At 45.1% G+C, this 71,931-nt stretch overlaps 3 protein-coding genes and 1 pseudogene across 6 annotated transcripts; 2 read left to right on the forward strand and 2 right to left on the reverse strand.

Annotated features, from left to right (window-relative positions):
- The window catches only part of LOC124689210, an 11,429-nt pseudogene extending 5,472 nt beyond the window's left edge, over positions 1–5,957 (forward strand).
- A 27,008-nt stretch (positions 5,958–32,965) lies between these two features.
- Positions 32,966–35,866, forward strand: LOC124691281. Of its 2 annotated transcripts, none has more exons than XM_047224557.1 (3): positions 32,966–33,298; positions 34,176–35,133; positions 35,456–35,866. In XM_047224557.1, exons 2-3 carry the CDS (start codon positions 34,226–34,228, stop codon positions 35,490–35,492), a joined length of 945 nt encoding a protein of 314 aa, XP_047080513.1. In that variant the 5' UTR covers positions 32,966–33,298; positions 34,176–34,225; the 3' UTR covers positions 35,493–35,866. The 2 variants fall into 2 exon arrangements, with proteins under 2 accessions (XP_047080513.1, XP_047080514.1); XM_047224558.1 differs by lacking the exon at positions 32,966–33,298 and adding an exon at positions 33,414–33,465.
- Positions 35,867–36,450: 584 nt separating this feature from the next.
- LOC124691282 (putative adagio-like protein 2) lies at positions 36,451–42,281 on the reverse strand. Of its 2 annotated transcripts, XR_006998892.1 has the most exons (3): positions 41,835–42,281; positions 37,100–38,771; positions 36,451–36,902 (listed from the first exon to the last, which is right to left on the reverse strand). XR_006998892.1 is itself a non-coding variant. In XM_047224559.1 (2 exons), the coding sequence occupies exons 1-2, from the start codon at positions 42,083–42,085 to the stop codon at positions 37,169–37,171; spliced, it is 1,854 nt and encodes a 617-aa protein (XP_047080515.1). In that variant the 5' UTR covers positions 42,086–42,281; the 3' UTR covers positions 36,451–37,168. The 2 variants fall into 2 exon arrangements, 1 of the variants encoding a protein (XP_047080515.1); XM_047224559.1 differs by having other exon boundaries at positions 36,451–38,771.
- Positions 42,282–54,325: 12,044 nt separating this feature from the next.
- On the reverse strand, positions 54,326–59,270 carry LOC124685961 (E3 ubiquitin-protein ligase MBR1-like). 2 transcript variants are annotated; one of them, XM_047219979.1, is made up of 6 exons: positions 59,214–59,270; positions 56,079–57,457; positions 55,888–55,938; positions 55,715–55,813; positions 55,398–55,550; positions 54,326–54,621 (listed from the first exon to the last, which is right to left on the reverse strand). In XM_047219979.1, exons 2-6 carry the CDS (start codon positions 57,363–57,365, stop codon positions 54,484–54,486), a joined length of 1,728 nt encoding a protein of 575 aa, XP_047075935.1. In that variant the 5' UTR covers positions 57,366–57,457; positions 59,214–59,270; the 3' UTR covers positions 54,326–54,483. The 2 variants fall into 2 exon arrangements, with proteins under 2 accessions (XP_047075935.1, XP_047075934.1); XM_047219978.1 differs by having other exon boundaries at positions 55,715–55,816.
- Positions 59,271–71,931: the final 12,661 nt, after the last annotated feature.

Below are 71,931 nucleotides of genomic sequence, written 5' to 3' on the forward strand. Positions count from 1 at the left end.
TATATTGTATATACTTGAATGGATGGTTCAAGCCCTGTAAGAAACATGCATTTTCTTCTTCTACGATTGTGTAGATCATAGTGAATTCCCTCTCCTTGGTACTCTTCGACGGAGCGGCTTCCTTGCCTGAAACTTGAAACCTTTGCAAGAGATCGCTCTTGTAAGGGCACAAACCACCTCTTTCATGCTCTCCCAATTTCTAACAGGATGCATGCCTTGCTCATTGCAAAGGTTTTGTACTTGTTCCCACCAAAAACAAATGTACTTCTTGAATTCGATGGATTGCAACCTTGTCCACCTTGAAGGTACTCCTCGTGGTTGTTGCTTTCGTCGTAGAACTTTGGCATGGTTAATTTGAGTTTGCCAAACATTTCTTTGTCTTTGTTGGATCTTTGTATGTGAGGTCCTTGAGTGTGGACACTTGAATCATTTGGCTCGCATCATTGGGGACGCTGAGGGCGATTGCTTGGCTTGCTTTCATCATCATACCCGTCATGCAAGTCTCGAGTCTTCTTCAGGCACCTTTGGGTAAATCTTCATCCTTCGCCTTGAGGGATCCGAAGTTCCTTTGGGTTGTGGCCCTTGATTGGTCGATAGAGGTGCAACCTCTTTTAAATGTACACAACGTTCAACCCTTCTTTCTTCTTTTGCCGATGGCGTGAGGTGGACTACAAGTCTCCCATGGATGTTCATCATGCCCACCCATATTTGACCAAATTTCTTGGTCAAGCCAAGTGCGAAGATCTATTATGGTGCCTTCCATTCTTTCAACCGCATCATGTAGAGCTCGTTGCGGTCCCTGTGGGTTTGATTGTGTGTCGCGCACGCTTCTCCTCTGTTGGCTCCAAGTGATCCAACCGTACCCATGGTTAATGCACAAGGGTGCAAGCGATATACGTGGATATGGATAATGGAAAATAACTCTCACAATTCTCCCTTACGACCAAGTATACGTACCTTATCCTTTTGTATTGACGAATCAAGTAATTGTTGGGGAAGATGAGGTCCTTCAGATGTTGTCCAAGAGGTGCTTGGTAAACATTTCTTCATACACTAAGCAACTGGAATCCATGGTATTGTAATAATTAGCGAGACCCATAATGAAATCAAAGCAACTAATGAAGATCCCAATTGATGTTTGTGAAGCTCAATAGGAACACAGGCAACAATGATGGGACTTGGCCGCGTGCATCAATTGATGCAAATGCTAGGGTCCTCCCCTTATCGAAAAAAAAGAACAATGATTGGACTTGTGTAACCAAAGGAATGAGCAATGGTTAATGGGCGAAGGATTTGTACACTTGCCTACAACTCTTACTTTCTCTACTCTACACTTAACATTCTCCTACAAGATAGTATGCGACACACTTTCGCCTCTTTATCTTTATTTTCTTGGTAGCACACCTGGGATATTCTCTATGTAGCACAAGTATGCGAGGCCCAAAGAATACACAAAGATTTCTTCAAGGAAAGATTGGCTCATAGAAGAAAAAAAGCAAGGAGGAAAAAGTTTTGTGAACCTATACCTTTTTGAGGGCCTTAACCTCTTTTGGAGTTCTGGCCTTGCTTTTAGTGTTGGTGTGAAGCAAAAGACGTGGAATCCATGGCAAGAACTTGGTCTCGTTGTTAGCTTCCAAAGGTACCAAGATCATCAAGATTAAACCTTGAAGCAGTTTAGGCTGAAAGTCAAATTCCGGAACTAGCGAAAATAATTCTGGAACTAACAAGATAGCTTTGTTCATGTTTTTGCAACTTTTAGACGTTTGATAGAGCTCGAAATTTCAATTCTGAAAACCAAGGAGGCAACAACAAAAATTCAAGCTGAATATCTGAGGTAAAAACTTTAAATTGGACCATAGCAAAGATGTTGTGGATTAAAACTCACAGGAAACACAAAATTTCATCAAACTTCAAATGGGGCTGTTTTTTGTGGGATTTTGTAAATAGGCAAGAAAAACAAAAAGATGGAGAGGACCAACAGGGGTTTAAGAGGAGTACAAACAATTCGTGATAACCATGAGATCTGATACCAAATAATACGCGAGCGCTACAAATGTTCATGAATTGGAGAGATAACTAGTTAAGCCAATTTGAAATCTACAACCGGCAACACAAATCAATGTGGTAGCCTTTGGGGAGAGAGCTCAAAGTAACAACACTCTCAACTGAAACCTATTCACTTGGTTCAACACAATCCGAAGAATGGTAGAACCACGTGGGGATAGTTCATCTCCTAGGAGGAGGTCTCGGATTCATCTCCCATGGGGAGGCCTTAGGCCTTGGAGGAGGAACGTAACTTTTGTTCTTATCATCAAATCTAAGTCTAAAGAGAGGTGGGAAAAGGGTATGTATAGTGCTAGCACCAACCCATGAGTCAACTTATGTGTACATGCATCTTAAATCTCGGTGGTACTAGCTTCAGCCTCGGAATCGGCTTAAAAGCTTCATCTCGTAAAAGCTTCAACTCACAAAGGCTTCACTCCGGTAGTACCAAGAAAACTAGGTGACAAGTACATGGTATAACGGGTACCACCGAGGAGGATAAAGCCGGACCAGGACACATCGGGTGGGCTGGGTCGATGACTTAGAGTCCGAGTACAATACGAGGGTATCCCATGAACTTGGACTACAAAGCAAGCAATGTAACTCAAGGTATACCCGAAGACTATGTAACTGACTAGGATTCTATCTGTAAGCTGACTCCGGTTCCTTGTAACCCTATCCTCGGCTACCAATATAAGACCAGGGAGGAATACCCGATCGATACCTTGCAATCTCATACTATCTCAGTTTGATGAATAAGGCGCAATCGTATTTCAAGACAAACTTTGACCGAAAAAATTAAGCAATAAAACCTTGATTATTTTGTATGTAATTAGTATCATTGGATTCGTATTGAAAAAACACTTTCTAATGATGTTAATTTTATACCAACAAGCTTTATATATTTGGAGTAATATTAGGTCAAAGAAAAAAAGGGAAAATGAGGGCGCCTTATTCATTGGAATGGAGGGAGTACACACCAAGCCCTACCAGATACCGGCAATACAACTGGTCGCAAAAAGGAGTAGGGCTATCACCTTCGTGCCTCTAGGGGCCCAAACCTGTGTCTCGTGTGCACCTATATAGATCCATCGAGCGTACACCACGCCATGTTCAGTATTGCCGGTGCAAAACAATGACACTAGGTACTATGTACCGAGATTGCTCTCTGGACTTGCCTTCAGCTTTATTGCTTAAGTAAGCTTCAAACTTGAAGTCGGTGATGTCAGGTTCCCATGAAGTTGTTCTTGTTTCTACGTAGTCTTCTTCACCCATAGCTCATGTTTTGAAGACAAACAGTGGGAGAGCTTCCCAGTGCACACCCATAGCTCTTACTCCTTCAAACACTAAGAACACATATGAACAATGCATCAAGTAGCATCCCATTCTTGATCATGTAAATTGGATAGATTTCAGGGAATAGGTTCACCTCATATTGTAGTGTCTTCGCTCCTGTTTTTGTCATTGGGCCAACCTGGTCACTTGAGGGTTCTTGCGTCTTCATGGAAATTCAGGAACTTGGCGGTGACCTTGACATGGTGACATCTGTTGAGCCTGCTGCATAAAAAGTTGTTCAAATTAATATTGTAAATGTTCAGCATGTTGTTAGTACCATATAGTTGTATTAAATTTGTGTTATTATAGCTGTGTTGTTTCTATGCATCTAATAAGCATAATACCTTTGATTAAGTGGAAAGAGACGGTATCTGTTATCTTGTATTAATGCATAAGACATAAAACGTCACTATTGGTATGGGAGAGTCTAGATATCAGCCTACTATCTTCCCATGAACCTTTTCGGGTACCTCTGTTTTCTCTAGACCGTTAATTGCAAAATTATCATTAATATAGTACTAATGTTGCTTGCATGGTTAACAACTAGATCTGAAGTATGCCTGAATATGTCTATCCAACACCATCTCTGTCAAACATTTCTCTTTATCTGGAATACCGTGGAAACACATGAGTAATGTGAACAGTTGTGTACAATTTGATATTACCAGGGTTGGCAATAATGCAAATCTGTGTGCCGATGGTAATGCCTGTGGATCAGGTCGAAAGAAAATTAATGGGGCACTTGTTGCTGCGATAGTTATTCCAGTCATTGCCATCATTTCACTATGTATTCTCTTATTTCTTCTACTGCACCAAAAGATCAAGGGAAAAGGTTTAGTCAGATGGCAATTTTCTGTTTTGTGCATTGGACATTGTTTTGTTTAGAATGAAGCATTGCAAAGCTATTGTAGTATTTGTTGCTTTTTTTTCTAGAAAAAATTCCTTGCCTTTAACTATGTTTTGCGCATGCGTTCAGCTATGACAAAGGCTACTGGTCCCGAAAATGAATCAACGTTACTTGAGAATCGAGAATTTTCTTACAGAGAACTAAAGCATATTACGAGTAACTTTAGCCAAGAGATTGGAAAGGGCGGGTTCGGAGCTGTCTACTTTGGTTACTTGGAGAATGGAAACCCAGTTGCTGTGAAAGTGCATTCTGATTCATCTTCACAAGGGGTTAAAGAGTTTCTGGCTGAGGTAAAAAAAATCGGTTTGAAGTTATACGTGTGGCAGTTCAAATATTCATGTCTTCTTGTGTGGCCATCTGTTTCTCAGTTTTGATGAATGAGCATTTTCAAGGCTTTTGGGTGGTTTTGTGATAAAACTACACATACCATTCTTATTATACATTCTGCTTAAATTATCTGAACAGAAGTTCTGGAAACTATATTGCAGGCTAAGCACTTGACAAGGATTCATCACAAGAACTTGGTTTCGTTGATTGGTTACTGCAAGGAGAAAAAACATCTGGCCCTTGTTTACGAGTACATGCCCGAAGGGAACCTCCAGGATCATCTGAGAGGTTGTTCATCTTGGCTATTCAAATATAGATCCTTATACGGGCTAATGAGTTTTTAGGCGCCCTATATTAGATCAACAATGTGAAACCGGTATTGCGTAAGGATGTTGCATTGCTCAAAAGAGAACTACATAACTGGAGCTCATGAATTTCTCTGACATCTTCTTTAAACTAATTATGTTTAATTTCTGTCTGACATGAAGGTTAATTCTAATAGTAAACCACTCACTTGGGAGCAACGTCTTCACATCGCTTGTGATTCTGCACAGTGTTAGGACTTCACAATCTATGTAGTTCCTCAGATTTCCCCCTGCATGGGTTTCAAACACCAGTATTACTTTGATCACAGGTCTGGAGTATCTCCATACCGCGTGTACGCTGGCATTGATCCACAGAGATGTGAAGAGTAGCAACGTCCTGCTGACAACAGGTCTTGGGGCTAAGGTTGCTGATTTTGGCCTCACCAAGGCTTTCGGCGACTCTAAAACACATATAACCACTGAACCAGCTGGTACTATGGGCTACTTGGATCCCGAGTACGTCATGCACAAACATCTCTTCTCTATACCACTAGTTTCCTTCAACATTTCCTACAGTCGGCATGGTTTATCATAATTAAGGATCCTCGTGTCTACCATTGTTCAGGTACTTCCGCAGTTACCACATCAGTGAGAAGAGCGACGTGTACAGCTTTGGTGTCGTCCTTCTAGAGCTCATCACGGGCCGTCCTCCTGTCGTCCCAATCAGTGACAGCCTGAGCATCCACGTCGGCGAGTGGGTGAACCAGAGCCTGGACCGCGGCACCATCGAGAGCATTGTGGATGCAAAGATGGGAGGGGACTACGATATCAACTCTGTCTGGAAAGTTGCTGATCTAGCACTACATTGCAAGCAGAAGGTCTCGCGGGAGCGCCCGACGATGGAGGAGGTTGCGGCTCAGCTTAAGGAGTGCCTGGACCTCGAGAACCGTCGCGACGGGAGGCGAAGCCTGGGTTCACTTGAGGTAGACCTACAAGGCGGAGAGATACAAGCAGTTGCTGCAGGTCCGACATTGAGATAGGTTTCGGTTGGAGGTTAGAGCCCTCTTCCCTTGCCTTTCTGATAAAATATCTTTCTGCCTCTGTGTAAATTTCTCAAATTCCTGGAAATCCATAGATGAAGTCTACGGCCTGTTGTTTTTTTGGGAACACTTCGTTTTTTGTGTTTTTTTCACCCACCAATTCTCTGAATGTGATGATCGATGATGAATTGATGATGTAGCGGTAGGCATTTCTGGATTCTGAAAATTGCTGATTCCAGATCAAGCCACTTGGAAAGAATGAAGACACTTCCAGATAATTATAGGTGGTTCTGGTGTGTAACCTGCTCGTTGCAATGCGCAATCAAATTGAGTTTGATACCCTTGGTTAAGCTGCTAAACCACATATTCCTTGCACGTAACTCCAAACCTTTTATAACTGAAGGAGTTCTGAGTACAGAGTGGATCCATTATGTTTCTGATGCAATATACACGTCGTTCTCGATACTGCCAGTATACGTATTTGAGTTGTGGCTACACGTAACGGATGACTTGTGGCTAGGTGGTATTGTATATATAACAAAGACAATGAAGCCACGTGCACGTAAAACAGATCGAAATATTTTGCGCTAAGGTTACTCGCAAGAAAAGGAATGCAAGGTCGGCCAGGATGAAATGTGGAGACCTTACACTTGTTAAATGTCACAAGTTTTATCCTTAGAAGCTGCCAGAGTGCCACGTAATAGACTTGAGAAACCCATATCGAACACATATGCAATACTGCATGGTTGACACCTTCGCGTCTGCGTGTCATGGTCGGAATCTCGTGGTCAGACAGCGCATCCATTTTATAGTGTGAACAGACTAAATGGTGATGGAAACGTGGAATCAAAAGGATAGCAGCAAGTTAACAGCAGTCTCGATCTATAAAAAAAAAAGTGTAAGCAAGCGTGACTCAGCCTTGTTATGAGCTAATCCATTCGAATGCAACTGGCTTTGCTGTCGTTATTTGGGTGCCTGTAGTCGGCATGGTTTATGACTTAGACTAGACCATCAGGCGCGTGAAGACAATATAAGAACCTAGAAACAGAAATTCATAGGCCCAAAATTTATAAAACAGTCAGTTGAGAGTTGTTGTTTTCTTAAAAAAACTACAAACAAAAATTAACCATGTAAGCGACGTAAGATAAATGTATGCAATGGCAGAACAAGTATCATTGCAACATGAAAAGAACCTCTTACAAGTTACCACACATACCTCAGTCAATTCTCAGATGAAGACAAGTGGGCTAGATCTGGGGCAACTAGTTAAACAGAAGGAACCTGAAATATGCACAACTAAAAGGTGAAAGGAGCAAAGACCATTTAAATGGAGTGATATTTGATGTTTCACACAAGTAAAAGTAAAATCAAAATTACAGAGCGGCAAGCTCTGTCAGCAATCTCAAACTCTAAATTCTCAAAAAAAAAAAGTAAAATCAAAATTGACTTTTATTTTGTAGAAAAATGACTAATTATGAAAGCAATGAGATATTCGGCGTTGAAAATCCTAGATACAGATATATTATTACTCTACTAAAAAACTGTAAATGGAGACCGAGCTACATGTAGCTCTTTATTTTCAGTAAATTGAAAGTTATTTTTTAAAGTTTCAAAATAGTCTGAAAAACTTCCGTACTTTGCTATTAGTTGGAGATACTTTCGAGTCAGAATATAAAATTGACTAACCGTGGAACAACAACCGAATAATTTTAACTTTTGGGACTAAGTCACCATGTCCCCTGTAGTCAGCATGCAAGTTCTTAAAACCCCAACACACGCCTGTACATATTCAATTAATCAGTTTTTTTTTATGATTTGGGCAACATAAATATGAGTAAAAAGCATGAAGAGAAGAAGAAAGGGAGGCAGAAAAGAGAATATTTTTTTAGGAGAAGTGGAAATATAGTCAACTTAAAATTAGTTTACAAATGAAACAGAACCATTGAAACGGTATGTGAGATTTAGGAGCAGAAAGAGGAGGCGATCTCCAGGCGGCGGCTAGGGTTTATGTGCCCTCCGCCGCCGGCCAGCCCTGCTTTTGATGGCCTTTTCGGCTTTGGAGGTGGGGTGGACCTCAGTCTCTCACCGGAGGGAGGGTTCCCTTTTTGTTTTAGGTTTTTTCAAAGTTTTTTTCGGGACGATGAGGCGGCGGCTACATCCTAATGGCAGAATAAGATCCTCCCCATCCTATCCTCGTTCTGGTGGTGCACCTAGAGTTGGTGGAGGGCGTGTGGAGTTTTGGGACCTGGTTCGTCTTTGTGCTCGTCAGTGAGTTATATGTTTGACTCTTCCGATCTACGGTCTTCGTCTTTGGTGTTGATTGCTGCTCTTCTGTGTTGGTTCTTCGGGGCATTGGCATGACGATTTCCCGTCTGTTTATTACAACAAGCTCTACTTCAACAAGCTTTGTCGGCTCCAGTGATGGAGGTGCGAGGACAGTTGCGCCTTCGGCTCGCTCCAGTGTAGTTTTCGCTAGGTGGTCCAAAAACTTATTTATAATTTTTATTATCTTTGGTGTTTTTTGCACTACTGTTGATGATGATTAAAAAAAGCAGACCCATTATGGACAAAAAATAAAGTAAAGGTAAGAAATAAAGTGGCGCACTCTTGGCGGCCTTCATCCTCGTTGACCTCGCGGATCTGGCATCATACAATGGGTCAATACCGGCAAGTTCCATTCTCCCGTAATTCTGGTCACATGCGTCGGCCTCAGTCGTCACCTGACCAGGCACAATGCAGCTACAGCGTAGTTGTACATGTCAACGACGCATCCATTCGCTGAACTCACAACTAAACGTGCAAAACGGGTGATAGTATCACTAACATCGTTAATTAAGAAAACCAAAATGCTAAAAAGTACTCGGATGTCGTGTGTCAATTCCAGCACTCGATTTCTAGCCGTCCGATGTGTTTGATCGACCTGCGCGTTGTGGTTGCTTGTGACAAAATCCCACCTGAGGGTCTCACCTGGCACATGCTCGCCACCCGAAAAGACCCGTCCCAACTCCCCATTCTCCCCTACGATTCCCGTCTGATCCATGCCGCCGCCGCGACTCCCCCGGGATGGTTTCTCGCCGCCGCTGCGCTTCTGGCGAGCGCCGCCGCGATCTAGCCTTCCTTCTCCCCTGCCAGCGCGGCCCCACGCCACCTCTACACCAGCCGGCGGCCTACCTCCCGGCGTCGGCCCTCTGCCCCTTTCGCAGTCGTCATCCCATCTCCTCTATGCGTCGGTTCACCGTGCCTCCGTCGCCAGGAGCTGCTGGACATGAGGCGGACCTGACGCACTCGCCTACAGAGTTGGACATGCCGTCGCCTCGAGGGGTCGTCCTGCTCGCCCTGCAGGAAGCCAAGACATCTTCTAGCTGCTGGAGCGCGGAGCCACGGGGAGGAGGCACGAGGCTGCTGCGTTGTGTAGAGCTCTGTTGAGCAGTGAGTGCCCCATCACAGCAGCACGCGTGAAACTGCCTGCTGCTACAACACAGAGCAAATTGAGCCGCTGCTCATGAGATTGGAGATTGGTCTTGTTCTGATTTTGCATCTACGAATTGCCTTTGTGCTGCTGCAATGATTTCTATTCACATGAAAGGTGGAGAAAAGATGGATATATAGACTGTTCGGTGGTGAAGGGAGAAGATGAGGAATTGAGGATGCGTGAAGCAATGAAATGCTGCAATTAAGCCCCTCTCACCATCTATGGGCATTGCAGTTCAGTCCTTACCTATTGGCTTCAGGCTGCGACATGACATCCCAGCCCAAAAATCAATCAGCACACTTTGTCTCTTACATATTTGCTAAGTAGCATCTACTGATAGTAAATTGTTATACTTCACACATTTGCTAAATCGTGTATTTTAGACACTAAACTGTTGCTTCAATTGCAACGCAACAAGGAAATATTGTAACTATAAACACCACAATATTGCACTTTAGTCCTTCCGCCAAAGACCGGCTACCACCCGCACTCGATGTCTTCACATATGTGCTAAGTTATATTTTTATACAACGATATTATTGGTTCCATATATGAGCTAACTTGTATACCTTAGTAGCACTAAGTTGCATACATATTGTTGCTAAGTTTTATACAATATTATTGCTAAGCTGCATATCCCGCATGTGATATTGTCTACCTCTCCACGAGGGTGGCAACAACTTATTTAAAGGAGTGGTCGTACCTATAAGTACGAGTATTTCCCTTTCTGAGTTATATACCACTAGTGCTAAGTTGCATGAGATGCCTATCACTATGTCTCAACCTCTCTTCATCTCGCTCAATTCACTCATGCCACCGACAGATGCCGAGCTAGACAATACACCCACCATCGCGCCCTCTCCATCGTCCTAGTGCTCAAACCCGACACCATTCGACCTAGCTCCGTGGAGGGTTAAGCATCGTTGGTGTCAAAGCAATATCCTATCCGTCTTCTTGTAGCTCGTGTAGCGCCCCGTGTATTGGCTCGTAGGATCGGCCACATCGCGTTGATCGAAATAGAGTTGTATCGCGTGGTGGCGATTGTCATAAGGACAACAAATTGGTTTCTTCACACATGTGCTAAGTTGTATTTTTGTCGGCGAAATATTCTTGGTTCCACATATGAGGTAAACTGTATTTTGCACACAATAAATTGTCCATTCACATATTTGCTAAGTCGTGCTTGTAAACGGTAAATTGTTGCTTCATACATGTGCTAAGTTGCACTATCCACTATTTCTAAGTTGCATACCCAATAGTAGTAAGTTGCATACTCACCTGGTGTTAAGTTGCATACTCACAGGTGTTAAGTTGCATACCTCCTATTGCAAAGTTTCATGCCCATTATTCCTAAGTTGTATCCCCTAGTGCTCTGTTGCACATTCATTATTGTTAAGATGTATACCGCCTAGTCCTAAGTTTCATACCCACTATTGCTAAGTTGTTTACTTCTAAGTTCTAATGCACAACCGCGTATCCCATATGTGAAGTTGCATCTCGCGTACTTTGCCTACAATGGGGATGGCTACCACTACGTTGAAGTTGCATCTCGCGTAATTTGCGTACGGTGAGGATGGCTACCACTACATTGAAGTTGCTTACCACTATTACTAAGTTGTGTAACAACACATCTAAGTTGCCTACCGATAGTACCAAGTCTACTAACACCACACATATGTTGGGTACCACTAATCACTGCGTTGGCTAGCAACAATATGGTGAAGTTGGGCTCCATTTTCATGAACTTGCGTATCATCGTATCTAAGTTACCAACCTCTAGTACTAAGTCTGCTAGCATTAATGTTTGTCAAATGGTGAACCATTATGGTGAAGTTGCATATGGATGCACCAAAATTGTACACTCGTTTGATATGAAGTTGTATTTTGGTTGCTACTAAGTTGTGTACATTAAAAATTAAGTTACTAGCAGTACTAGAAAGTTGATTCACAGCTAACTAAGTATCATAGAAACTAAGTTGGTACAAAGTATACAAGAAAATAGTGTAACCAACTCTTTGTACGAAGTTGCTTTCCCACAATACTAAAATTGCTTTTCCGCAATAACTGAGTTGGTTTTCGAATTTTTTTGTCAAAACATATATAAATGAGATCTAGTTTCGAAGATCTTGTCGTGAGAAGCCCAACGGTGAACACGGATCGCAATTTCGACAAATGGTTTAAAAGTTATGACTTTTTTTAAAAAATCACATGGCATTAAATGCACGTATGTGCTAAACTTTTTTAGGGGGAGTGCTTGGATGAACTAACTAGCACCGGAGTGCTCCCTAGACGTGTCCATACCAAAATGCTAAAAAGTACTTGGATGCCGTGTGTCAATTCCAGCACTCGATTTCTAGCCGTCTGATGTGTTTGATCGACCTGCGCGTTGCGGTTGCTTGTGACAAAATCCCACCTGAGGGTCTCACCTGGCACGTGCTCGCCACCCGAAAAGACCCGTCCCAACTCCCCATTCTCCCCTACGATTCCCGTCTGATCCATGCCGCCGCCGCGACTCCCCCGGGTTGGTTTCTCGCCACCGCTGCGCTTCTGGCGAGCGCCGCCGCGATCTAGCCTTCCTTCTCCCCGCCGCGCGCGGCCCCCACGCCACCTCTACACCAGCCGGCGGCCTACCTCCCGGCGTCGGCCCTCTGCCCCTTTCCCGGCCGTCATCCCATCTCCTCTATGCGTCGGTTCACCGTGCCTCCGCCGCCGGGAGCTGCTGGACATGAGGCGGACCCGACGCACTCGCCTACAGAGTTGGACATGCCGTCGCCTCGAGGGGTCGTCCCGCTCGCCCCGCAGAAGCCAAGACATCTTCTAGCTGCTGGAGCGCGGAGCCACGGGGAGGAGGCACGAGGCTGCTGCGTTGTGTAGAGCTCGTTGAGCAGATGAGTGACCCATGACAAGCAGCACGCGTGAAACCGCCTGCTGCTACAACACGAGAGCAAATTGAGTCGCTGCGCATGAGATTGGAGATTGGTCTTGTTCTGATTTTGCATCTACGAATTGCCTTTGTGCCGCTGCAATGATTTCTATTCACATGAAAGGTGGAGAAAAGATGGATATATAGACTGTTCGGTGGTGAAGGGAGAAGATGAGGAATTGAGGATGCGTGAAGCAATGAAATGCTGCAATTAAGCCCCTCTCACCATCTATGGGCATTGCAGTTCAGTCCTTACCTATTGGCTTCGAGCTGCGACATGACATCCCAGCCCAAAGATCAATCAACACACTTTGTCTCTTACATATTTGCTAAGTAGCATCTACCGATAGTAAATTGTTATACTTCACACATTTGCTAAATCGTGTATTTTAGACACTAAACTCGTTGCTTCAATTGCAACGCAACAAGGAAATATTGTAACTATAAACACCACAATATTGCACTTTAGTCCTTCCGCCAAAGACCGGCTACCACCCGCACTCGATGTCTTCACATATGTGCTAAGTTATATTTTTATACAACGATATTATTGGTTCCATATATGAGCTAACTTGTATACCTTAGTAGCACTAAGTTGCATACATATTGTTGCTAAGTTTTATACAATATTATTGCTAAGCTGCATATCCCGCATGTGATATTGTCTACCTCTCCACGAGGGTGGCAACAACTTATTTAAAGGAGTGGTCGTACCTATAAGTACGAGTATTTCCCTTTCTGAGTTATATACCACTAGTGCTAAGTTGCATGAGTTGCCTATCACTATGTCTCAACCTCTCTTCATCTCGCTCAATTCACTCATGCCACCGACAGATGCCGAGCTAGACAATACACCCACCATCGCGCCTCTCCATCGTCCTAGTGCTCAAACCCGACACCATTCGACCTAGCTCCGTGGAGGGTTAAGCATCGTTGGTGTCAAAGCAATATCCTATCCGTCTTCTTGTAGCTCGTGTAGCGCCCCGTGTATTGGCTCGTAGGATCGGCCACATCGCGTTGATCGAAATAGAGTTGTATCGCGTGGTGGCGATTGTCATAAGGACAACAAATTGGTTTCTTCACACATGTGCTAAGTTGTATTTTTGTCGGCGAAATATTCTTGGTTCCACATATGAGGTAAACTGTATTTTGCACACAATAAATTGTCCATTCACATATTTGCTAAGTCGTGCTTGTAAACGGTAAATTGTTGCTTCATACATGTGCTAAGTTGCACTATCCACTATTTCTAAGTTGCATACCCAATAGTAGTAAGTTGCATACTCACTGGTGTTAAGTTGCATACTCACAGGTGTTAAGTTGCATACCTCCTATTGCAAAGTTTCATGCCCATTATTCCTAAGTTGTATCCCCTAGTGCTCTGTTGCACATTCATTATTGTTAAGATGTATACCGCCTAGTCCTAAGTTTCATACCCACTATTGCTAAGTTGTTTACTTCTAAGTTCTAATGCACAACTGCGTATCCCATATGTGAAGTTGCATCTCGCGTACTTTGCCTACAATGGGGATGGCTACCACTACGTTGAAGTTGCATCTCGCGTAATTTGCGTACGGTGAGGATGGCTACCACTACATTGAAGTTGCTTACCACTATTACTAAGTTGTGTAACAACACATCTAAGTTGCCTACCGATAGTACCAAGTCTACTAACACCACACATATGTTGGGTACCACTAATCACTGCGTTGGCTAGCAACAATATGGTGAAGTTGGGCTCCATTTTCATGAACTTGCGTATCATCGTATCTAAGTTACCAACCTCTAGTACTAAGTCTGCTAGCATTAATGTTTGTCAAATGGTGAACCATTATGGTGAAGTTGCATATGGATGCACCAAAATTGTACACTGTTTGATATGAAGTTGTATTTTGGTTGCTACTAAGTTGTGTACATTAAAAATTAAGTTACTAGCAGTACTAGAAAGTTGATTCACAGCTAACTAAGTATCATAGAAACTAAGTTGGTACAAAGTATACAAGAAAATAGTGTAACCAACTCTTTGTACGAAGTTGCTTTCCCACAATACTAAAATTGCTTTTCCGCAATAACTGAGTTGGTTTTCGAATTTTTTTTGTCAAAACATATATAAATGAGATCTAGTTTCGAAGATCTTGTCGTGAGAAGCCCAACGGTGAACACGGATCGCAATTTCGACAAATGGTTTAAAAGTTATGACTTTTTTTAAAAAATCACATGGCATTAAATGCACGTATGTGCTAAACTTTTTTAGGGGGAGTGCTTGGATGAACTAACTAGCACCGGAGTGCTCCCTAGACGTGTCCATACCAAAATGCTAAAAAGTACTTGGATGCCGTGTGTCAATTCCAGCACTCGATTTCTAGCCGTCTGATGTGTTTGATCGACCTGCGCGTTGCGGTTGCTTGTGACAAAATCCCACCTGAGGGTCTCACCTGGCACGTGCTCGCCACCCGAAAAGACCCGTCCCAACTCCCCATTCTCCCCTACGATTCCCGTCTGATCCATGCCGCCGCCGCGACTCCCCCGGGTTGGTTTCTCGCCACCGCTGCGCTTCTGGCGAGCGCCGCCGCGATCTAGCCTTCCTTCTCCCCTGCCAGCGCGGCCCCACGCCACCTCTACACCAGCCGGCGGCCTACCTCCCGGCGTCGGCCCTCTGCCCCTTTCCCAGTCGTCATCCCATCTCCTCTATGCGTCGGTTCACCGTGCCTCCGCCGCCAGGAGCTGCTGGACATGAGGCGGACCTGACGCACTCGCCTACAGAGTTGGACATGCCGTCGCCTCGAGGGGTCGTCCTGCCGCCGCCCTGCAGGAAGCCAAGACATCTTCTAGCTGCTGGAGCGCGGAGCCACGGGGAGGAGGCACGAGGCTGCTGCGTTGTGTAGAGCTCTGTTGAGCAGTGAGTGACCCATGACAGCAGCACGCGTGAAACTGCCTGCTGCTACAACACAGAGCAAATTGAGTCGCTGCGCATGAGATTGGAGATTGGTCTTGTTCTGATTTTGCATCTACGAATTGCCTTTGTGCCGCTGCAATGATTTCTATTCACATGAAAGGTGGAGAAAAGATGGATATATAGACTGTTCGGTGGTGAAGGGAGAAGATGAGGAATTGAGGATGCGTGAAGCAATGAAATGCTGCAATTAAGCCCCTCTCACCATCTATGGGCATTGCAGTTCAGTCCTTACCTATTGGCTTCAGGCTGCGACATGACATCCCAGCCCAAAGATCAATCAACACACTTTGTCTCTTACATATTTGCTAAGTAGCATCTACTGATAGTAAATTGTTATACTTCACACATTTGCTAAATCGTGTATTTTAGACACTAAATTGTTGCTTCAATTGCAACGCAACAAGGAAATATTGTAACTATAAACACCACAACATTGCACTTTAGTCCTTCCGCCAAAGACCGGCTACCACCCGCACTCGATGTCTTTACATATGTGCTAAGTTATATTTTTATACAACGATATTATTGGTTCCATATATGAGCTAACTTGTATACCTTAGTAGCACTAAGTTGCATACATATTGTTGCTAAGTTTTATACAATATTATTGCTAAGCTGCATATCCCGCATGTGATATTGTCTACCTCTCCACGAGGGTGGCAACAACTTATTTAAAGGAGTGGTCGTACCTATAAGTACGAGTATTTCCCTTTCGAGTTATATACCACTAGTGCTAAGTTGCATGAGTTGCCTATCACTATGTCTCAACCTCTCTTCATCTCGCTCAATTCACTCATGCCACCGACAGATGCCGAGCTAGACAATACACCCACCATCGCGCCCTCTCCATCGTCCTAGTGCTCAAACCCGACACCATTCGACCTAGCTCCGTGGAGGGTTAAGCATTGTTGGTGTCAAAGCAATATCCTATCCGTCTTCTTGTAGCTCGTGTAGCGCCCCGTGTATTGGCTCGTAGGATCGGCCACATCGCGTTGATCGAAATAGAGTTGTATCGCGTGGTGGCGACTGTCATAAGGACAACAAATTGGTTTCTTCACACATGTGCTAAGTTGTATTTTTGTCGGCGAAATATTCTTGGTTCCACATATGAGGTAAACTGTATTTTGCACACAATAAATTGTCCATTCACATATTTGCTAAGTCGTGCTTGTAAACGGTAAATTGTTGCTTCATACATGTGCTAAGTTGCACAATCCACTATTTCTAAGTTGCATACCCAATAGTAGTAAGTTGCATACTCACTGGTGTTAAGTTGCATACTCACAGGTGTTAAGTTGCATACCTCCTATTGCAAAGTTTCATGCCCATTATTGCTAAGTTGTATCCCCTAGTGCTCTGTTGCACATTCATTATTGTTAAGATGTATACCGCCTAGTCCTAAGTTTCATACCCACTATTGCTAAGTTGTTTACTTCTAAGTTCTAATGCACAACTGCTCCCATATGTGAAGTTGAATCTCGCGTACTTTGCCTACAATGGGGATGGCTACCACTACGTTGAAGTTGCATCTCGCGTAATTTGCGTACGGTGAGGATGGCTACCACTACATTGAAGTTGCTTACCACTATTACTAAGTTGTGTAACAACACATCTAAGTTGCCTACCGATAGTACCAAGTCTACTAACACCACACATATGTTGGGTACCACTAATACTGCGTTGGCTAGCAACAATATGGTGAAGTTGGGCTCCATTTTCATGAACTTGCGTATCATCGTATCTAAGTTACCAACCTCTAGTACTAAGTCTGCTAGCATTAATGTTTATCAAATGGTGAACCATTATGGTGAAGTTGCATATGGATGCACCAAAATTGTACACTGTTTGATATGAAGTTGTATTTTGGTTGCTACTAAGTTGTGTGCATTAAAAATCAAGTTACTAGCAGTACTAGAAAGTATGATTCACAGCTAACTAAGTATCATAGAAACTAAGTTGGTACAAAGTATACAAGAAAATAGTGTAACCAACTCTTTGTACGAAGTTGCTTTCCCACAATACTAAAATTGCTTTTCCGCAATAACTGAGTTGGTTTTCGAATTTTTTTTGTCAAAACATATATAAATGAGATCTAGTTTCGAAGATCTTGTCGTGAGAAGCCCAACGGTGAACACGGATCGCAATTTCGACAAATGGTTTAAAAGTTATGACTTTTTTTAAAAGTCACATGGCATTAAATGCACGTATGTGATAAACTTTTTTAGGAGGAATGCTTGGATGAACTAACTAGCACCCGAGTGCTCCCTAGACGTGTCCTTAAGCAAATATCTAAACCAAAAAAAATGAACCATTCGATCCCGTACTAGAAACAGATCTAGCAAAAAAATCGTGGGAGTAGTGCCTCTTTTAGCATGGATCTATTAAGATTGGATGACATGGAACTGATTCTTTCCACGCATCGCCACTCCTTCTTTTCTCCCCTTTTAGTTTTCACCATCCTTTCTCTTTACAGCATATATACAAGTTGTGAGGAAAAGAAAAGGTGCGGTGAGCGACTTGGAGGGTCACCGAAAGCAGCTAAGCTACACAAACTTTTGTGAGGGGGCTACCATATAGTAATTAGCACTTAGCAGCTACGTACCGAGCGAATACGGTATAAACGACTTTTTCCTTTTGCGTCCTTTGACATAGCCTATCACTAGAAGAGAGTGTGAGACGTGTTGGTGGTGCCAGACCTATCCCGTGTATGCTCGTAGGCCATATATGATCTTGTTTTGTGTTTTCTTAGTTGGCGCAAAGAGCAGGGTTAATGGAGCTTCCATGTTCTTACACAAGATCTTGGACCTCGTGGTATCATTCATTTGAGCTCCTTGCAAATTGACAAACTGATATCATACCCTCTTTCGTCCAATTAAAAAGCGGTCGCGCCCACAAGGGATAGAGGAAGGCAATCTAGGGGCGATTAGGGTTCCCACCCATGTCGCTACGATACCGCCGGTCCGTCCTACTTCCAATGGCCCTTGGTATCTTGGAGGAGCGGCAACCCAAGGCCCTTCATCGGCGGGAGGGTTTTCTCCCATTTTTAGGTAATTTCTGTGTTTTCTTTGGGGTGCTGAGGTGGCTACGACATCCTGAAGTCGAAATAGGTGCACCTAGCATCGACAGAGAGTGCATGGAGTTGTATTGCTGGTGGATCTCCTGGGATCCGGTCGGTGTTCATGTTCCTTGGCGTGGTCGCAGGCATGGCCCTTTCGATATATGTTTCTCATCGTTGGCAACAATTGCTAGGACTTAGCACAATGATTTCTTGTATGTCTTCTAGAAAAACAATGTTTTTCTAAAATACACCCTAAAATGTGTAATCGATTTTGAAAGAAAGAGTGTCGGAAAAAGTTCACAAAGTTGTGATAGCTTTGCGACGCTGCCACATGCGTAGCAGCTCGCAACAACCTGTAACCACTCTCCCTAGCGTTGGTGAAGGGAAACCAAATGTCTCTACCTAGATCAGCCCAATGTGACCCCAAGCCTCTGCTTCCGATCTAATCTTTTGTGTAACCACGGTTACCGCGGAGGATAGTGAGTTGAAGACGACTTCGCTGTGATGACACCAAAGGCGCCGGAAAACTAGTGTCGGCACCATCCGAATGTCCCTTTGATCTACTCGTGGTGCATCTCTAGAAGCCCATGAAGGGGTTTGTGTGCGTAAAACAAAAACTTTTACTAACATGATTACTCCAAAGATCTATATATGTAGCAACTTAAACTGCTAGAATGATCATCGTATTCTCACCTGGGGGTTTTTGCAGGAGATCTGGTGACGACGTTGATGATGAGCCCGAGCAAAACTTCAGAGTCCAGTCGATAAAGAGCTCTAGCAGGGACTTTCCTAGTCGATGAAGATCTGAAGATGAACACGGATGGATCTCCGCCTTCTTATTCCTTAGAGGGTTGAACGCCACAACCCCCTCTACAGCGTTGCACGCGTTCGTGCTTTTGCTTTAGCAGGACTCCATCGTCAAGGATGGAATCATACTAAGTACTTCTGAGAGAGAAAGAGAGAGAGAGAGAATCCGAAGGCTTGGTGTTGTGTTTGGAGGAGATGAGGGGGTCATCTACTTATAGGAGGGAGGGGCGCCCCTAACAGAACCCAAACAATCATCGAAACATAGTTCAATCATTTCTCCCATTGCATCAAGTACTTTATAACATAAATCACTTGACCGTGTGACCCTGGCAGACCCCATCATTTACAAAAATCTTCCTAATCAATGCCTAATAGCGGGACCGAACATCCATAATAGCTCCTTTTTGTGACTGGATAACCTTACGTGACATCTTATAGTGTAAATCTTATTTGTTCACAATATTATGAAATCCCAATCACTTATAGACATGATTCCGAAGATCTTTGCGATAAATAGCTAACATCGGGATCGGGGCATCCATAATAGCTTGATACGTTGCAAACGTATCTATAATTTTTTATGCTCCATGTTTGTTTTACACCAATTGCTATATGTTTTGTTTACACTTCGTGGCATTTTTATGCATTTTCCGGAACTAACCTATTGATAAGATGCCACAGTGTCAGTCCCTGTTTTCTGTTGTTTTGTATTTCAGAAAAGTTGTACAGGAAATATTCTCGGAATTGGACGAAACAAATGTCAAAGTTTCTATTTTTCCCGGAGCGAAGACGGAGTCCAGAGCAGAGACGGAGGAGGGCCACAAGGCGGCCAGACCATGCCTAGGTGCTGATGGGGTTCGTTGCATAGAAAACAAAAAATTTCCTACCGCAAAGCGAATAAAACCAACAGATCTAATCTATGGAACACCTAAGATCCAATCTACTAGATCTAAGCAACGAGATGGAGATGAGACTAACCCTCGAAGATTCCAAAGCCTACGAGATTAATCTCGTTGTTGGTGTAGACGATCGTCCCCGGTGCTGCAATCCGGCAGCACTTCCGTACTCGGTCGCGCGTACGGTGTCGATGAAGCTCCTTCCTCTCCCGTTCCAGCGGGCAGCGGAGGTGTAGTAGATCTCCACAGAATCCCAGCAGCACGACGGCGTGGTGGTGGTGGTGGAGAAGATTTGCTGCAGGGCTTCGCCTAAGCCTGCACAGGCGTATGGAGGAGGAAGAGAGGGAGGCGGCTAGGGTTGGGGAAGAGGTGAAGTGGCCGGCCACCCCCTCCCCTCTTTATATAGGGGGAGGGGCCGGCCTAGGGTTTCCCCTGGCCCCACCTCCTTCCTTGGCCGGCGCCCCAAGGGGGGGAAGTCTTCCCCCCCAAGTTTTCCCTTTATCTCTTCGTTTAAACTATTTAATCTCGAGATAGATTCTATCTCTAAATTTAAACCATTTAAAAATAGAGATAGATCTTATCTCTAAGAGGGGGGCCGGCCTGGGCCCACATGTCATAGTGGGCTGGCCCCACTATGCCATGTGGCGCCTATGTGGCCTCTCCCGGGGTGGTGGGCCCACTGGTGGCCCTCTAGAACCTTCTAGAAGCTCCGGTCAAAACACCGGACTTTTTCCCGAACCCCGGAATTTGACTTCCCTTATATGAATCTTATTCTCCGGACAATTCCGAACCTCCTCGTGATGTCCTGGATCTCATCCGAGACTCCGAACAAAAACTTCGGACTCCAACTCATATTCCGAATCTACTTATGCGACATCGAACCTTAAGCGCGTCACCCTACGGTTCGCGAACTATGCGGACATGGTCGAGACTCCTCTCCGAGCAATAACCAATAGCGGGATCCGGAGATCCATAATGGCTCCCACATATTCAACGATGACTTAGTGATCGATTGAACCATTTACATACGATGCCAATTCCCTTTGTCTCGCGATATTTTACTTGTCCGAGGTTTGATCATCGGTATCTCCATACCTTGTTCAACCTCGTTACCGACAAGTACTCTTTACTCGTACCGTGGTATGTGATCTCTTATGAACTATTCATATGCTTGCAAGCTAATCGGATGACATTCCACCGAGAGGGCCCAGAGTATATCTATCCGTCATCGGGATGGACAAATCCCACTCGTTGATCCATATGCCTCAACTCACACTTTCCAAATACTTAATTCCACCTTTATTGTCACCCATTTACGCAATGACGTTTGATGTAATCAAAGTACCCTTTCGAGTGTAAGTGATTTACATGATCTCATGGTCGAAGGATTAAGACAACTATGTATTGAAAGCTTATAGCAAATGAACTTAATGACTTGATCTTATGCTACGCTCATTTGGGTGTGTGTCCATTATATCATTCAACTAATGACATAACCTTGTTATTAATAACATCCAATGTTCATGATCACGAAACCATGATCATCTATTAATCAACAAGCTAGTTATACAAGAGGCTTACTAGGGACTCCTTGTTGTTTACATAACACACATGTATCAATGTTTCGGTTAATACAATTATAGCATGGTATATAAACATTTATCATAAACACAAAGATATTATAATAACCACTTTATTATTGCCTCTTGGGCATATCTCCAACAGTCTCCCACTTGCACTAGAGTCAATAATCTAGATTACATTGTAAGGTACCTAACACCCATGGCATTCCGGTGTTGGTCATGCTTTGCCCTTGGGAGAGCTTTAGTCAACGGATCCGCAACATTCAGATCCGTGTGTACTTTGCAAATCTCTACTTCACCATCTTCGATGTACTCGCGAATCGAATGAAAACGCAGCTTGATATGCTTCAGCTTCTTGTGTGACCTTGGTTCCTTTGCATTGGCGATGGCACCCGTGTTGTCACAATAAATGACTAGCGGGTCCAATGCACTAGGAACCACACCAAGCTCAACAATGAACCTCTTCATCCATACCGCTTCCGATGAAGCCTCCGAAGCCGCTATATATTCAGATTCCGTTGAAGATTTCGCTACCGTGCATTGCTTGGAACTCGCTCCGACTCACCGCCGCACCATTCAATATAAACACGTACCCGTACCGAGACTTGGAGTCATCGGGGTCGGTGTTCCAACTTGCATCGGTGTAACTGGTTACAACGAGCTCTTGGTCACCGCCATAACAAAGAAACATATCCTTAGTCCTTTTCAAGTACTTCGAGATATTCTTGACCGCTGTCCGAGTGTTCCATCCCCGGATCACTTTGATATCTCGCTGGTCAAACTAACGAGCATGTGCGATATCCGGTCTAGTACACAAGCATGGCGTACATGATAGAGCCTACTCGCCGAAGCATAGGGGATCTTGCTCATCCTCTCTCTTTCATCCGCCGTAGCCGGACCTTGAGTCTTACTCAAGACCTTACCTGGCAACATAGGCAAGAACCCTTTCTTGCTTTCATCCATTCTAAACTTCTTTAGAATCTTGTCCAGATATGTACTTTGTGAAAGGCCTATCAGGCGTCTTGATCTATCTCTATAAATCTTGATGCCTAAAATGTATGCTGCTTCACCAAGGTCTTTCATCGAAAAAGACTTATTCAAATAACCTTTAATGCTGCTTAAAAGTTCTATATCGTTCCCAATCAATAATATGTCATCTACATATAATATCAGGAACGCTACAGAGCTCCCACTCACTTTCTTGTAAATACAGGCCTCACCATGAGTCCGTATAAAACCAAAATCTTTGATCACTCTATCAAAGCGTAGGTTCCAACTTCGGGATGCTTGCTTCAGTCCATAAATGGAACGCTGAAGTTTGCATACCTTGTCAGCATTTTTAGGATCGACAAAACCTTTGGGTTGTACCATATACAACTCTTCCTCAATGTCACCATTAAGGAACGCCGTTTTGACATCCATCTGCCAAATCTCATAATCGAAAAAAGTAGCTATTGCTAACAAAATCCTCACGAGACTTTAGCTTCGCTACAGGTGAGAAAGTCTCATCGTAGTCAACTCCTTGAATTTGTCGGAAACCCTTTGCGACAAGTCGAGCTTTATAGACAGTAATATTACCATCAGCATCTGTTTTTCTCTTGAAGATCCATTTATTCTCGACAGACCTTGCGGCTATCGGGTAAGTCTACCAAAGTCCATACTTTGTTATCATACATGGATCCCATTTCGGATTTCATGGCTTCTTGCCATTTGTTGGAATCTCGGGCTCATCATCGCTTCTTCATACGTCGCGGGGTCCTCATCATTGTCGTCCACAATCATGACATTTAGACAGGGATCATACCAATCGGGAGTGGTACGTTCCCTCGTCGATCCGCGAGGTTCGATAGCTTCCTCGTTCGAAGTTTCATGATCATCATCATTTGCTTCCTCTCCTATCGGTGCGGGCTGCACAGGAACTTCTTCCGACACTGCGCTACTCCGATCTATGAGAGAAGGTTCATCAACCTCGTCGAGTTCTACTTTTCTTCCAAGTCACTTCTTTAGTGAGAAACTCCTTCTCAAGAAAGGATCCGTTCTTGGCAACAAAGATTTTGCCTTCGGATCCGTGATAGAAAGTATACCCAATAGTTTCTTTAGGGTATCCTATGAAGACGCATTTCTCCGCTTTGGGTTCTAGCTTGTCGAGTTGTAACTTCTTTACATAAGCATCGCAACCCCAAACTTTAAGGAACGACAGACTTAGGTTTCTTTCCAAACCATAATTCATACGGTGTCGTTTCAACGGATTTAGATGGTGCCCTATTTAAAGTGAATGCGGCTGTCTCTAAAGCATAGCCCCAAAACGATAATGGCAAATCGGTAAGAGACATCATAGAACGAACCATATCTAAGAGAGTTCGATTACGACGTTCGGACACACCATTACGCTGTGGTGTTCCCGGCGGTGTCAACTGTGAAAGTATTCCGCATTTCTTTAAATGCATGCCAAACTCATAACTCAGATATTCGCCTCCGCGATCAGAACGCAGAAACTTAATCTTCTTGTTACGTTGATTTTCTACTTCACTTTGGAATTCCTTGAACTTCTCAAAAGTCTCGGACTTGTGTTTCATAAAGTAAATATACCCATATCTACTCAGATCATCCGTGAAGGTTAGAACATAACGATAACCACCGCGCGATGCTACACTCATTGGTCCGCACACATCGGTATGTATGATTTCCAATAAGTCCGTAGCTCGCTCCATTGTGCCAGAAAATGGAGTCTTAGTCATTTTTCCCATTAGACATGCTTCGCATCTGTCAAGTGACTCAAAGTCAAGTGACTCAAGAAGTCCATCGGAATGGAGTTTCTTCATGCGCTTCACTCCAATATGACCAAGACGACGATTGCCACATATAAGTAGAATTATCATTCAATTTAATTCGCTTAGCATCAATGTTATGAACATGTGTATCACTACTATCGAGATTTAACAAGAATAAACCATTCATCTCAGGTGCATGGCCATAAAAGACATTACTCATATAAATCGAACAACCATTATTCTCGGACTTAAACGAATAACCGTCTTGCATCAAACAAGATCCAGATATAATGTTCATGCTCAACGCAGGTACCAAATAACAATTATTGAGGTTTAAAACTAATCCCGAAGGTAGATGTAGGGGGAGCGTGCCGACGGCGATCACATCGACCTTGGATCCATTTCCAACGCGCATCGTCACCTCGTCCCTTGCCGGGCTTCGTTTATTCCGCAGTTCTGTTTCGAGTTACAAATGTGAGCAACCGAACCGAGTATCAAATACCCGGGCACTACTACGAGAACCAGTAAGATAGACATCTATAACATGTATATCAAATATACCTTTCTTCTTGGCATGGCCGCTCTTCAGATCGGCCAAGTATTTGGTGCAGTTCCGCTTCCAGTGCCCCTTCCCCTGGCAGTAGTAGCACACAGTCTCAGGCTTAGGACCAGCCTTAGGCTTCTCAGGAGGCGCCGCAACTTTCTTGCCGCCCTTCTTGAAGTTGCCCTTGTTAGGCTTGCCCCGCTTCTTGAAACCGGTGGTCTTGTTGACCATCAACACTTGGTTCTCCTTCTTAATTTCTACTTCAGCGAGACTTCGAGCATGGAGAAGAGTTCGGGTAACTCTTTGTTCATGTTCTGCATGTTGTAGTTCATCACGAAGTTCTTGTAACTTGGTGGCGGTGATTGGAGGACACGATGAATACCCAGCTTGTTAGGAATCACAATCCCTAAGTCATCGAGCTTCTTCGCATGTCCGGACATGGCGAACATGTGCTCACTAACGGAGCTGCCCTCTTCCATCATGCGGTTAAAGAAGCTGTTTCGAGGCCTCATAGCTCTCCACGGCTGCATGAGTCTCAAAGATAAGTTTGAGCTCACGCATCATCTCACATGGGTCGTGGTGCTCAAAACGCTTTTGGAGCTCTGCCTCTAAACTGCACAGGATGGCACACTGAATTTCGGATGCACCGAGTTACCCGAGTCTCATAAACATTCTTTATGTCCTCGGACACCTGCAGGAGGTGGTGGGGGACCTAGCGGTGCTTCGAGCACAAATTGCATGCTCACGCCGGTGAGGAAAATCCTCACATGACGGGACCGGTCGGTGAAGTTGCTACCATTGCCCTTAAGCTTTTCTTTCTCTAGGAACTGGTTAAAATTGATGGAGGGGCGCCATGATCTACAACATATTTGCAAAGAGTTTAGACTAAGTTTATGATAAAATGAGTTCAGTTTTAATTCTTAAATTAACTAGGTGAACTCCCACTCAAAACAACATCCCTCGCATTGTCTTAGTGATTACACGAACCAAATCCACTACACCAAGTCCGATCTTCACGAGAAAAGATGTAGTTTCAAAGGCGAACACTCAAAGTGTTCATCATATCATTCATATGACTCATGCTCTACCTTTCGGTATCCCGTGTTCCGAGACCATGTCTGTACATGCTAGGCTCGTCAAGGCAACCTTAGTATCCGCGTGTGCAAATCTGGCTTACACCCGTTGTATGCACATGTAGAGTCTATCACACCCGATCATAACGAGATGCTTCGAAACGACAAGTCTTAGCAACGGTGCATACTAAGGATGAACACTTTATTATCTTGATATTTAGTGAGAGGGATCATCTTATAATGCTACCGTCGCGATCTAAGCAATATAAGATGCATAAAAGGATTAACATCACATGCAATTCATAATGTGTGATATGATATGGCCTTTCTTCTTGTGCTTTTGATCTCCATCTCCAAAGCACGGACATGATCTCCATCATCACCAGCATGGTGTCAAGGTCAGTGGCGCCGCTTCATGGTTGTCCATCACTTATAGCTACTATAACAACTACTTGGAATAAAGCTATTACATGATGAATAGACACGCAGGTCTTTAACAAAAATTAAAGACAACCATTAGGCTCCTGCCGGTTGCCATAATACATCAATGAACATCTCATACATCGAATATAATCATCATCACATTATGGCCATATCACATCACCAAACCCTGCAAAAACAAGTTAGACGCCTCTAATTTGGTTTGCATCTTTTACGTGGTTTAGGGTTTTCGAGTAAGATCCAATCTACCTACGAACATGAACCAGAACGGTGATACTAGTGTTGACAATAGAAGTGCAAATTACAATCTTCACTATGGTGGGAGAGACAGACACCCGCAAAGCCACTTATGCAATACAAGTTGCATGTCAAGCATGGAGCAAGTCTCATGAGACGCGGTCATGTAAAGTTAGCCCGGGCCGCTTCATCCCACCATCCCGCAAGAAGCAAAGTACACAAACTAAAGCAACAAAAGCATCACCGCCCACAAACCATTGTGTTCTACTCGTGCAACAGATCTATGCATAGACGTGGCTCTGATACCACTTATGGGGTTCGTTGCATAGAAAACAAAAATTTTCCTACCGCAAAGCGAATAAAACCAACAGATCTAATCTATGGAACACCCAAGATCCAATCTACTAGATCTAAGCAACGAGATGGAGATGAGACTAACCCTCGAAGATTCCAAAGCCTACGAGATTAATCTCGTTGTTGGTGTAGACGATCGTCCCCGGTGCTGCAATCCGGCAGCACTTCCGTACTCGGTCGCGCGTACGGTGTCGATGAAGCTCCTTCCTCTCCCGTTCCAGCGGGCAGCGGAGGTGTAGTAGATCTCCACAGAATCCTAGCAGCACGACGGCGTGGTGGTGGTGGTGGAGAAGATTTGCTGCAGGGCTTCGCCTAAGCCTGCACAGCGTATGGAGGAGGAAGAGAGGGAGGCGGCTAGGGTTGGGGAAGAGGTGAAGTGGCCGGCCACCCCCTCCCCTCTTTATATAGGGGGAGGGGCCGGCCTAGGGTTTCCCCCTGGCCCCACCTCCTTCCTTGGCCGGCGCCCCAAGGGGGGGAAGTCTTCCCCCCCAAGTTTTCCCTTTATCTCTTCGTTTAAACTATTTAATCTAGAGATAGATTCTATCTCTAAATTTAAACCATTTAAAAATAGAGATAGATCTTATCTCTAAGAGGGGGGCCGGCCTGGGCACACATGTCATAGTGGGCTGGCCCCACTATGCCATGTGGCGCCTATGTGGCCTCTCCCGGGGTGGTGGGCCCACTGGTGGCCCTCTAGAACCTTCTAGAAGCTCCGGTCAAAACACCGGACTTTTTCCCGAACCCCGGAATTTGACTTCCCTTATATGAATCTTATTCTCCGGACAATTCCGAACCTCCTCGTGATGTCCTGGATCCCATCCGAGACTCCGAACAAAAACTTCGGACTCCAACTCATATTCCGAATCTACTTATGCGACATCGAACCTTAAGCGCGTCACCCTACGGTTCGCGAACTATGCAGACATGGTCGAGACTCCTCTCCGAGCAATAACCAATAGCGGGATCTGGAGATCCATAATGGCTCCCACATATTCAACGATGACTTAGTGATCGATTGAACCATTTACATATGATGCCAATTCCCTTTGTCTCGCGATATTTTACTTGTCCGAGGTTTGATCATCGGTATCTCCATACCTTGTTCAACCTCGTTACCGACAAGTACTCTTTACTCGTACCGTGGTATGTGATCTCTTATGAACTATTCATATGCTTGCAAGATAATCAGATGACATTCCACCGAGAGGGCCCAGAGTATATCTATCCGTCATCAGGATGGAAAAATCCCACTGTTGATCCATATGCCTCAACTCACACTTTCCAAATACTTAATTCCACCTTTATTGTCACCCATTTACGCAATGACGTTTGATGTAATCAAAGTACCCTTTCAGTGTAAGTGATTTACATGATCTCATGGTCGAAGGATTAAGACAACTATGTATTGAAAGCTTATAGCAAATGAACTTAATGACTTGATCTTATGCTACGCTCATTTGGGTGTGTGTCCATTATATCATTCAACTAATGACATAACCTTGTTATTAATAACATCCAATGTTCATGATCACGAAACCATGATCATCTATTAATCAACAAGCTAGTTATACAAGAGGCTTACTAGGGACTCCTTGTTGTTTACATAACACACATGTATCAATGTTTCGGTTAATACAATTATAGCATGGTATATAAACATTTATCATAAACACAAAGATATTATAATAACCACTTTATTATTGCCTCTTGGGCATATCTCCAACAGGTGCGGCCTAGCCCTGGCCCGCGCCTAGGGGTGGTGTGGGCCACCCTGGCCTCCACCGACCTCTCCCTTCCGCCTATAAGAAGCCTCCCGATGCATGAACCCTAAATCAATAAGCCTCCACCCACGAAACGTTCCGTAGCTCCGCCGCCGTTGTAGACAAGATTCGGGGGACAGAAGTCTCTGTTCCGGCACCCTGCTGGGACGGGGAATTGCCCCCGGAGCCATCTCCATCGACTCCACTGCCATCTTCATCGCTGTTGCTGATCTCATGATGAGGAGTGAGTAGTTCTCCCCCGAGGCTGATGGCTTTACCGGTAGCTATGTGATCTATCTATCTCTCCATGTATGATCTTTATGTGATCACGAGCTTTGTAATCTAGTTTAATAAGTATATGTTATGCTTCAACTATTGTGCTACTCAAGTGGTTTTATTATGTGATCTTCGGGAATACCTTGTCCAACGGTGTGAAGGTGACAGTGTGCACACCATGTTTGTTTCTTATGCTTAATTTCTAGAAAGACTTATGAATTATGGTGACTAGTTAGTACCATCTTTGTATGCTCAAAGTGACAGCATGGGGTGTCCATAGATTGAGAATGCGAACTTTAAGGAATGCTTATGCGGACCTACGCAATGAATTTATGTTTATTATCAAACCGGAGAGTGGTTAAGAATAGCGTAGTGAAGTGATAATATCAATGTATTCAATCATGGTATCAATGTTGAGAGTATCCACTAGTGAAAGTGTGATCCTTAGGCCTTGTTTCCTGCTACATGTTTGCTTGCTGCCATTTTTAGTTCAGATTGCAATTACTACTTACAATCATCCATATTACTTGTATTTCACTATCTCTTCGCCGAACTAGTGCACCTATACACCTGACAAGTGTATTGGGTGTGTTGAGGACACAAGACACTTCTTGTATCATAATTGCAGGGTTGCTTGAGAGGGATATCTTTGACCTCTACCTCCCTGAGTTCGATAAACCTTGGGAGATTCACTTAACGGAAACTTGCTGTTGTTCTACAAACCTCTGCACTTGGAGGCCCAACACTGTCTACAAGAATAGAAGCGTGTGTAGACATCATAGCTCTTGTTCATGACTAGGTAACCTTCCATGACATCTTATAGTATCAATCCTATTGCTTCACAATATTATGAAAATCCTGAGGTGAGACATTGATATCCTCGTGATTTAAATCTTGATCACTATATCGTTAACGTTGATCCGGTTTCATTTCTTTTTCTCGTCTTGCATTCCAATGTCCTTGTAATACATATTATAATCGTGTATAGCCAGATGGTTTGGATGACATCTAATATTGAGACATGCCCTTAAGATATCTCTCATTATTCCGGATAAGCAATTCCCACTCCGCAGTCATCGGGTCCTCGATCACTCTTTCCAACATATATGGCTACCACCTTTCTCATCTCCTTTTACGTTAGAGTTCTGGTGGTAACCAATACATGTTTTCAGGAATGAGATTTCTGATACTCACATGGTACAAGGATTGGTCTCATAAGAACACACATAGATAGTACTATATAACCGGAATAACGTCTCATAGCATATCTAGAAAACTCGGTTCAGTACCATTCTTGTCCTTAACAATCTACTCCCACTGTTATCAGTATTTATCAATACTCATGATCAGGAAAACATGATTCTCAAAACAACACATGAGCTAGTCCTAGAGGCGGGACTACAAGAACACTTGTTTGTTTATTTCTCTACATGTGCTTATGAGTTTTCCTTTGAATCTTCTATCCAAGACACAAAGCAGTTATAGCATAAAGAAATAAACTTAATCATGAAGATGAAGTTATAATAATAAACACTTTATTATTGCCTCTAGGGCATAAATCCTTCGGCCCACCACTCCACAAGGGCAGAGTTAGGCTCCGAAATCCAATCCATCTTCCTCCAGCAAAGCAAACAAGGATTCAAGCCCAGACCTCATGAGAGAACACACACACCCCCATCAACAAGTGATGTATGGTCTCCTGTTCCTGATCACAAAATGGAAATGTAGCGGGTAAGGGAGTCCATGCCGCTAGAGACAGTGAGTTGTCCAACACTTGTTGCATGAGGTAAGCTAGGCAAAAAGCGACCCATGTGGGGGTGTTGAGAGATCCCGAAATCTAGTCGACCCCAGAAGCCCGTGTCATGCCCACGAAGAAGTCCATGTACATTCATTGTCGCGCTCCCATGAGCGATGATGGTGGTACACCTTCGGCTCGTTCCATTATTTGTAGTCATGGCCCAAGGACTTCATTGTAATTTGTGTTACTCCTTGGATTTTTGTATAGTTTTTGTTATGATTAATAGATTGAAGGACCTCTTTGCAAAAATAACCTTCCAAATTTCCTAATCATGTTCAATCCTAAATAAAATATTAAAGTGTTATCGAAGAAGCCCGTCGTGACAGTTGACACCACACAACATGCCTATAGAATCATCAATCGTACTATGTGTAGGCATGAATATCGAGATTCGAATCATCATGGCTCATGGGTGTACTTGTACATACCTCCGATCGAGTGCCCACAACTCGGCCACCTTGTAATGAAAGAATTGTTTGTCTAGCCAATTGACTTGTATCCTCGATCATGCCATACTAAATAATACAGTACGAGTATTGTTTTTAGACTGGATTTTTCTTATAAACTGAATCAATCTCTTTTATTCAATTAGACGCCAAATACGATCAACCTTACCTTAAATAAATACGAGTAAAATGTACGTACTGCAAAGCTGAGGATATTATCAAATGCAAGACAAATGCGATAAGATAGCCCAGTGTATCAGTTTATTTATTTCTTTACGAGAAGATATCTCCCCTAATTTTATTAGAAAAACACTAATAGTCCTCATAATAGAAACTAGAAAATAAAATAGACAAAGTAGAAAGACAGTACCACCTCTATTTGAACTTCTAAAACACCTTTTTAAAAATTGAACGTTTATTATTTTGGACCGAAATGGAAATTCAATTTAGCTTTCGAGTGTATATGCTTCCTTCACCAGAAACATATTTTTAATTATGAAAAAGTTCTAACAAAAAATTTCCATGTACATCTCGATAATTTATGTGTGTTCGTACGGTTCCATGGAGAACCTATATTTTTTGTAGTCGATGTAGAAAATAAAACATTTGTTTTAGCACCAAATTTTATGTTTTTTACGCAGCCTAAATGTCAAGGTAGCCTTTCATGGAAAGGCTTCATGTGTACTTAGCATATGAAGAAGTACACGTTAATTTTAATTTTTATTTTTATTTTTAATATTTTAAAATATAATAAATATATTTTAAAATAAAGGATACACATTGCTGTTGGTGTTTACATTTGGAGAAGGATATTAAAATGAGAATGTGTGATCACGCAAGCTCGGATCAGGTGGGACAATACCTTTGGTCACCGCCCCTTAAACAAATGGGAATGAAAGCCACGAGGCCAATTGAATAGTGGCATTTGGCAAGTGGGTTTTGATTGCTCCTCAGTTTTACGTGTCTGATTCGATCTGATGCATCGAACCTTATTTTATGCAAATATTTTCTCTATTTTTATTTATCTCGTAAGTTTTATTAGGTAAAGTCAAATTTTATAAAGTTTAACCAAAAATATGTGAAAATTTCAATATTATTAATACCAAATACATATAATAATAAGTTTTTAAGTTTTCTTTTTCTTTTTTAGTTGTGTGCATCCATACTGCTATTAGAATGTTGCGTTGTTGCAGAGGCTGAATGTAATTGGTATCTTTTAATATTAATATATTCCCTTTATCGAAAAAATATAATATAATATTATACTTCATAACGAACATTATGTTTTCCTAATTATTTAATTAAACTTTATAAAGTTTGACTTTAACTAAACCGAGTTCTAGAGGTAAGTGTGAATGCATGAAGTACTTCTAATTTTCAACTGCGTCCAGAAATTCTGGAGAAAATTGTTCAGCTCTCGTGTGTAAACTAAAGAAAGTCTAAGCAGAAAATTGTTCCAAGGGTGTTTTCGTCATCTAAGTAAATAAAGAGGAGAGAAAACAAAAGGCGTTGAAAAGGGCAGCCGGATGATGCAAGGAGAGAGAACTACAGTAGCAGTAGACATTTGCTTTGGAGTTGTGCGCATCACTCTACCCCAGCACAGCGGACTTTCACTTTCTCCCTCATCCCCCACCGAGTCATTTCTCACACCAAACCAAATACAGTACTGTTGGGAAAACGCCCCAATAAAGAAATTCGATTTTTGTTGGCTTTCCTCACGGAAGCAGAGAAAAGTTGGAGTTTTTATGCTTGTACGAGTCGACTAGTAGTAGTGGTGCCGTGGTGGTGCGAATCGCAGGGAATATTAAGGGCGCCCGAGAGAGAGAGAGTCAGAGGAGAAAAGTGTAGAGAGAGAGAGAGCGAGCGCGATTCGGAAGAAGGCAGGCGGCGGCGATTCAGCCTCCGTCCGTAGCTCGCTGCTCTCTCCAGCGCGACGGCCGGCGGCGGTACGTCTCTCTCGCCTCGCCCCCGTCACCTCCTTTCTTTCCCTTCCTCTGATTCTTTCCCTTTTTGTGTCATTCTGAAGATTTTGTTGTGGATCCACCTCCTTCTGAGATTTTTGTTATTCCCAGCAGTTCTTATTTGGTCGGGTAGCAGTACCAAGCTTGTCTGTGTCAGAGTTATTTCTTTTTTTTCTATTTTGGTGTTTGTATGGCGAATTTAACTGAATTAATTTTTAATTTTGGATGGCTTTAGTCTCTGGGTTTTGGTTAGTTGCCGCGTAGATTTTGACTGGTTTCTTGTGCCAAATCTGCTCCAGTTTTATTCCTAGTGTGATGATTAGTTTACTGCAGCCATGTTGTTCTAGGAATTGTTTCCCCCAATTTCTGGTACTGTTTGTTCCTGTGCTGAAATGGTAGGTTCTGGTCAATCTATTCGAATATTTTGGAAATTTAGGTGGAATGTTTTCATAGAGTTGGTAGCGCACAAGATGGCTTGGTTTTCCTTCTCTTGCACATTTGAATTATACTCGATGTACATAGTAAATTCTCAAGCACATCGTATAAAATGGTATTTAACAAAGCAAAACAAATCATTATGATTCACAACTTTTATCTTGACAAATGATGTGAGGGTGGGGCACCTGTAAATTTTTTGGCTGATCATTACTTGATCAATTGAGATGCTAGATGCGAGTACAACTAATTGGATCCGTATCTAGTTAACTAGGCTGATCTGGAAAGTTGCTGCTGTACCATGTTGTAGCAGCTTCTTAGGCTTATGATTGGAGTATTTGTGCACTGATGTAGATGCAGAGTCTTGCTGCTTTTATTGCTTATGGGAGTGCAAGAGTAAGTTGACATGCTGCTTTATGACATGCAGGCTGTCATGAAAAGATAAATTCGGTAGGCGTCCGACGTTCAAGTTTCAGCATGGGTTCAGGAAATCTGGTGATGAAGAAGGTGGCGAAGCCGAGCTCTTTCGACCTCGACATACAACTTGACAGAAGCTGGACAGAGGATGTTACTTGCCCGATATGTCTTGATTTTCCGCACAACGCGGTCTTGCTGAGGTGCACATCTTATGAGAAAGGCTGTAGGCCGTTCGTATGTGACACTGACAAGTCCCGTTCAAACTGCCTCGAGCGGTTTAAAGGTGCTCATGGGCAGCCGGTCAACGTGAAAGTCTCAGCTGTTAATATCGCCCCTCGCGATAGCATCCATATCATCTCATCAAATGCAAACAACCACCCAGCTTGCCCATTGTGTAGAGGCGATGTTATTGGGTGGGTTGTTATCGGTGAGGCCCGCCAGCATCTTAACCAAAAGAAAAGATGTTGTGAAGAGAGTTGCTGTTCATATGTTGGCAACTTCCATGACCTCCAGAAGCACACCCAGCAGAAGCATCCGAATTCCCGCCCTTCGGAAATTGATCCCGCTCGCCGAGTTGACTGGGAGAATTTCCAGCAATCGTCTGACATCATAGATGTCTTGAGCACGATACATGCACATGTGCCCAATAGCATAGTTCTGGGAGATTATGTGATCGAGTATGGGGATGATGAAGCTGGTGATGACTATGAAGTTCTCCACAGGGTCAGGGGAAACTGGTGGACGTCCTGTATTTTCTGCAAGTCATTCGGATCTTCGAGAGGCCGGAGAAGAGCAAGGACAAGAGAAAGGAGAGGTAGTGAAAGCAGGAACGTCAGCAGGTCCACTCAGGAAAGGTTTGCTGTCGAGGTTCCGGCCAGATCCGTAGGCATAAGAGAAATCAGGTTTGGTGGAGTAGATGATGAATATCTAGTTACCGGGGCATCTAGGAGAATGGCCAGTCATTACAGGTCTGCGCTTATACTTTGATCTCCCTGTTCTTTGTCGTTGGCTTGTTGCTAAGAGATTTACTGCCTTTGGTCACTATAGAGTGCTAACATTTTATTCACAAAACATAAAATAAGGTATCACTTTAACCACCAGATTTTATTTGTGCAATTCAAGTTATCAACCACTAGATTTTGTTACTTGTATATAGCCCTTGAGCAGTATCTTGATCCTTTAAAAAACAGCACAAGCGATTTCTGTGAAATCAGTTCGTATTATAGACTGTAGCAATTGATTATGTTTCACTTCGGCGCTCACTGACATGTAATTTTCCTATCAATCCAGGGATGCCAGGTATGTCCGCCGACGCCCGCAAATGTAGGATCAAGCGGCGAGAAAGAAAGCTCAGCCCTGACATACAATGCTGCAACAATCAGAACCGTTCCAGCTCTGCTCACTTCATTCTTTCTACCTTCTCTTTGCTATCTCAGTCCTAATTCATTGTGCATATTACAAGATAGTAGCAGCAGACCTTCCCCTCATTGTTCAAGCATTTCAGGTGTCCCCATCTTAGATTCTTCTTGTAAATATCTTAGCTTTTACAAAGTACCTTATAGTCTGTCTCGGTTTCTGTCTGAGAAACCACTATGTAAAAACACCACCGCGGAATCTTCCGTGTGCGATGCTTGTCAGGAAACCTTTCCAGTTGATTTTGTATCTCGAAAAGAAGGTTGTGTTAAGTGCTGGGTTGTGTGATGTGCGTTGCTTCTGCTGCTGGGGCTGTTGTAGAATGGCTTCCGTGCTGGGATGCGTTTGATTGATTGGTACTGGTGTCTAAACTAAACTGTGATTTCGTGCAGAAGCACAACTGATGTTGTCTGTCTGAATCTTATATGTTTCTGGTTGCTTCAATCAATCGCTTTGCTGCTTGATTCCTGGTTGACCTGGCTTCCGTTAGTGCTGTGCCGATGGATTGAAGATGACTTGGATGGGATCTCCGTTTGTTTGGTGCTTTATTTAGAAATGGAAAGCTGATATTCCATTCACTTGCTTGCACGGCTAAACCATCGGCTATGGCCACGGAACCTTGGCTTAGGTGATTGGTTGGGAGAATTGTTTGTTCAGTGAACTCTTTGCCCTATGCGAATTGCACAAAGCTCCAGGGTACGCAACTCTGCGCGCAACTAGCATCCAACTATAATTGGACAAAGCACCAGGATACGCAACTCTTTGCACAACTAGCATCCAACTAGGAGCTGGAGGCAAGAGTTTATTAGAACTGGTGGGGGTTCTCATTCTCCCCAAAAACCAGATCTCAAAATGGAGTCCAACATGGCATATACATATATATCAGCTTATGATTACTATTGCTGTAACAGGATCTCTGTAAATTGTGAAATTACATTCTACAACAAAAATGTAGCGAGGAAGCGAATCTCCCTATTTTTCATACAACCAAACCTGATACTTTTACCTACAATCAGTGTTACAAAGGTATAACTGAAAAGGTCTCTGTCAGCTGAAGTAGCAACAATGTACGGCAACAGGATAAACTCCTGCTTCGGTAAAATTCACGATGCCGCCCACCCACAGAAAATAGAAATAGTACAGAAAGCAAAACTTAACATAACCGACCAGGCGATCGAAATTTCAGAGCGATTACAACATCATCAGGGTTGTTCATTGTGGTGCCAGGGACCCAGCCACAGAAGCGCATCGCAGTGTCCCACCAGAGATTCCAACTATACAACACCAGCCCCTTCGGTTTTCCCTATCAGAGTGCTGGAAACATCTGATGAGAACAGCACATATTAAGGGTTATGAACGGTAATTACTTATCTTGTACTAGACCAAACAAACAACAATAGGAGCGAGAGCATATTCCTACTTCATAGACTACATGAGGCAACTCCCGAGACATTGTGGGAGTAACCAGGTTTGATCTACTCGAGACTAATCGCAGTCTCCTTTCAAGCATACACAACTAACCTGCCAACAGAGTAACTCAGTATTGCATGGCTTTGAGGAACCTGTAGGCTTGACTGAGACTTTCAGATCTCAAACTAATGAGCTTGCCAGAGAAAGCTCATGTATTTCAGTCAGCGTCCACTCTTCTCCAGTTTGTCCTCCAAGGACTATTGCCTTTGTTCCTTCCATAACGCAGGTACTGTGGCCCCAGGCGAACCTCGGGGGGCGCCCTGGAACATTCAGTATTCTCCAGGTAGGTTTCTCTTCGGTTGGATCCAGGAGGTAAAGCTGTGAAGCAGAGTGAAGACCTGCTACTGAACCACCAAATATCATGATTCTCCCACCAGGAAGGCTCACGGCAACGTGATCAAGGCGAGGAGGTGGGCCAACTCCAGCTGGGTTACAAGCTCCTGGCATTCCACTACCAGTGATGCACCGCCAGGATGGTGCATCTTCACTTAAGTCCATGGTGAATACATCACCAGACCTGAGCCGTAAAGGGCCACTTTTAGCAAGACCACCAAACATCAGGATTTTCCTGCCATCGTAAACAGAGAGCGAGTGCCCCAATCTAGAAGGTGGAGTCCAAGGTGCAGGTATCTCCCTCCAAACAGGTCTTTCCATTGTTACATCTAAGAGATGAGTATCACTGAGAAGCACACCAGAGTCAGCACAGCCACCAGAAACCACCAACTTTGATCCATCCAGTGTGCAAGAGCTATGCCATGACCGCGGAACTGGTGGTGCACGGCCAAAAATCTCACGCCATGTTGGATGTTTTGCATCCAAATCCAAAATGAAGACATCATTGAGCAGGCCCTGGCCTCCGCATCCACCAAACAGAACCAACAGTGATCCACTTAGACATGACAGGGTATGGCCCCAGCGGCCAGGAGGAGCTGAGCCCACAGTGATGTGCCTCCATTCTGGCTTGCTGGCACTCAAATCCAGCACAAATGTATCATTCATCGGCTGCGCGTTAACACCTTCCCCACCGAAAAGTACAACACGGTTCCCTACAGCACAAGCGCTGAAATTACAGCGAGATGGCTCCACTGTACCCCCAATTGTCAATTTCCTCCAGGCGACAGCTTCCAATGTGGTCAGCTCTCTTGCTAGCCGTCCCCATGCCAAACTTTTTGTGCCAGCCACATTCTCAAGAGCCCGAGTAGCCTCGCTGCCCCATGCTTTTTGACAAACCATTTTCCAAAGGTGATCATTCCTTGTCATGTGATACAAACGTTTACATACAGAGTTTACGGATGCTATATCCCTAGGTGACAATCTTGATAGGATCTTCTGGCACAGTACCTCATCACTCAGTTGGAAGAGATTAGAATGCTCAGAGCAAAAGTTACCCTTCCGTGTTGGACTTGATCGGATAGTATTATCTGGTGCAATCCATATCGATTTCACAACTTCCTTTGCCACAGAGCCAGGCAACGGCCCCAAATCAACGTTACAGTCGTTGAAGAACTGAATGCCCATATAATGGGTTATTGTTTCATCATCTCCATATATGGGTTTTAGTTGCAGAGTCGTCATGAATGGGGAACCATCTTTCTTGAAATTCAGCAGATCACCCTGGAACTCAGTTCCTTCCTCTAAGCATCTCTGAATCTGAGTAACTACTACAGCATCAACAAGAGGATGTCTTCTTTGAGCAAATGGTCCTCTGCATTGCAAGAACCGGCTGCGAAAGAAGTACCAAAATAATTGTCAATAAGATGGTAAGTTAAGGAACGTACAAGTAAAATGACGAACATAACCTTTTCAACTAAGTTGCATGATAGCCATAAATCAAAATGGAGTCTTTGAAAACTTGTACCAGATAAGCAAATAAGAGATGTATCTTTGACTCGATAGCAAGTTGATTAGCATGACTGTATGTATTTATTTTTGTTTCTTCCCATGCTCATAATCATATGTAAATTGTAAAGTGATAACATCAGCAAAGCAAGTTACGGTCAGGAGTTCGTCACACCTCACTGTTCAAGAACCCTAACATTGGTGTGCCTTAACAACTTTATCCCTGGTAATTCTAAAGAACACCATTAATTAAGCCACTTCTACCAAAAGCTCCAACTATTAGCTTGCATACAACAACATGGTGTGGCATACTAGTGACAGCACATCCACCATATGTGTCTCCAGGCAACTTCTAAACACCTATGTTATTCGAACAGTTTAGAGCACCGAGGGCTCAAATAGGTTGTGTTTCCCTTCCTCTAAAACATTTCATTTTCATCCAAACCCCCTGCTCGCACACACGCACACATTACTTCAAATAAAAACTCATAAATCAGGAAGAGAGCCCTTTGACAAGTATTAGTTGCCGTTTCAGTTTTCCATTGACATTTCAATATTTCAATTTATCCTATCAAGATTTTTTTTAAACAACATTATGATGTTTTGTCAAGTAAACACCATTTCCTGAACATAACCACAACTCTCAAACATCATTAATCACAAACTGGTCCTTTTCCTTTCTGCAGCTTTGTAGACTAATAGTTAGACCTGATACTAAATCAGTGATCCCTCTTACTGCTTCCCCAGATAGCATAATATTTCAAGCCTAAGACAGTTGAGTAGCTGAATAAGTTTTCATCATAAATCAAACTTCTAGCAAAATAAGTGATACTGTACAACAAATGTTTTTTAAAGAACGGTCTGAGGAAACTCATCTGGAAAGTGAATGGATGCACCAACCAGGAAAGTAGTACTACAGGAAGTGCCAAAAGAATAAGATGTAGTGTAAATAAAACAGAGTTAATTTACAATTGGTTGTAGGTAAGTGGCTAACAGGCTGCTAACGGGTAGAAGTAGAAGAGTACAGTTCCAAAAATTTGGAATGGGAAGAATTGACTAGACCAGAGCTATAGGTTGTCTGAAACATTTTGGCCAGATGACAAAAGCCACAGACATTCTGCTTATTTCACACTGTTTCGACTCAAAGAGGACTGGCACCCTAACAAAAAGCAGGCAGGTGTTCCATCCTAAATCGATCTTAATAACTAGTTAAAAACGGGGCAGCGCCTCAAGAAAAAGATAAGATATCGTAGTAGAAGTGCAGCCATTAAATAACAAACTGATTTCATTTTTGTTAGAGGCAAGACCCATGAACAAAAAGAGACAGCTAACCAAAGACTGTCGGTGATTCTAGTCAAAGCCCTTAACTGGACTAAAATACTCTGACTCCTCCATACAATATTACTGTTCTCGCAAGAGAGGTAGAAGTATGTATCTCCTCCATCTAAATCAATCAAATATATAAACGACTGAAAAACTAAGTGGTTGCCAAAAAACGTAGCTTGAACAAACAGTAAGCTCATGTTTCGCATGGACCATTTCCCTAATTTAACACCGATGCTGGTATCAGCACCAAACAGAAAATAGATACTGGTATAAGCTAGCTAACTCTGAAAACTAATCAAAGTACTAGTTCCTTCCCTTCGTTCCATTAAATCATTCGCAGTATAAATTTATAAATACTAGTGAGTAGGATGTACTCAGATCCCCACAAAGAACAAACGGACAGCACGCGGGGCACGCTGCGTTGCCTAGCTGAAAAAAAAAAAACAGCCAGCTCATGGTTCTCATCAACCGTTTCCTAATTTAGCAGCGATGCTGATATCAGCACCAAACAGAAAACAGATACTAGTACACGCTAGCTAATTCTGCAAACTAATTGAACCACTACTAGCTACTGCCCTTCGTTGCTGAGATGTTTGGCTACATGAGTAAATAAGATAGTGATTCTAGTTGCTGTTTGCTTTACGAGCCCTTTTATGGACTAAAATACTGACTCCTAACTATGATATGTCTTCCTTTACTGTTCTCGCTGGGGAGCTAGAGGTATGTATCCCGTCCATCTAAAGCAGTCAAATATAAAGCACTGAAAACCTAAGTGGTTACAAATAAAAAAGTAGCGTGAACAAACAGTAAGCCCATGTTTCTCATGGGCCATTTTCCTTAACTTAACACGGGTAGCTGCTATCAGCACCAAACAGAAAAGAAAAAGGTAATAACAGTACACGCTAGCTAATTTTGCAAACTAATTGTCTAATTGAATTGCTAGTTCCTGCACTTTGTTCCACTAAAAACCATGTCCAATCTAAACACCAGTATTGGTACAATGTACCCAGATCCCCACAAAGCATAAACGAACATCGCGCACGGCATGAGTCCTAAGCGGTTACACAAAAACTGTAGTTCGCATCCTTTGTTGCTGATATGATAGGCTAAATAAGTAGATATAACATAGTGATGATTCTAGTTGCTGTTTCGTTTTCATGTCAACGGAGCCCTTTTTGGGACTAAAGTACTCTGACTCCTAACTATGATAGCTAGAGATTTGTGTATCCCCTCCATCAAAAGCAATCAAATATATAGCAATGAAAACCTAAGTGGGTACAAAAAGACTGTAGCGTGAACAAACAGTAAGCCCATGTTTCTCATGGGCCATTTCCCTTATTAACACGGGTCGCTGCTATCAGCACCAAACAGAAAAAATGTAATAACAGTAGACACTAGCTAATTCCGCAGACCAATTGAACTACCAGTTCCTGCTCTTTGCTAATTGCTCCACTAAATCATTTCCAATCTAAACACTAGTATTCGTAGCATGTGGTACCCAGATCCCCACAAAGCATAAACGAGCACCACGCCCGCGCGGCACGAATCGTGATGGGCGACCACGCCCGAATTCGCCATGTACGGGCCAAGCAGAATACGGAGCCTGGAATCAGAGACTCACCAGTTCCTGCCGAGCACCTCCTCGGCGTGGTAGCCGGTGGCGTCCTCGAACCCCCGGTTGACGTAGATGATGGGGAAGTCGGGCTCGAGCGCGTCCGACACAACAAGCCCGCACGCGCCGCCGAGGACGCCCTCGATCGCCAGCGAGAACCCCGCGCCTCCGCCCCCACCGCCGCCGCCGCCCCACGGCCCGACCCCCTCCTCCTCCTCGTCCTCCTCCCCGCTGCCGTCCGAGTCGCTGTCCCACTCCATGGCGCCCGCGCAGAGGAAGCCCTATCCCATGGCGGGGCGAGCCTGGCTAGGGTTAGCTCGCCTCCTCGTCCGCTGACGCTAGCGCGGATTGATGTTAAAGTGGGAGTTCGTTGGGGGATTGGGATTTAAATAGGTGGATTTAATCTGGAGGAGGAAGACGAAGGCAAGGCAAGGCAAGGCAGCGAGGAACCAACGAGTGGAGGAGCAAGTGGAGGAGGACGAGAGGCCGTGCGGGGTTTGGCTTTGGGGGCCAGCGAGCGCGATCTGGGCCGTCGGTTGGTGGGATGGACGGCTTGAATCTGTGGCCGGTCTGGCCGGTGGTGCTCGCTCGTGTCGAGTGAGCAGAGCACGACAGGGTTGTGCGACTGGATGGATGAGTGGCCGGTCCTTTCTTTTCAGGAAGACTTGTGCTTGTTTGGGCTACTGTTTTTTGCTTTTGTTTCTTATAGCATCTCCAAAGGTATTTGTTTTTTTTTATTTTCATTGAAGAAAGTTGAAAGTATTTTGTTACTGCACGTGATTTTCATGTATAAGTACAAATTCGAGGCAATGAAAACAGGAGTGAATAGAAGCTCTCTGAGTTCCCTACAAAAATAAAAGCAATGAAACCAGGAGTGGTTGTAAATATTATGGTGATACCACTAGGATAGAGCCAACGATGTCAACTTACAACAATGGTGTTTTCTCAATCATCTTTTTGAAAACAGCGGAAACACTTGAGACGACGAGATGCGCCGAAAGGTAAAGTGGGATCCACGATAACGCCCCCACGAGGGTGGTGACATAGGCGTCATCGTCGACAATACTGAAACCGCTGGACTGAGTTTGCATGTCCTTAAAACAATTTTTCAACCCGCTTTATAAATAAAGTCACGCCGGCACAAAGTGACGAGGGAACCCTCCGATAAAGCAGACCGAATATTTTTAAAAAAAAAAGATGAAAAAATAGGAGTACACCCCACGGAAAGCACCTCGGACTACCAACTAGGGTGACACTACACCTCCTTGTAAAACCATCGGACATCGTTGCACCGCACCCACCAAGCTGTAGATGGAGAGGACCGCATGTCCTCTTCCTCTAGGTCGGGGAGCGCCAATCCTACCGGCAAACAACAAGGAACATGAGAGGTGGGAACAAAATCACGTGTAAAAGATAGAAGAACGTCCGACAACAACATCTAAGGGCTTCGAGAATTTACCCGTCAATGACAATGATACACGCCTAAAGGTAACCTGAGCTCCACGACGATGCCCCCAAGAGTGTTAAGACCGAAACCGCTGAATTGAGTTGGCATCCTTCCAAAACAAAAGAAACTTTCTAGTACACAATTTTCAGATCTTCTCCTAGAAATAACCCTACCTGCAAGATAGATCACAGGGACACGTGTTTTTATGCTTGTACTCCAACCACAAGTTTATATCGTATTTTAAAAAGACCTTTTGTTGGTTTGGAGGGAAAGTTACATCGTGTGGATTGGACAGTAGTACCTAACTTAACCTACGCCGATGTGCTACACTGAATTACACATGCATTCACTACATGTGTCCAGATCATCTACTTCCTAGAATTTTCTTTCAGTTAGTTAACTGGTGCTTTATTTATTTTTGCCACGACTGAAGTGGTGGATCTGAATGCAATGTTTGTAGGTTGACACTCCAACCACATTTGATTGATCCAAACTCAAAAGGGGATAAAAGGGTGTGCTACCTGCGAAAAAATGCCAAACAAAAACAGCGAAGAGAAAAAGTGCAAATTTGTACATGGGCGTCTCACCAACTCAACATCGACGCATCCCATTCACACATATGCAGTACCAGTATTTAAGATATAATTTTAATATTTGTGTACCGAACTCCCTTAAAACATATATGCGCTTAAGAGCATCTCCACCGGCATGCTCCATAGCGGCCCCGATAGCGTTTTGGGAGTCGGCGGCGAAAATGGGTTCACCGGCGCGCCTCAAATAACACCGGCACTTTTTCGAGCCCAATAGAAGCGCCAGCAAGCCTGTGCCAGCCCCTACGCGAGGGCGCGAATCGGGCGCGCCGGTGCCTCGCGAGGCAATTTTTTTTGGGCGTGGGAGCCGCATATCAGTGACACTAGGATGCCGCGCGAGATTTTACCGCCACGACGCCGGGCTAGAAACTCTCCCGCCACGATGCCGCGCGGGAGGTTTCTCGCCTCGCCGCCGGTCTATATTATCCCTCCTCCCCCGCCTCATTGGTGCAAAAATCTAAACCCTAAAGAATACCACAATGTTCGATTCGTGGGAGGAGGTGCTAGAGGCAGTCGTATAAGTGGTGGAGGAGGACCCGCAACTCGCAGAGTACAAGGCGTGGGAGGAGACGGCGCTAGCAGCGACCGTAGATGCCTTTGTCGCGGACGAGCGGCAGGACCAGGAGGCGGAGCGGCGGCACCGGGAGGAGGCGCGGCAGCAGCGGGAGGCGGAGCGGCAGCGCCGGTGGGAGGTGGGCCAGCAGCAGGGGTGGGAGCAGCTTGCGCTGCGGCGGTTGATGCGGGAGGAGCAGCAGCGTCAGGTTGAAGTCTACGAGTGGCGGCGTTTGGCGGAGATGCAGCTCCGGCTACGGAGGCAGGAGTTGGATCACCGTCGGTGGTGGGAGGAGCTAGAGCAGCAGCTGCGTCAGGATGCGTTGGCCGCGGATAGAGCCGCCTACTTGACGTTCGTGGCGGAGAGAGCAGCGAGGAATCGACGACGAAGGAGCAGCGGAGAGAGCATCGGGAGAGCGTCCACCTCCATAGAGCCGGGTGGCCAGCAGGTAGTAGGCTAGAGATGAAGCAGGTTTCACATGTCATCCGGGGTCGAGGAGAGAATAATGTTTTTCTCGGATTTGCCCTAAAGTATTATTCATTCATCGATCCTGAATGACATGAAAGTGAAACTACAAGTAAATGTTTAGTTTTTCTAAAAAAAAACTCCTATTGGGGCCGCCGGTTTGGAGGCGCCGGTGTGAGAACAGCAACCCTAAATAGAGGATGCAGTGCCGGCGCCCTCCATACAGTGCCGGCGTCTGTGCCAGCGACTATTTGGACGCGCCGGTGGAGATCCTCTAACAAGAACTATGAAGATTGTTCACAAGAACATCAACTGTATAGAAAACATATATTGTACCTATGCATCCTTAATTTTGGCAGCCCTCGCATATACAAAGTTTGGAGTATATTAATTTCTACAAAAAAAAAATTCTGACAAAAGTGGCAAGGTTGTTATAGTTACTCATATACTATGTTCTTTCCACATTCTTAAAGTACACAAACTGCACTTTTGCAATAAAGCGCAATTGGTATTCATTTGCAAAAAAGATAGGTGTACATGCTCTTTGCATGCTTGGGCCTATCCACGCCACGGATATGACATGTTGGACGATGCTAACTCCACTTTTTGGAGTGCTACCCTCTCGGGTAAGCGATGACAGGCAGCAACCAAAAAAAGCCGAAACAAAAATACATAACCAGGCACCTTCGTCGACGCCAGCAGCATAGAATTCATCCAATGCACCTGCACATTGTATTATGACATTCGATTCGGTGCCCTAGTACTGTACTTAAGAATATCACTGCGTCTCCTGGCATCCATGATGTAGCCCCGCTCACCAACGACACTACATCAAGGCCAACAAGTCCCCCAAGTGGACCAATGACAAGGGCTCGAGTTAAAGCTCTACACGACAAGGTGAACTCGCTTCTCACTTCCCTCGACCTAGATACCCCATTGGATGGAATGCTACCTCATGCCGAAACCCTTTGTGTCATTAGGTACGTGGAGCATCAAGACCACGGAGAGGACGGTACGTCATGGTCAAGGGAAGGAGAGGAGCAGCTGATCGAGAAGATGTACACGGAGCTGGACTGGACGTCGCCCGAAAAGCGCACGGAAGAGAAGAAGGACGGCCGGTCCAGAGCCCGGTCAGACCGGCTTCCTGACCGGGCCACCCGGTCCCTAGCCCGGTCTGACCGGCCTCCTGACCGGGCCGCCCGGTCCAAACCGGATTTGGCGCTCGTGCCATCCGGGCAACATACCGGGGCTTCGGGACCTCGTCCGGTCGGCGCCCGGTCACAGGCCCGGTCAGGACCGGCCCGCCCGGTCACAGGCCCGGTCTGACCGGCTCCCTGACCGGCCTGCACGACTTAAGCTATATTTTCGGCCCAAACTTACCTTTTCGGCCCATGTCGTCTTGTAAGACTATATAAGCACCCCAAACACCCCTTTGGCTCTTTAGACTTGTTTAGAACTCAAACCTAACTTTGAGCTTAGTCTCCCTTGGGTATCATCCCTCTGTAATCAAGGCAACCTTTGTTGTTGTTTGGTGAATTGCTATGTGAGATTCTAGTGCAAGGCACTCTCTCTCCTTACCAATTCCCTTGCTCCAACACCGATCTCTCCTCCGGGATTCTACCTCGAGTCTCTCCCGGGTGATTCTATTGGCGTGGTCCATCGAGCCACGAGGGTAAGTATCGGTTGTATCGGGTCGGTGTGCGTGCGTGAGTCTCGTGTTCCTCGTGTTCTTCGTGTTCCTCGCGCTCTCCCATCTTTTCCCCTCGAATCTTGGGTCAATTCGCGAGATCGGGCCAAACCCTAGATCTCAGATCTCATCATATGGTATCAGCAGCCTTTGGTTACCGCGATTTTGACCCTCCACCCACCCAATTTCGTTTCTAGAAAATTTTCCAAAAAAAAAAATAGCCCAAATTGCCTTTGGACCGATCTGTGATTTGGTTGAGTTTTGAGTGGTTTTGCTCCGTGGATCTGGTGTTGTTGTGCTTGATCTACTATTTCCCCAACTTTTAGCCTCCAATTCCATCGTTTCCTCTCGATTTGGTCGTTTTGGCTTGGTTTTCGTGAAGAACAGGAGAGAGAAAGCTCCATCCCGCGAAATCCGGTTGAGCAGCCGGTCGACCGGGCCACAGACCGGCCGGACCGGTCCAGAATCCGGTCAACCGGCCACGCAACCGGCCGGGCCGGTCCAGAACCCGGTCCAACCGGGCCTCCGACCGGGCGACGCAACGCCCCTTCGACTTCGACATCCGGCGATCTCCACCACCACCACCACCACCACCACCACCACCACCATCGCAGGTATAACTTGCAGTAACCCTTGTAGCCCTCTTCTTTTTGCGATCTATCCCACGAGCGAAGCTTCCGAGTGTTGCGAAACATCGCACGAGGTCCCGACCGTGAGGGTGTGCGTTGTGTGAGTAAAGCTCGTAAGTAGAGCTCGTGAGTGGCCAGCAAAAGAGTAAGAGCATAGTGTGCTAGTGAAAAAAAAAAGAGAAAAGCAAAGTGCAAAGTGCCACCGATACAAAAAGAGTGAAAAGCTTTTAAGCAAGCAAGAGAGATAGAGAAGAGAGACCTCGTGCGAATCTTGGTGTTTCTAATCTATGCAACCTAGCTTCGATCTCTTCTTGCGTTAGTGTGACATTGAGCACCCTTGCTTAGGGGTTTTTCATTTTTCCGCTCGTTCCTTGGTTGCACTAACCCCGTTCATCCCGTGTGTGAGTTCCACATTTTTCCGTGTTTATAGTGATCGCCACTTTGACACTTGGATTTTTGGACCTTACCCACTCTTAACAACATACTCGATTTTGGATTTTGTCTTTTGGCTTTCCACCATCCACTCCTAACACCATATTTGCTAGCTTTTGCGTGTGCATTTGTGTGTGTGTCCCGATACAATTGGTCTTACTTTCGGCTTGGTTGATTGCCTCAATACTATCTTACCACGGTAAGAGTGAGAGGTAGTCTCCTTCCACTAACATCCACAACATAGTTCTTGTCTTGTGATCATGGATAGGCATGGAGACCAAGCAAAGGAGGATGAGGTCCTACGCCCCTCCGAGAGGTTGGCCACCCAACACAACCTATGGGTGCAACGCCAAGAGTTCAAGGACCAACTCAACTTGTTCGAGACACGCATCGATGAACAATATCAAGAAGTGGCCCACAACTTCGGCCAAGTGAACCAAGATATGAACCTTCTCCGTGAAGCTACGGACAACTTGCATGACCAAGTGACGGCCAATGATGCGAACATGGAGCGGCGCATGGATAGCCTCGAGCGCGCCATCAACAACTTGGGTCGTCGACATCGACATCGCTCTACTTCCTCATCGTCATCGACATCATCACATGATGACTACTCCCGTGATCGCCATTCGTCCTCAAGCTCCGACTCAAGGCATGGAGATCATCATCACTCTCGTCGACCGCACGCTCGTCATGATGATTCTCGCTCCAACTCAAGGCGCGGAGAGTTCCATCGCCATGCTCGTCCTCATGAACGTCCGCAACAAGAACAAGCTCTTCACCAAGATCGACATCAAGCGGCTCGCCATGCCCACCATGGGCATGACGACCAACCCCAAGACAACGTCCTCCACAACATGGACCCGGCACCTCATCGTCAAGCACATGTGGATGCTCAAGACCAAGGTCATCAAGATCCACCAAGGCGTGATCTCCGGAATCATCCTCACCATGACCAAAGGGGCCGAGGACAACCACAACATGATCAAGATGAGAGGGCCATAGTTGGGCAACACCAACAACCTCGCCAAGACCCGCAACAACATCCTCAACATGAGCCAAGTGAAGCTAGTGTTCACCTCCAACGCCAACCCAATGCTATGGTTGGTCGTGGAAGACCTCCTCTACCACCTCAAGTCGCAAGAGATGAAGGCATCCGTCCTCGCCGCCGCAACTTGGAAGATGAAGAGAACATGTATGGGAAACTCAAGTTCAACATGCCCAAGTTCAAGGGTGAAGACGATGCCGAGGCCTACCTCTCATGGGCACTCAAGGTTGACAAGATCTTCCGCATACACAACTACTCCGGTGCCAAGAAAGTAGCCATGGCCTCCTCGAGTTTGAAGATTATGCCAACACTTGGTGGGAACAAGTTGTCACTCTTAGGGAAGAAAAGGAGATCCTCCAATTGATACTTGGGAAGACATGAAGGAGGAGATGGAAGCTCGCTTTGTCCCTAAACACTACAAGACCGACCTCTTCAACAAGCTCCAAAAGTTGAAGCAAGGCACCAAGACCGTTGAAGAATTCTTCAAGGAAATGGAGTTAACTATGATGCGAGCAAACATCCAAGAGTCCGAGGACCAAACCATCGCTAGGTTCTTCAATGGCCTCAACTACCCCATCAAGAGAGTTGTGGAGTTCCAACAATACTCCAACATGGTTGAGTTAGTTCACCAAGCTTCCAAGGCCGAGCGTCAAGTGAATGAGGACACCAAGTACTCGAAGTCCAAGCAATACTTCGCCTCCAAGCTTGCCACATCAACTCCTACAACAAGTGTCAAGCCAACCGCATCCTCTACATCTTCCAAGCAACCTTCCATACAAAGTCGCATGAAGCAAACGGTATCCTCCACCGCCTCCTCTAAGGCCTCTACGGGACCCTCCAATGTCACTTGCTTCAAGTGTGGCACCCAAGGCCACAAATCCTTTGAGTGCAAGAACACCAAGGTCATGATCACTATGGAGAATGGTGACATAGAGACTCTAAGTGAAGGTGAATATGAAGCCTTAGTGCAAGCCGCCGTTGCTAATGAGGAACACTATGATGAAGAAAGTGGAGAAGACCCTCTCTTATGCACACATGATCCAAGCCCTTCTCTTGTGGTCACTCGAGTGCTCACCACTCAACCCCAAGCTATGGAAGACCAAAGATGCAACATCTTCCAAACGCGTGCCGGCATTGGTGGCAAGTCAATCAAGGTCATCATCGATGGTGGGAGTTGTCACAACTTGGCAAGCACCGAGCTATGTGAGAAGCTCAACCTCGCCCTCCGCAAGCATCCTCATCCATACCATGTCCAATGGTTGAGTGACAAGGGCAATGTCAAGATTCAACACACCGTCACCGTCAACTTCAAGATAGGACCCTATGAAGACACCGTCGAGTGTGACGTGGTGCCTATGACCGTGTGCCACATGTTGCTTGGCCGCCCTTGGCAATTTGACAAGAAGGCCATACATGATGGTTACTCCAATGCATACACCTTCAAGGTCAAGGACAAGAAGTTCGAGCTTCGCCCAATGACTCCTAGCCAAATCATCGCCGACAATGCGAAGGCTTTAGCGAGGGCACAACACCACATCCACCATAGTGAGTTGAGAGGAGAGGGAGCTACCCACCAAAAAGAGAGTGAGCGCCACCACCCACATATGAGTGAGAGAAAGAGTGTCCTCCTAGCCACAAAAAGCGAGTGGAGAGAAGTGAAAGACAACCCATCCACCACCATACACTACGTGCTCATTTGCAAGGGCCTCGCGGAGGAGACTAACGACTTAACAAACATTCCTTCGTCTTTGTTGTCTCTTTTGAAGGAGTTCCAAGACGTCTTCCCCGACGAGCTACCTCATGGACTACCACCGCTTCGGGGCATCGAGCATCGCATCGACCTCATACCCGGCGCTCCGCTACCAAACCGCGCCGCCTACCGCACCAACCCCGAAGATACCAAGGAGATACAACGCCAAAATCAAGACCTCCTCGCTAAAGGGTATGTCCGAGAAAGCCTTAGCCCTTGTGCCGTTCCCGTGATTCTTGTGCCTAAACCGGATGAGACGCAACGGATGTGTATGGATTGTCGCCCCATCAATGCCATTACCGTCCGTTATCGCCATCCCATTCCGCGTTTAGATGACATGTTGGATGAATTGAGTGGTGCCACCATTTTCTCTAAGATTGATTTGCGTAGTGGTTACCACCAAATCCGCATGGCGATTGGTGATGAATGGAAGACGGCATTCAAGACCAAACTTGGTCTATATGAATGGCTCGTCATGCCATTTGGTCTTTCCAATGCTCCTTCGACTTTCATGAGACTTATGAATCACATTTTGAGACCTCTCATTGGCAAGAGCGTGGTTGTCTACTTTGATGATATTCTCATCTATAGCAAAAATCTCGAGGACCATGTTCAACATGTGAGAGAAGTCTTATGCATCTTACGCCACGAGAAGCTCTTTGCCAACCTTCCAAAATGCCATTTCGCTCAAAACAAATTGGTTTTTCTTGGTTTTGTGGTTTCCGCCAACGGGATTGAAGTTGATTCTTCCAAAGTTGAGGCCATCCACAATTGGCCCACTCCCACAAATGTTGGTCAAGTGAGAAGCTTCCATGGACTTGCCGGATTTTACCGCCGATTTGTGAAAGATTTCAGCACCATTGCTTGCCCTTTAAACGAGCTTACCAAAAAGAATGTTCCGTTCGTTTGGGGCAAAGCACAACAAAAAGCTTTTGATGAATTGAAAAAGAGACTCACCGAGGCACCACTACTTGCTCTTCCCGACTTCACTAAAACATTTGAGATAGAATGTGATGCGAGTGGCCTTGGGATTGGCGGTGTTCTCATGCAAAATGGAAAACCCGTGGCATATTATAGCGAGAAGTTGGATGGCGCACGCCTCAACTATCCTATATATGACAAGGAGCTTTATGCTTTGGTTCGTGTTCTTGAAGTTTGGCAACATTACCTTTGGCCAAAAGAGTTTGTCATCCACTCGGATCATGAGTCCTTGAAATATTTGAAAAGTCAACACAATTTGAACAAGAGACATGCTAAGTGGGTTGAGTTCATAGAGTCCTTCCCTTATGTAATCAAATACAAAAAGGGCAAGGAAAATGTGGTTGCGGATGCACTTTCCCGCAAGATTACTCTTCTACTCACCCGCTTGGAGTTTCACATTTTGGGTCTTGAGGAGATCAAAGAACTTTACCCTTCCGATTCTTTCTTTGGACCAATCTTTGAAAAGTGTTCCATTGACCGAGGCTTTGATGATTTCTATTTGCATGATGGCTACTTGTTTAAAGCTAACAAAGTTTGCATACCCGAGTCTTCTCTTCGTAAGTTGCTTTTGCAAGAGTCACATGGAGGTGGCCTCATGGGTCATTTTGGACGCGACAAGACTCTTTCGATGCTATCCACACACTATTATTGGCCACGCATGAAGCGAGACGTGGAGCGCCTTTGCAACCGTTGCACCACTTGTTTACAAGCTAAGTCAACATCCAATCCCCATGGTCTTTACATACCTTTACCCATTCCATATGCACCTTGGTCGGATATAAGCATGGACTTTGTGTTAGGCTTACCAAGAACAAAGCATGGGCATGATTCAATCTTTGTGGTAGTGGATAGGTTCTCAAAAATGGCTCATTTCATACCATGTCATAAGAGCGATGATGCTTCACACATTGCTTCATTGTTTTTCAGGGAAGTGGTTCGCCTACACGGAATACCGGCAAGCATTGTGTCGGATCGAGACGTCAAGTTCATGAGTTATCTATGGAAGTCGCTCATGGCCAAGTTTGGAGTCAAGCTATTGTTCTCGTCATCCTCGCACCCTCAAACCGATGGACAAACCGAAGTGGTCAATCGAAGCCTCTCCACACTCCTCCGCACACTTGTGAAGAAAAACTTGAAGTCATGGGAAGATTGCCTCCCCACGCGGAATTCGCCTACAATCGAGCCAAACACTCCACAACATTACGGAGTCCCTTCATGGTCGTCTATGGATTCGAACCTCCAACGGCACTCGACATCCTTCCACTCCCTCTTCATCAAAGGACCAACATGGACTTCGACGAACGCACCACCGCCATGAAGAAACTACATGAAGAAACAAGAGCAACCATACAAGAACATGTCCTTCGCCAAGCTAACCGCATCAACGCCAAGAAGAAAGAACGAGTGTTTGAAGAAGGAGACCTAGTTTGGGTTCACCTAAGGAAAGAAAGGTTCCCTCAAGAACGCAACTCCAAGCTCAAGCCAAGAGGAGATGGGCCTTTCAAGGTACTCAAGCGCATCAACAACAACGCCTACGTCATCGACATACCAACATCCAAGTACTTGGTGAGCAAAACTTTCAACATCTCGGACCTCTCCCCACATCATGGAGATGAGGAGGAACAAGAGTCGAGGACGACTCTCTCCCAAGGGGGGGGAGATGATGTAGCCCCGCTCACCAACGACACTACATCAAGGCCAACAAGTCCCCCAAGTGGACCAATGACAAGGGCTCGAGTTAAAGCTCTACACGACAAGGTGAACTCGCTCCTCACTTCCCTCGACCTAGATACCCCATTGGATGGAATGCTACCTCATGCCGAAACCCTTTGTGTCATTAGGTACGTGGAGCATCAAGACCACGGAGAGGACGGTACGTCATGGTCAAGGGAAGGAGAGGAGCAGCGATCGAGAAGATGTACACGGAGGCTGGACCGGACGTCGCCCGAAGAGCGCACGGAAGAGAAGAAGGACGGCCGGTCCGGAACCCGGTCGGACCGGCTTCTGACCGGGCCACCCGGTCCCTAGCCCGGTCTGACCGGCCTCCTGACCGGGCCGCCCGGTCCAAACCGGATTTGGCGCTCGTGCCATCCGGGCAACATACCGGGGCTTCGGGACCTCGTCCGGTCGGCGCCCGGTCACAGGCCCGGTCTGACCGGCTCCCTGACCGGCCTGCACGACTTAAGCTATATTTTCGGCCCAAACTTACCTTTTCGGCCCATGTCGCCTTGTAAGACTATATAAGCACCCCAAACACCCCTTTGGCTCTTTAGACTTGTTTAGAACTCAAACCTAACTTTGAGCTTAGTCTCCCTTGGGTATCATCCTCTCGTAATCAAGGCAACCCTTGTTGTTGTTTGGTGAATTGCTATGTGAGATTCTAGTGCAAGGCACTCTCTCGCCTACCAATTCCCTTGCTCCAACACCGATCTCTCCTCCGGGATTCTACCTCGAGTCTCCCGGGTGATTCTATTGGCGTGGTCCATCGAGCCACGAGGGTAAGTATCGGTTGTATCGGGTCGGTGTGCGTGCGTGAGTCTCGTGTTCCTCGTGTTCTTCGTGTTCCTCGCGCTCTCCCATCTTTTCCCCTCGAATCTTGGGTCAATTCGCGAGATCGGGCCAAACCCTAGATCTCAGATCTCATCAATCCACCACTCAGCCTCCACCTCGCCGTTATCTCCTTAAGCAGTCCATACCTGGTCGACCTGACGCTTACCTTTTTTGTTGACAGTTCAAACTGGCATTTGATCGGAAAAGCTGCCAGATAAGAGATGTTCTGTACGCTAATCCAAGAGGAAAAGTTGCGTGCTAGAGAAATTCAGTTGGCCAGCCAAGATTTTTTTTTTCCCTAACATTTCTATCAATGTCAATATTTTTGTGACATCATATGTATTTCATGTCGATGCTGCCAAATTGTTTCGAAATTTTCTGCAAGGTCTCCACGGATCTGGTAGGGGACTTTTCAGGGCAGAATCCATTTGATATTTACAAACTGGATTATTCGCAGGTTCACACACCAAAGGCTACTTTCAGACAGGTGGAAGTACTTTACAAGTCTGAACCTCCAAGGTTAGGTTCAGTTGAGAGAGCGCAACGCTGAAGCCTTGCATATCGGGCACCAGTTCTTCTGCAGGAGCCACTGGCGAATGCAGCACACATGGTACTGGTGCTCACACCGCAGCCTGCCAACCTCCTCGCCCTTCAGGAACTCTTCCTGGAATAGCAAGAGCAAACCATATTCATCAATAAGGATCTACGGGGCCCTCCACCTTCTACATATAAAGCAGTTAGGTAACCCCTGTTAGGCGCTATTTTGCACCATTTTCTTCCAGGAGCACCAAGTGGATAATTGGCGCTGTTGGAAGAAGCTTCAGATGACAGCGTTTCGAGTATACTAGGTAGTGTTTTTGACAAAAAAGGTAGATTGTAGTAGCACTTCTCTTTCAATATATAGGTGCAGAAGAATCATTAGTATGGAACAAGTAGGGACGATGCGAACTTAAGTGCGAACAGTGTTAAAACATTGACAAGTACCAAGCAACTAATGAAGTAACTGGTCATTTTCATGATGGGACACTTGGATATGTACTCAACCAAAAAAAAAGTACTAGGATAGTGGGATCATGGCATTTAAAAAAAAAGGATGATCATGGCAGTTCTAGAAGTGTTCTATTTTTTATTATTTTTGACTGTGAGGAAGTGTTCTCTTGGTCAATGTCAAGAAGATTAATCGGAAAATTGAACACAGAAAGTCAACATATCCACTTGGTAGCCAAGAAATAAAGGATGATGCAAAGCAAAATAATATTCAATACCAAATGGTTTTTATTTTATTCTATACTCTGTAACAGCCCTGCTTGGAATGGTTGTAAAATTAGTGTGTCCACAGGCAGTTAGTTCCTTTTGTGCTAAACGCTGCTGGCCACACTAATTTTACATCCAATCCAAGCAGCCCATTGGAATAATAGAATCCAGTTGGTAGATATTTACCTGGCATATGCTGCACTTGTTGTCATCTACGATCGATGTTTTTACTTCTGTGGCGGCTGGTCTATATAAACGCCTTCTGATGCATTTGGCAAACTGTTCTTCAGAAAGTGCGGTACTTACTGAGCCTATTCTTTCTTCCAATTCTAATAGTTCCTGTTCAGAAAAATGAAAAAGAAATTAATCTTGAATGAGTATACCAGAAGCTGTCCCGTCAAGTATCAAATTTATGAAAATCACAGATGGAGAAAGATTTTCGCAAAGAAAACCACTTCTGTATGAACCCCTTCAGTATGAATTATATATGACAAAAATAATACCTCATAGGACATGTTGTCAATATCCATCCGCATCTCTCTATGCTGATCTTGGGAGGTGAAAGCACCAAGTAACAGATTTGTCTCCAATACACGCAATTGCTGCTAAACATGTTTCATTTTCAGTGAAAAAGCAGTCCCAAGAAATTTACGAAAATGATGGCAAACTCACTAACCTCATAAGTCAGCTCAGCTTCTTGTTCAATCCTGTCCAGCGCTAGTAATACCTACATACAAGTATAGACCAAAGAAACACTTAGAACACCTCCTTAGTCATAGTGCATGTCATTGGATTTAATCCTACATATAACCTATCTAAAAGAACAGAGCAACTGGAACCAATGTAAAAAAAAGGTTGGAAAAAAACCTCTGCAATGCCTTCCATGTTTATGCGTCTGTGGCCACGTCTCTCTCGCAAAAGACCACGAGATGTTTGTAGGGGAGTTTCCTCGAAATGAGAGCTCGATGTTCCCCTTGTAGTACGAGTACTTGACCCCTGACGACCAGCTGAATAAATTGCATGAGGTAGTTCCACAGATAATGGTCTTACTGAGCTTTCTGAAGAAACCTCTTCCACTGAAAAATGTACCCCCACGGACTCTTGATTCCCCACGGTAGGCTCATGAAGAGAAAGCATGCCATCCTGTCTTTCCTCAGACATCCTGAACCTACTGTCCCGAGAAGTTCGTCTTGTCCTTACTGATACTGCTGAATCCTGAATATTTCTGCTGAGGCTACCTAATGTTTGTTGAGGAGCTGATTGATCAGTACTTCTGATTCTAGGACCGCTAATGCTAGGAAATAATGTATGTGAACGACCTAAACTGGAGGGCCCACTTATGACCCTTGATCTTGAAGAGCTTTCCCCATCAGAAACTCTCTTTCTAACAGCATCAAACCTCCTGCTATAAACTGAATCAGATGAACATCCTGATGGCAAAACATCGGAGACTGAACTGCAACCAAGGTTTTTAAGACCACGTGGTCGATGTCTCTGTTCATCACTACTAAGACCATTCGGTGGCTGCGCGCCAATGGTAGGAATTCTAGGTATAGTAGGCTGGTTAGTAAATGACGAAGAGCAAGGATATCCAGGTCTGCATAAATTCAATTCCTTATCCTTCTGCCTATGTGTTCTAGAACTGAGTGAAGCGCTCCTTACCAAGGACTCAGCTGTATGAGCAGGTACATCTGAAGAACCAGCAGAATGTGAAACCTCAGGGTCAGGTGCTCCCAGTTGGTCATCTTTGGTTCCGGTCCTGGGAGCACCTAAACTTTGCTTCTCTGCAACTATTTTCTTACTACCCTCCACATTATTGGCCTCGGCCTTTCTTCTACTTGTTTGAGCAATGTCAATTCCTTCCAGCAAAGACTGCCTTCGCTTCTCCTCACCAAACTTCCGAAGGGGAACTTTGGAAAATCTTCTGGAAATGGCCGTTGAGCTTGCAGAGTTGTATGAACCATGCAAATATCTTGGTCTCTCCTGATTATCAGCCAGCCTGGTTTTCACAGGATTGACTCCTGCTGGGCTCCCCTGTCCATCGGTGTTCTGACAGGTGGTCTCTTGAGAACTTCGTTCTCTCGAAGAGATGCCGGAACCTCTTCTAAGATAACCAATTGCTGTTTTTGATCTCCTGCTTAAATACTCCTCCATGTAACTAGGCGGCACCAAATACTGAGATAGGAAATTTTCCGACGGCGAGTTGCCCCGGGCCACGAGTTGCAAGGATCAGTAAGCAACAGCACCTGGAGAATGGATGCCAAGAGAACAAATAAGCAAAAAAAAAGGACAACAAAAGCAACAGACTGACCAGAGTATTAAAGCATACTGCAGTCGAGCTGGGTGCATAACGAGGTAGTACAAGATTATGCCGCACTAGCACATCCTCTCTTACACTGCGATCCCATCCCAGTCCAACATACTCCTACCCAAATAAGCAAAATGAAGACACGCATAGTACTACAAACTAGAGCCGTGTGCATATATATATATTTAATACTCACTGAAACAACAAGCAAACAACCAAGTATGCAAGTTAATTTGATCCTTGATTGGTGTGCTTAGCTAACTGCCTACAATGCTTTCAGAAGGAGGATAAGAGTATTCGCAACAACGCTCAGTGTCAATTCTATCGTGATTTGATATAGAGCTGCGAAAGTCACGCAAAAAAAAAAAATCAACAGGCGTCCCTAATAATATTCTGGCATACACAAGATGGTGATGTCATCAGCAACCATATAATGCAGAAGTATATTTGTGGAGATAAGCTTCACAAAAGGATTGGGACCACATCATGGCATGGCCATTGGCGCCCTGACATCACTTGCCTATCCGCATAGCGATTCGTCTGAACCTTATGCGGAGCATAAATAAACCGTCAGCGCCAATAAGCAACAAAACCTGGAGAATGGATGCCAAGACACGACTAAGAAAAAAAGACAACAAAAGCAACAGAGTGGCCTGAGTATTAAGCATACTGCAGTCGAGCTGTGTGCAAAACGAGGCAAAAGAGTATGCCGCACTAGCACATTCTCTCTTACACTGGGATCCCATCCCAGTCCAACATACACAAATAAGTAAAATGAAAACACTCTTACTACAAACTAGAGCCGTGTGCATATATATATTTAATACTGAAACAACACGCCAACAACCAAGTATGCGAAGTTAATTTTATTCTTGATTGGTGTGCTTAGCTAAGTGCCTACAACGCTCCATCCAAACACTTCCTTCAGGCACCAAAATATCACAATATTCCACACTGGCTGCAGAATGCGCGAAGGAGGATAAGAGTATTGGCAGCAACAACGCTCGGGGTCAAGCATAGGATGACTTGCCATAGAGCTTCGCAAGTCACCAAAAAAATAAAACATCGGCAGGGCTAGTGGGCTAGTGGCGCTTGAGGTTCAGTTCAACAGGCGTCCCTAAATATTCTGCCATAAACAAGATGGTGATGTCATCAACAGCCTTATAATGCAGAAGTATATTTGTGGAGATAAGCTTCACAAAAGGATTGGGGTGCACATCATGACATGGCCATTGGCGCCCTGATATCACTTGCCTATCCGCACAGCGATTCGTCTGAACCTTGTGCGGAGGACGAATAAATAAACCGTCAGCGCCAATAACCAACTTGTTTTGTACACAACTGCTACTCGAAATGCTCATCCGTAAAAAAGAAAAAGAAAACTGCAGCGCAACTGAACTGCTTGTTAATGTGTCGAAAATTTAAGATCAGAACTAAGCCCAAGACGAAGAATATATATATATATATATTTTTTTTTTTTTTGCATTTCCGAGCGTAGAATCAACGGTACAGTAACACGAACTGTTCACCACAAAACTGAAATCAAGTTCTATGCCAGCCGAGAGGCGGCCCAGACATTCCAACACACATCGCGGCGCGAGGCAAAGCGAGTTCCTGCCTCGAACAAAACCGAACGCACAGACTGAAGAAAAAAAAAAGAGTAGTAGAAAACAGAAGCAGCAGAGTGGTCATACAGCAGCGCATTCTGGTCGAGAGGTCGGCCGTCGGATAGGGGGCGCGCGGGGATGGAGTTCGTCCGCGACGGCGCCGGCCGTACCTATCCTCGCGCGCGGCGGCGGCGCCGGAATGGGAGGAGACGCCGAGGAGGGGAGAGAAGAAAGTTGGGGGCGCCTGCTGGTTCGGCTGGGATTCCTTTCGTCCTTTGGCAGGATCCGAGGCGATTTAAGCGGACAAGTTGAGCGACAGCGGAATTAGCGGGTCGGGTCGGGTTGTGGGTGTGGAGTGGGCCGGCTTGCTGGGTGCGTGGAAGTGGAATCCTACGGATGCCCATTTGGGAGGGTGGTGGCGCTAGGGTACACGGTTCCTGCGGACGACGGCGTACACGTGACGGAAAAGGCCGATTCTCTACTAGGCAAAACAGTGCGTGCACATCTTTAAAAAAAAAAGGTACGTGCACACGACTGGTTTTTGCACCTTGTACCCGCTGATTCATATTACCAAATTGAATTTCTGCGTATCTCCTCCTCGAAATAGGCTTTCGCCCCGCTATATTAATATAGCATAAGACCGATACAGCATAGCATAGGATCCATAGCTGGGGCAAACAACACAAGCACACCCAAAAGAAAACACAAAAGAAAGACAAGAGAAACTAACGATGAAAAAGGTCGGATTGATAAAAAAGGAGATGCCTCGCAACCGATGCGCCCGCCGGAGAATATCCACCACAAGCCTAGCACATGGAAGCCCCGCGTACCAAGCAACACCTTCAAGAAGGGATGCGACGATGACGACGCTGCTGCCCGGAGTGATCCTAGGGTTTCCCCTGGTACGCACAAGGACAGGAAAACAGGGCTTCACCCATCGCCCTTCAAGAAGGAAGGGTGGCGCCCGCGGGCGTCACCGCGTCGGTGTCGGCGAAACCGACAGGGATTTCTCCCGACCCTCGTAGTCCCGCCTTGGACGCTCCATCGTGCTCCACCACACTCGCTGACATAGGCATCCCCAATGGGCCTGCCAAAGATGGTACCCGAGGTTTACTAAAGGCCCAGGACTCGAAGAATAAGAAGACTTGAAAGCCCATTTAGTGTTAAAGAAAGATAGTTTGTATTAGGAAAGATAGAGATTTGTAATCTTACGGGTTGGGTACGAAACCCTCCCGAACTCTGTAACTTGTGTATTACGAAACCCTCGGCTCCACCCTGTATATAAGGGGGAGTCGAGGGACGAAGCAAGGATCGAATCCGTGGCCAACAGAACCCTAGTTTTCATAACAGTCGAATACTTTTCGGCTGAAACCTTCGAGATCTACTTGCCCTCTACTTCTAGCAAAACCCTAGTCTACGATCTGTAGGCATTGACAAATTAATCCTTTGTCAATTGGCGCCGTCGGTGGGAATTAGAGGTTGCAAGGAGCTGATCTCGATGGCACGTCCAGAATCGTCGAGTTCGTCGGTGGCTAGCAATGCGATGGATCGAGGTAAACAGGAAAAAACTCATCTAGTCGACTTTATTCCTCACCCGCCCTCCCATATGGATGCATGTGCCTATCTGGAGGAGCCCATCGTCATGGCGTTCGGAGAATTCCGATTTGGCGTCAACAAAAAAGGATCCTACCATCTCGAAGTTCTGATCTCGTCGGAATTTTTAGCGGTCGATTCTAACTTTTCGTCGAGTGACGAGGAGTTTTCGTCGCCATGCTTCGTCGACACCAAGGCAAACGGAAAGCTCGCCAAGATCTTCAGCAACACATCTTTCGAGTCGTCTGCGGACTCCTTTATAAGCAGCGATTCCGACAGCGTCGACAGCTTCAACTTCATCGACAAATCTACTGCCATTGGAAAGGTCTTCACCAATCTATATGATGGTGTCACCAATCCTGACAAAAATCAATACGCAAAATACCATCAGATCTATGCGATAGAAGAGGCAGGCCAATCAGAACCAGAAACATCAGAGGCTTTCGATGATTTGGGAAATCCATACATCGATCCCGCTGATCTCAGAAAAGGCTTAGGCACTAAATATGCTGGGTCTTCAACTCGCGCAAGAGTCCAACTCCCGCAAGCAGCGTGGGATAGGACCGCAAGAGCCATGGATGGTTCAGAACCAATGACCACCACTGCTACTGTACAAGAACTACAAGCATATCAATATAGACTTGCTCGAATAAGTAGAGAGCTGGAAAAACAGACAGCATCCTTGAATAGGAGAAAAGAGGCAGCTTCCGCGTCCAGCAGGCGCCGAGCAGAGCTCAGTCGACAATCAGAAACTTCGGCGGATAGCCATAGAGAGGCTCGAAGGAGATCGAGATCTCGGCTGCAAAATATACCCGAAGAAGGGAGAGGAAACCTAATTCAAAATCTCGACATGTCCTTAATGACGATCGATGAAAGGGGAAATATCATCCCAAAAACACCAGAAGCAGGTTACATGGCAACGCAAGCTTACATCCTCGCGTCCAGACCACCTCCTGGGGACCCGAGAGAACCATTGTTCAATATGGCAATGGCTGGAGTAGGAGTTATGGGAACAGCAGTTGCAGCCACGCCTCCCGAAGGAAATCCCAGGCAAAATAGTCCACGACCCACTACAACTGTTCAAGACCCACCGAGAACAAGTGGAGCAAGAGATACAGCAGTTCAAGTAAGGGTGGATAGAGCGCGACAAGAAAGAAGGGAACGTCAGCACTCACCAGAAGTTGCCGACGAAGATATGTGTGGACTCCCCTGCTTTACGAGAAGAGTTCGAAAGACTCGAGTCCCAAAAGGGTTCAAGTTACCCGATAATTTCAAGAAATTCGACGGCTTGCAGGATCCCGAGGATTGGCTCCTGGATTATCTCGAGATGGTGAAGCTGGTAGGAGGAACCAGAGCAACAGCTATGCAAAGTATCCAAGTTCACTTGAGTGGTGCCGCAAGATCTTGGATAAAGAAACTTCCCCGGGCTCCATCGACAGCTGGGATAATTTCGAGGACATCTTCGTGAGAAATTTCCGATCCACCTGCAAGAAACCTGCGTCATTGGAAGAGCTGAGGGCGTGTCGACAGAAACATGACGAGTCGATGAGAAAATATATACAGCGGTGGAACATTATAAAAAACTCGGCAGAGGATATATCTGACGAGAGGGCAATAGATGCGTTCGTGGCAGGAATTCGACGAGGAGATTTCGTCGAGGACTTAGGGAGAACTAACCCTAAGACCATATCAGCACTAATGGAGATAGCTAACAAGTGGGCGGATGGAGAAGACGCAATATACAACAAGCGACACAGGTCGCCAGAAGAGGATCGTGGTCGAAACTAACAAAATAGAAGGCGGTTTTCTCGCCAGTTCTACAACAACGACGCTCCTGGCCATATATCGGCTGGCTTTCGGGGAAATCCTGGAGGGAATAGTCGAGATGACTATCAAAGGAGTAATGAGCAACAAGGCGATAATAGAGGTGATTCTCGCGGCAACAGGCAAAATAGTGGACCAAGGTTTCAAAGACCTTATGTGTCCCCCGAGGAGATGATGAACGGTCCGTGTCAAATGCACTTTTATCTCGACAACAACGGAAAGAGGCAGTCAGGACATCTCCAGAAAGACTGCCGAAATTTTCAGGCAATGTTGCGAGCCGCAGGAATTGCAAATGCCCCAGCAATGAACAGAAACCCTCAGGGGCCAAGGAGCGAGATCCACCTTCCACCTCCTCCCGCAATCACGGACGAAAATCGGCATCAGCTCAGAATAGCGGCAGCACCATATCCACGACCGTATGTCGATCCTAACTCCAATGGTGCGGTCTCGATGATTCAGAAAGCTAGGCCATCCAACAGGGCGCAGAAGGTAATCTCACGACAAGTATTCATGGCAGAAAAGATGCCTCCGCCAACAGTCGAGTACCTAAATTGGTCAGGGCAAGATATTGGCTTCACAATCGCGGATCATCCACAGCAAGTTCCTCGACCAGGACAATCGGCACTCATCCTACCCGCAGTAATTGCTGGTTTTGATGTGTCGAGAGTTTTTATAGATGGCGGCAGCAGTTTAAACCTTATGTATGCAGATACATTAAGGAAAATGAACATATCCCTGGCAAACCTGAAACCAACTGATACACGTTTCCATGGGATTACACCAGAGAAGCCAAGTTATCCATTGGGCAAGATCAACCTCGACGTTCAGTTTGGAACCCGAGAAAACTACAGGATAGAGAATTTGGAGTTCGAAGTGGTGGATTTCCCGTCGCAGTATCACGCTTTGTTGGGACGACCAGCATACGCCAGGTTTATGGCGGTTCCACATTATACGTATCTATTGTGGAGGTTGCCCGGACCCAAGGGACCCATTACAATTAAGGAAAGTTTCGCGTTATCCGATAAATGCGACAAGGATTTTCATCGACTGTCAGAAACTTTAGGGATGCAAGCAGAATATACGGAGCCAAGGTTCACTGATTATGATGTGCTGCCAGAAGTAGGGAGGTCTTCGAAGGAGCCAACTTTCAACACAACCAAGGATTCAAAAGAGGTACAGATCCACCCGACAGACCCAAAGAAAACGATATCCATCGCAACAAACATGGATATCGCATAGGAAAGCGCGCTCGTCGAGTTCCTCCGTGAGCACTGGAAAATCTTCGCATGGTGTCCAGCTGACATGCCAGGAGTACCCGGGGAACTTGCCGAGCACCACCTCAACTTGGATCCTCTCGCAAGACCAATCAAGCAACCTTTGCGGCGTTTTTCGGAACCCAACCGCAAAGCCATGTTATCAGAAATAGATCGACTCGAAGATGCTGGTTTCATCAAAGTAATATCTACAGAAGCCACGTGGGTAGCTAACCCAGTGATGGTGCCGAAGAAACACACGATAGTCCTTCGCATGTGCGTCGACTTCACGTGTCTCAATAAACATTGTTCTAAGGATCACTTTCCCCTCCCAAGGATCGATCAAATCATCGACTCCACGGCAGGATGCGAACGTCTTTCCTTCTTGGATGCGTACTCTGGTTATAGCCAGATCAGATTAAAAGAAGAAGACGAAGCCAAGACAGCGTTCATAACACCTTACGGCGTGTTTTGTTACAAAACAATGCCCTTTGGTTTGAAAAACGCGGGAGCAACAAATCAGCGGATGATGCAGAAGTGCCTAGCAACACAGATTGGAAAAAATGTGCAAGTCTACATTGACGATGTCGTGATAACATCAAAGAAGGGATCAACTCTGATCGAAGATTTGAAGGAAACCTTCGACAACCTCGACAAGTTCTGCCTCAAGCTGAACCCGACAAAGTGCTCTTTTGGAGTTCCTGCAGGAGAACTTCTCGGGTTCTTAGTATCAGCAAGGGGGATTGAAGCTAATCCCGAGAAAATCCAGGCCATCGTTACTATGAGAAAGCCAACAAAGTTGAAAGAAATACAACAGCTAACGGGGCGAATCGCAGCTTTAAGCAGATTCGTCGCCAGGCTAGGAGAAAAGGCGCTGCCGTTCTACGCATTGATCAAACAAGGGGAAAAATTTCAATGGAACGAGGAAGCAGATAGGGCCTTCGAGAACCTCAAGCGGACAATTTCGACACCACCAATCCTGGTGGCGCCTAAAGATAAAGAACCTCTCCTCTTATACATTGCAGCCACACCTCAAGTGGTTAGCACGGTTACGGTAGTCGAGAGAGAAGAAGAAGGAAAGCTTCATGGAGTTCGAGAGGCCAGTATATTTCATCGGCGAAATCTGTCGCCTTCAAAACAGCGGTACCCGCAATATCGAAACTGGCGTATGGAGTATTCACGACGGCGAAGAAAATTGCGACACTATTTTTCGGCGCACCCGATAATAATAGTCAATGAAGCTCCTTTGTCAAATATATTGAACAACCCAGAAGCTATGGGTCGTGTCTCCCTTTGGGGAATAGAATTATCCCCTCGGGACATCACGTATGAAAAAGAAAGGCAATAAAATCGCAGGTTTTACCGGATTTCATCGCAGAATGGATGGAGCTACAAAACACGGGGCCTCCAGATTTATCGAGAACTTGGACCATGAACTTCGACGGGTCCAAAAGGTTGGAAGGTGCTGGAGCAGGTGTGATATTGGTATCACCTGAAGGCGACAAGTTGAAATATGTCCTACGGATGACGTTCCCAAACGCGTCTAACAACGAAGCAGAATATGAAGCTCTCATACACGGGATGAAGATGGCGAAAGCTTGCGGTGCAACCCGATTGAAAATCTTCGGCGACTCACAATTGGTGGCACAGCAAGTTATGAACCAATGTGATGCAGTCAACGAAAGTATGATAGCATATAAGGAGGTGTACAATGAGCTGGAAAAATTGTTTGATGGATGCGAGGTAAACCACATCAGCAGGCTGAGTAATGATGAAGCCGATGTTCTTGCAAACATCGGGTCACAATGTCTCGCGATCCCTCCAGGCGTGTTTTGGGAAGAAATAAGCGAAAGATCAACCAAGCCAGTGAAAATAAAGAGGAAGGAGAAAGAAGGGAAATCTTCGGGTGCCACCAAAGACTTAGTGGAAGAAGAAGAGGAACAGGAGCTAATAATGATGGTGCAAATTCCGTGGATGCAGGCTTACATATCATATATCCTAAGGAAAACAATACCCGATGATCCAGTTTAAGCAAGGCGAGTAATCAGGAGATCAAAAGCTTTTACTGTGATCAAAGGGGAGTTGTACAAACGAAGTATTTTAGGCGTGCTACAGAGATGTGTCACACCCGAAGAAGGAAGAATCATCCTGAAAGATGTACACGAAGGAATATGCGGGCACCACGCGAGCAACCGAGCTATCGCGGCTAAAGTTTTCAGAGCAGGATTTTATTGGTTAACAGCAATCGAGGACGCGAAGGAAATAGTGCGAACTTGCGACGCGTGCCAAAGATTTGCCGCCAAACCTCATTCTCCTGCAGCAGAACTGATGCCAATCCGGCCCGCTGTCGTGGCCTTTTGCTCAATGGGGTCTCGACATGGTGGGAAAACTACACAAAGCTTCGCCAGGAGGATATGAGTATATGCTTGTCGCTGTCGATAAGTTTACAAAGTGGATAGAAGCAAAGCCGATAAATTCACCGGACGGCGCGTCGGCGATTAAGTTCGTGAAAAGCATCGTCTTTCGATTTGGAGTCCCTCACAGCATTGTCACAGACAACGGCAGTAATTTTACGTCCAACGAGTTCAAGGCATATTGCGCAGAAGTGGGCATCAAATTGAGTTTTGCGTCTATCGCACACCCACAGACCAATGGTCAAGTCGAGAAAGCTAATGGCATCATCTGCAACGGTATCAAGAAGCGTTTGTTGGGACCATTGGAAAAAGCTCGGCATACTTGGCCATAGGAGCTACCAAGTGTACTCTGGAGTATTCGAACAACACCAAATACGGCAACGCAGGAAACGCCGTTCTTTCTGGTTCATGGAGCCGAAGCAGTCCTGCCAATAGAAATAGAGCATGATTCTCCAAGAGTTACAGAATATGATGAAGAAACTTCGAGAAAAGCTTTGGAGGATGATGTCGATGCACTTGATGAAGCTCGAGACGAAGTCCTGTCACGAGTCGCCAAATACCAACAGGACCTAAAAAACTACCACAGTCGACGATTGCGGCCAAGATCCTTCCAAGTTGGCGATTTGGTTTTGCGACTCAATCAAAAAAGTCATGAAAAACTCGAGTCACCATGGCTTGGACCCTACATCGTAACAGAAGTAATCGAAGGAGGAGCATAAAGAATCAAGGAAAAGAAGACGGGGATTGCCGAGCCAAATCCTTGGAACGTGGCGCAGCTCAGGCGTTTTTACGCTTAGATGCCGAAATATAGTCTCCTCTGTAAACATACAATGTACTGAAACGCCCGCGAGTTTTCAGACGCACTCTTTTCCTTTTTCGGGGCACCGAGTGGGGCCGGAAAAGGTTTTTAATGAGGCGGGCTCGCGGTGCTGCAATATAATAAAGATAGTGGAATTATATATCTTTTTCTCGACAGGCTCGGGGGCTTCCTCCTAGACGCTACAATATACATATACATAGTGTCGACAAATTCAACTCGCAAAAAATATCTCGCCTTGGTATAAAGTACCTCGCCAAGACAAAAATATCGACAAAACATCGGTCAATATAAAGTTCGGAGACTCATACCCGCAAAAATAGTACAAAGTATAATTTATTTTGCCTTGGAAAAACCTCGCATTATAAAAACAAAAATACTGCAATCAACACGCCCGGGAGCTTGGCGGTAAAAATAAAAATATAGTGACTTTACAATATAGATCATATACAAGAAACAATCTTCGGAACAAGTTTATCTTCAAGGATTTCCCAATATGTTGTCTATTGTTAAGCGTTCATTATTTACAGCGCGAGTACTATGCTCAGCATAGCTGCCCTTCACGAAGAATTCGGCATCCATCCGAAGAAGTTCATCCATCATATCTTCGGCAACGGGAGTAACAATATCATCATATTTGCCGAAGTTTCTTTTCCTCTTCGACATGTTGGCCAAGCACTTTGGAACAATCTGCTCCACGTCTAACTTCGGGTAGCAAATCTTTATCACAATCATAGCAAATCTTGCGCCAGCAGCCAATTGGGCCCGCACAAAGCCGTGGATCCGAGGAGCATCCCGAAACTTATCCATAAAAGCAGGAAGAGTCTCTGGCATCTTGTTTCGAGGAAACATGGTGCCATAGACCAGAGACAGAGTCCTTGTACAGAAGTCGAGATAATCGCGAACCTGGAGTGCGCGATCCTGAAACCTGACAATCTGGCGAGTTCGTTCAGGTGTGCCCCAAAAACATGAACCATGATCTTTGGCAAGACGAAAAAGTACATTGGATCGAGCTTCGACACGTTCATCTTCAGTAGTAGCATCCAAAAAAGAACCTATTTTTTACAAGAACCAGTGAGCAATGAGAAGACAAGCAAAAAGAAAAAGAAAAATCACGACAATGATAATGAAGCATACCTGCCATATCCAAGCTAGCATCTGTCAGCAGTTGAAGCATAAAATTTTCGCGGGTTGTAGCTGCAGCAGCTTCAGCAACAGCGGCGTCCTTTTCAGTTATGGCATCTTGAGCTTGTTGGAGCGCAACTTTTTCCCTTTCCGAAGATTTTCTAGATTGTTCCATAAGCATAAGTGATTGCTTCTTCGTGGATTGGAGTTGTCCTCGAAGTTCTTCCAACTCTTCTGCCGAATCCTTACTCGCAGAATAGTCAACAAAATTAACAGCGACAGGGGTTTTCTTCGGAAGGAACGAAGGGAAAACTTCGGAAGGACCAGGAATTGACGTATAGTTGTCAAAAATTAACTGAAAAAAGAAACGTCGACACCAATCATTGAGAAAAAGATAGATTTCCATTCATTCTCATAATATATACATGTTTGTTACAAAAGAAGGACCTCTAGAAGACCTAATCATCGCCAGGAGCACTATGGCGGCAGTACTAAAAGAAGGAGGTAAACTAAGAAGAAAAACAAAGCAAAGGGGCATTCAACTAGACCTCCGGCCTTGATGAGCTAGGAGTTGAAGATGGCTTGATCCCGAGATAAGACAGGATTTTCTTCGTGTTAAGCTTTGCGGCCTTAATCAACGATCGCCATTTTGCTTGTTCTATCTGCTCCGTGTCGCCCACTTTCGCCCAGTCGATAGTCTGTTGACTATCAGCAACCAAGGCAATAGTGCTTTCAACAGCAACCTTCATATTTTCATGACGCATCTTCAGCCCAAGATCTTCGGGTGGATTAAAGCACTTGGCAAGAGCAAGGAAAGTCGCGGGTTCCTCTTTCTTCGGGAAGAAGTAGGGAAAGAGCCGCGACAGCCCTGCTTTGGCTTGGTCAATGCCTTCGCGTGCTTCTGTCCCATGAAACTCAAGGAAGGAAACGGCGTCAAGAAGAGGATCATTGTCGGGATCTTTAAGCTCAAATTCTTGAGAGGTTTTACCTGTCAAGATAGAAACCTATTGATCAAGAAACGAGTACAAGAAAGAAAGTCCAAAGGAAAAAATATATGAAGTGGTTCAGGAACTTACTGACAAAGCGACGATTTTGTGACCTTAGACGCTTAAGGATCGCCTCTTCACGAGCAGATTGTGCAGTTATATGCTCGCTTAGCGAAGTCTCGGCATCGTGAAGTCGTTTCCTAAGATCTTCGACACCAGCAGCCTCGGCCTTGGCTTTATCAGCTTCTCGCCTAGCTTGAACGGCATCTGACTCGGCCTTCTTACGAGCCTCTTCACTTTGCTCTAATTTTTGAGCAAGTGTATTGGCACGCTCGTTGACCTCTGCCAGTTTTTCTACAAAGAAAGTTAAAATTAGTTACAAACGTCGACAACAAAGGAGAAAGAACGCAGAAGCAAAAAGAAGTAGCCAGGCATTACCTTCAGCCTTACTAGCATATTCACGATACCCAATGAATTGGGCACCAATGCGAAGAAGCTCTTTGATCGTAGGTGATGACCCACAAGTATAGGGGGTGTATCGTAGTATCTTCGATAAGTAAGAATGTCGATCCCAACGAGGAGCAGAAGGTGTTGGCAGCAGTTTCGATGAAGGATTCACTGTAAATACTCACAAACAAGTATTCAAGGGGTTTTGATGTAATAGATGAATAAAGTACGAGTAAGTAAAATGCGAGAGAAATAATTGCAGCGAGTGGCCCAATCCTTTTTAGCACAAAGGACAAGCCGGTTGGTTTACTTATAATGACCAAATGTTCTTGAGGACACACGGGGATTTTAGTCTAGTGCTTTCGCTTCATGTAGCTAAATAATCTTCATTGTTTTGATAAGTGTTGTGTGGGTGAACCTATGCTAATGCACCGCCCTTCCTAGGACTAATACATACTTGTGATTATACCCCTTGCAAGCATCCGCAACTACAAGAAAGTAATTAAGATAAATCTAACCACGAGCCTTAAACTGCGAGATCCTGCGATCCCTCTTGCATCGATATACTAACGGGAGCTCGGGTTTACGTCACTCCGGCAACTCCGCAATTAGCAACCGAATACAAGATGCACTCCCCTAGGCCCATAAATGGTGAAGTGTCGTGTAGTCGACGTTCACACGACACCACTAGAAGAATGACACCACAACTTAAATATCATAACATTGAATATTACTCAACCATAATTCACTACTAGCATTTAGACTTCACCCATGTCCTCAAGAACTAAACGAACTACTCACGAGACATCATATGGAATACAATCAGAGGTGATATGATGATGAATAACAATCTGAACATAAACTTTGGTTCAATGGTTTCACTCAATAGCATCAATAACAAGTAGAGAATAATGCCGGGAGAGTTTCCCCTATCAAACAATCAAGATCCAACCCAAATTGTTACAGCGATGACGAGGTGCAGCGGTGATGATGGCGGTGTTGATGGTGGAGATGATGATGATGATGATGATGATGATGGAGATGATGTCCAGCTCGATGACGATGGCGATGGTGTCGATTTCCCCCTCCGGGAGGGAATTTCCCCGGCGGATTCCTGCCCGCCGGAGAGCTCTTTTCTCTCTGGTGTTCTCCGCCCCGCAGAGGCGGCTGTAACTCTTCGTGAGGTCCTCCCTCTGGCTTAGGTTTTCGGGACGAAGGAGTACGCGAAGAAAAGGAGGCGAAAGGGGCTGTGGGTGACAAGGGATTAACTTGTCAATGCCTACAGATTGTAGACTAGGGTTTTGTTAGAAGTAGAGGGCAAGTAGATCTCGAAGGTTTCAGCCGAAAAGTACTCGACGATTATGAAAACTAGGGTTATGTTGACAATAGATTCGATCCGCTCTTCGTCCCTCGACTCCCCCTTTATATAGGAGGCGGAGCCGAGGGTTTCGTTTTGTACAAGTTACAGAGTCCGGGACGGTTTCTAACTCATCCCGCCAGATTACAAATAACACTTCCTATTACAACCATAACTTTCCTTAATATATCTTGGGCTCCCGAATCTTCTTATTCTTCGGGTAGTGGGCCTTCAGTAAACCCCGGGTACTATCTTCGGCAGGCCCATTTGGGATGCCTATGTCAGTAGCCCCCGAGATTTTGCTTGAATCGTAAAATCAGGGAAAATCTTGACTGTTTATTTTTATTCGAGAGCTTTAACTTTTTTATTTATACTTCTTCACATAAAATTCTATATTGTACAGGGATAATGGTAGTTGGGGCTAGTTCATCTGACGGATCAGGTACTAGTTAACTGCTCTAGTGGCAATCCGCAAAAACCTACTTCAAGATCACGTCCCTGGACATGATCTCGGGATACTGGTGCAAACTTCGACAGGTGCCGCTTAAGGTCTTACCATTCCGTCGAGTCCCAGTCAAATTTATCGAGTACCTAACGCGTCCGTTAGGATTTTTCTTCGTATCTGTTGATACGGATAAAAGTAGCAGAGCGCAGTCTTCGGCGATGCCACGCCCAGCAGAACGGATCTGGGGTCTTACCTTCGCAAATTTGCGGCATTCAGAAATTGATCGCAACTTTGATGTTCTGAGAATATATTGTCGAGTGCTTTTCGGCTTTGGAATAGCACATTTTATCGAGTCATATTTGATGACTTATTTTGTCTTTCCCGATGGGAGTATATGTAGAGTTATCTATGTAACTCGAAATATACTCACTTCTAAAAATTCATCGGGACACGCGAACAGCGTTCCCGATGGGAGTAGCCCCCGAGGCTACAGCCAAGAACTTGTGCTTGGGTGTAGGCTCCATAGATTAGTATCCTTTGCCGC

This window comes from Lolium rigidum, chromosome 2 (genome assembly GCF_022539505.1).
Source record: "Lolium rigidum isolate FL_2022 chromosome 2, APGP_CSIRO_Lrig_0.1, whole genome shotgun sequence".
Classification (NCBI taxonomy): domain Eukaryota; kingdom Viridiplantae; phylum Streptophyta; class Magnoliopsida; order Poales; family Poaceae; genus Lolium; species Lolium rigidum.

What these genes read in the sequence shown, in the direction of transcription:
- LOC124691281 (XM_047224557.1), top strand. Translation starts at nt 34,226, where the DNA reads ATGGGTTCAGGAAATCTGGTGATGAAGAAGGTGGCGAAGCCGAGCTCT. An exon ending in AGAATGGCCAGTCATTACAG is followed by an intron (nt 35,134 to 35,455) that starts GTCTGCGCTTAT and finishes CTATCAATCCAG; the next exon opens with GGATGCCAGGTATGTCCGCC.
- LOC124691282 (XM_047224559.1), bottom strand. Translation starts at nt 42,085, where the DNA reads ATGGAGTGGGACAGCGACTCGGACGGCAGCGGGGAGGAGGACGAGGAG. An exon ending in GAGGTGCTCGGCAGGAACTG is followed by an intron (nt 38,772 to 41,834) that starts GTGAGTCTCTGA and finishes CTTCTTTCGCAG; the next exon opens with CCGGTTCTTGCAATGCAGAG.
- LOC124685961 (XM_047219978.1), bottom strand. Translation starts at nt 57,365, where the DNA reads ATGGAGGAGTATTTAAGCAGGAGATCAAAAACAGCAATTGGTTATCTT. An exon ending in ACATGGAAGGCATTGCAGAG is followed by an intron (nt 55,939 to 56,078) that starts GTTTTTTTCCAA and finishes ACTTGTATGTAG; the next exon opens with GTATTACTAGCGCTGGACAG. An exon ending in ACAAGTGCAGCATATGCCAG is followed by an intron (nt 54,622 to 55,397) that starts GTAAATATCTAC and finishes TTGCTATTCCAG; the next exon opens with GAAGAGTTCCTGAAGGGCGA.